Source organism: Tursiops truncatus, chromosome 13 (assembly GCF_011762595.2).
Source record: "Tursiops truncatus isolate mTurTru1 chromosome 13, mTurTru1.mat.Y, whole genome shotgun sequence".
Lineage (NCBI taxonomy): Eukaryota > Metazoa > Chordata > Mammalia > Artiodactyla > Delphinidae > Tursiops > Tursiops truncatus.
Genome location: NC_047046.1, coordinates 66,682,061 through 66,754,149, shown reverse-complemented (window position 1 = coordinate 66,754,149; position 72,089 = coordinate 66,682,061). Strand labels below are relative to the sequence as shown.

At 39.5% G+C, this 72,089-nt stretch overlaps 1 pseudogene; it reads left to right on the top strand.

Moving 5' to 3' along the window:
• The first annotated feature begins 13,193 nt into the window (after nt 1-13,193).
• Nucleotides 13,194-58,987, top strand: LOC101315783 (phosphatidylinositide phosphatase SAC2-like; annotated as a pseudogene).
• Nucleotides 58,988-72,089: the final 13,102 nt, after the last annotated feature.

Below are 72,089 nucleotides of genomic sequence, written 5' to 3'. Positions count from 1 at the left end.
AAACTGGTGTTCCTCTCTTCTTTGAGTTCCCTACGGGCCTGATTTTTCTCTCAAGGCATTTGATTAACATGCCTTGAATTTTAGGCATGATGACTACACATGACATGGGTTAGGTAACTAAAAAGAAAGATGCTTTAATTTTATTTTATTTTTGGAGCTGAGAAAGATTTATTGCAGGGCCAAGCAAGAAGAATGGGGTGGTTCATGCTCAAAAGACCCAAAATCCTCGAAGTGATTTTGAAGGCAAAGTGATGGAGGGGAGTTGCCTGGTGTGTGATGAGCCTGTGCACAATTCTCTGATTGGTTGATGGCAAGATAACAGGCCAGTGTCACAGGGCTTAACATTATCAATCTTCAGGTTCAATAGGTCTGGGGGCTACGTGCTTACGGTCATTAAGTAGTTAACTTCTTCCATTTGGTGGGGGTTTTAGCATCTGTAAAACAACTCAGGAAATGTGCATCAGACACAGTTATCTAGGTGCTTGAAAGATGCTTTTAAAATGAAGCAAACCAGTTGTGAAAATTGAACAATATAATGACTTAGTTCAAATTTAGGTTTTGGTTGACCCTTCAGCTTAACAATGGCACATAAACAATCATCCTGACTAGCTCCTTCCGCTGAAGGCAAATTCCTCTCCCTCCCACTTGCCCTTCATCCAACTATGCAATGGCATTTTTTGTTTTGTTTTGTTTGGGGGGTGGAACAGGGTGCAATATGGTGTATGTTTCCAGATATTAGAAAGCAATGAGCAAAGCCACTTATCAAATGCAGCATGTTACTACTGATCCAAGGTTGTGCCTTCAAAATGTTTCCCGGGACATGGTTCATGAAAACAAGCTTAGCCGTCTCCCAGAGCTCAGCAGTGACATTCAGTCCTTAACTCAAGTTTTCCATGGGCATGAAGTGAAGCAGAGTATGTGGAATGGGTCATTCTTTTGAGCCAGAAAGATGCTCTCAGATTTTAAATGTCCCAATTGCACTTTTTCCTTTACTCAATTCCAAGAAGAAGGAAGGAAGGATGGAAGGAAGGAAGGAAGAAAGGGAGGGAGGGAGGGAGGGAGGGAGGAAGGGAGGGAGGAAGGAAGGAAGGAAGGAAGGAAGGAAGGAAGGAAGGAAGGAAGGAAGGAAGGAAGGAAGGAGACTTTCAAAGTTGCTTTTAGCCATGCTCCCCCAAGCCTGGAAGCATGTTTTCATTGCCCAAGATGTGACCTTCAGATTATTTAATCAATACATAAGAAATGCCCATTCAGGCTTTTAACAATATTGTCTTGTGCCCCTTGCTCCCTACTTTTGTACCACAAAGTCCTCTCTTTTACTGTCTACATCTTTTTAACAGATTTAAAGGCTATCTCGGTGTTTCCTCTCTTATTTTCACTCAGAAACACTATGGTTTGGAGTCCCACTTTTTAGACTAGGCTGGCTGTTTTGTTGTATTCTTGTTTTTGGTTTTGATTTTCGTTGAACTTTAATCTACTCTTTTGATAGAACCTGCTGGTTGAAGTGTCAAGTTCCTAAGCGACTAAATCTTATAAATTTAATAAAGTTAATGTTTTTTTAAAGCAATAATTTCCAGTTTACTAGATGAAACAGACTTGCAGCATAGTCTACATGAATGCAAAATAAACCATCTACAGCAAGTGATAAGGAAACTGGGCAAAAAGGAAAAAAGCATACATTGGAAAAGATTCTTTCAAAATAAAAAAAATCAAGCCATTGTTGTAAAGGAATTTAACAAGACTTGCTGTATGTCCCCCATCCCATTTGCAAAAGTCAACAAGACCATCTAGCACTTTGCGTTCATGTCAAAAGTCAGAACAGAGTATCCTAACACAAAGCGGAGAAAAAGAAAAAGAAACAGAAAAGAAAACCCCTAACCCCCTCCCCCATGCTGCAGAACCATAACTGCAGAGTTCAAATTCAAAAGAAGAGAAAGTGGCAATGGAAAGAGGTGACGGTGACTGGGGACCTGGCAACACCAATCCTCCTTTATTGCTTTTATTGTTGTTGCTGGGTTTTTTTTGTTTTTGTTTTTTTTTTAAACAGACGTGGATCTAGTCTTCCCTTACGCAGTAAAAACACTAGGCTTTTGTGGTCAGGCTGGCTGCTATAACAACCAGCCCCCAATTTTCAATGGCTTAACACATCCAAAGTTTATCTGATGCATATGTCAGTGTGTGTTGTATGTGGGAGTGACAGGTCAGTAAGCAGCTTTCCTCCAGGTAGTAATTCAGAGACCCAAGCTGTTTCTGTCCTGGGAATATACAGTCCCCTGGGGCCTCGGAGACCTCTCTGCATCCAGTCAGTGGAAGGGTAAAGAGACTAGAGAAGGCACAATGTCTTCATTAAAACCAAAAGCAGACCCAGAAACTACAGCATCCTCCTGTCCACATCCCTTCGGCAATGGAACTGGGAAATGTAGTCCAGGAGGGGTCACTGCCTCCTCATAAAAATTCCAGATTATGGAAGGGTAAGCATGAGATTTTGGTGGACAATTAGCTAACTCTACCATGATACCCAAAAGGATCTCCTCAACTTCTTAACTGATTCATAACATTCTCCTCCCATGACGTCATTCATCATTTAATGAAACGCTTTTTGGAAATTATTATATGCTAGAAACAGTACCAAGCCCTGGGAATATAAAAATGTGGTCCTTGTCCCCAAGGACCTCAGAGTTGGTCCTAAATAGAATACAGAGATTGGATCAGTAAAGGAATATATTTGAACACCTGTGGAAGAGAGACATTAATTATTAAATATATAATTACAAGTGATTTAAAGTAATGAGAAGGAGAACTGGGGGATATAGGAGGAAAACAGAAGGATTTATCTTAGTTTGGAGGGGAGATTGGGGGAGCAAAGGGTAGTGGACAGAAATGATTGTTAGGAGAAAATAATTCTCCATAGAAGAACCAATATTTTGGTTGACTGGTTTTCAACATTTTGTTCACTTTCTCTCAAAAATAATTTTGCATTGCTGTACACTCAGTCCCATCTTTAAGTTGGCATCTGAAGTTTTACATTGTAAGTTGACATGAGCAAGCTTTAACACTCAAATGATTTTCTTTTTTTCCACAGATTTACATTTTTCTTATTCAACTTCTTCCTTAGAATATTAGGTGTTTTATGCTTGAAAGTTCTCTTCATTTCTCACCCTACAACATGTCTCTGCAAAAATATATTCGTCTAAAGTAAAATTCAATTTTTAAAATATTTTATTTAAGCGTAAGACTAAGTTTTAATGGTTGTTTTATGTATTATGATACTATCAATACATAATTGATAGTGGTGGAAAACAGAAGTAGTTACCAAGGGTCAGACTGTGGGACTTTTTTTTTTTTTAACTACAAAAGAGAAGCTAGGACGGAATTTGGGGCGGATGAGGGGTATTGTTGTATCTTGACTTTGAGGCAGTTACACAACCCTATGTATTTATCAAAATTCCTAGAACTCCATACCAAAAAGAGTGAATTTTTCAAATAAGTGTATACAAATTTAAAAAAAGGTATCATTGATGTTTGACCTTTTTTCTTCACAGCTATTCTTTTTCCTTCTGAATCTTCAAAGCTTGCATTTTAGCCAAATGTAATTTTTCTCTGAAGATATTTTTCCTCACCACTATTATCTGTGTTTTCCTCAAATCACTATCTCATCTTATTCAGACTCAGCAAATTTTGCAAAGTATTAACTTTGGATGCTGCCTAACTGAGAAGTTTACTTTCCTCCCATCTGACAGACTAACATTTGAAAAGAGATTAAACAGTGTGAGTGACAGCAAAACATATGCCACAAAGAGAAAAAAATATCAAAGTATGTGTAGATATTATCTTTATTGTTATTTTTTAGCAAATTATTCTTTTAATCATTTTAAAAAGCCTAAGCATTAGAGTTTGGACTCCAGATACTTTTTCCCAACATTGATGAAAGCCTGTTTAAACCTCATTGCCCAACTTTTCTTTAAACCTCTTTTTATACAGTTTACGCCTCAGAATTTTTAAAATAATTAAGAACTTCTTTCTCTGAGCTGTTATGCAGAGGTGGAAACAAATACTGTGGTTAGAAAACCTAATGTTGTAGAACTCAGCCTGATGGGTCAAGGATTTCACCATCAGACAGCCAATTCACCATCAGACATCCACATCAGTCATCGGTTACTCCATAATCAAGATACTATCCAACTGACTTGTACAACATTCACTGCCTAAATCTATTACTCCAACACTTTGGACTGACTGTATCATGTCAAAGTGGTAGCCTGGGTCCAGGTCTAGCACAGTCTACTACAGTTATGCAGGATAGTGAGAGCTGATTGGCTGGTATCCCATTTACCAGAGAGCTTAGTCCACAGCTCTGTAGACCTTCACGGCAAGAGGAGCTAGCTACCTGCTACGTGAAGTGAATTGATGGGATCAGTAGAGCTTTTGTGACTACCGAAGCCTGATTTGCTGTTTAACACTTCCAACGGAAGCATTAGAGTTTAATTCCTTTATCTCAATGATATCCCTCTCTTGAGTTTGTGGCTTTTGTTTGAGATTTAGGTAGTTCTTTGCAGCAGGGCCCCAGGCAGGAGAGGCATCACCCAAGAGAGGGTAGTGCCCGGTTCTTAGATGGTGAGAGAAAGTAGACAAGAACGTTTGGTAAGTATTAATCAAATGAATAAGTAAATGGGGATAAAGGAGGTAAAGCTCGTGGACACTGGGATATGAGACGGGGGCAGGAGAAGGTGGCGAGAGTGGATGAGTCGGGGGAGGAGTGGACCTAATTAAAAACCTAAATAGGAAGAACCTGGCTTGAAGATAAACTTGGCAAATTCTGTAGTCAATTGTTGACTCACCTTAAGGAAACACAAAAATGATTAAGGAGAGATTAGATACTTTTTATTTTTTTTGCATCAAGTGAATCTTTTTGTCTCAAATTAGAAATTCAGGTGTGGAAAATAATGTAGTTCTCAATTCAGCATAACATTGGGTTAACTAGGTGCTGTGACTCCTGAGGGCCCGTGCTAACGGACGGTTCTGGGTTAAATCTGCAGGGATGCTTTCTCTGATCAACAGTGGGCTTTACGGTAGCAAATTATTTCCTCTCCTTTCCCTCCACTCTTTTCAACACGTTTCCATGTACCATTATTTTTCACAAAAATGACTCCACAAGAAAAGTTCCCTAAGAGGTTTTTCCCTTAGAAGCCTGAAAAAAAAAAAAAATCAAACATTGAGCATCTCTTTTCTTCATTTTTACCCCCATACCAAGAGCAGATATGTATCCTCTCCTTCAACTTATCTTTTCAAGTTTCATCAATCTTCGCTGCATTTTTAACATGAACTTTAAGAAGGGAGTTCAGTATAATCTGGGTTTGTCACCCGCTGCCTTCCAGATATATTGCACTGAATTATAAACCCCCAACTCTTTATTTGATAAGTTTACATGGTTTTCTGAAAATAATATAGACCCTGCAGAAATATTAAATCATACTGAGCTTTACTGACACCATTAAATTTGGTGTCAGTAAAGCTAGTTTAGACAAACCAGAGACTTAATGTATTAGTTTCATATTGTGGGTAGCAAGGCACGTAAGCCTTGAGATGCGTAGAACAGGGGTGGGGACAGCGAAGAACACTGGCTGGCTTTAGAGTTGCCTCGTCCCCAGGAATAAAAGCCAATTTACATCATGGTTCAAAGAGTGGTGTTAGATCCAGGCTTCCCTGATGTTACTGAGGATCCCATCTGCTGGACACCAGGAGTCACCAGGCAAAGTTGATATACAAAGTCAGGTGGGTGGCAGCCTCTGAGTTTTGGGTGGTCCATTTAATTTGGAACAAGACCTCTGTCAGTGGCTGGCACTAAGGGAGATAGCATCCAGCTGCCAAATTACAGGGAATGTCAAGTGTTAGGCATGTTGACAAGATCCCAGTCAACTGGGCTGGTGTTCAAGGCAGGTCTCCAAATCTGGCACACGGGAACCAAAGAATCAAGCAGAAATAAAGAGATGAAACCAATCAGAGAGACTGTCCCACACAGCAGGCTAAGACTGGATGGACAGACCGCTGCTCACTACAGGGAAGCCAGACTTATGGGCATAAGACCTCAGTGAAGTCCCCTCCGATCTCGCATATGATCTGATCAAAACTGGCAAAGGAACTTGGTGGGACAGAGCTGCGGGGGGGGGGGGGGAGGTGGTGAAAGCATAGACCATGCAGATGAATGGAGCTGTAGGAAGCAGAAGTAGACCCTTAATAAATAAGGGCTGGATTCTGTCTCAACTGTAAAATTTAATCTTGTTCTTTGACATAGAGTCACTTGGGATTCTGAATTAACCAGTTTATATATATATATATATATATATATATATATATATATAAAACATCTTACAGAAAAACCTGAACAAACTTTTTGGCCAACCCAATATATGCCAGCATCAGTAAAAGTAAAGTAAAACAGGCACTCTGGTATACTCTCTCCCTGATCAAGATCTGTCATTTCAAACCTGGTTGTGCATCTAAATGAATGCCCTGGAGAGCTTGTTAAAACCACACACTTCCAGGCCCTGCTCCACACCAAGAGTATCAGAATCTCTTTGAATGGGCCTGGGATGCAAGAGTTTTAAAAACTCCCCAGGTAATTCTGAGGCCACTAGCGTATGGACCATTGTTTACGATCCATCTTTTATGCTCCATCATAAATCTTACGATTTGTATCCTATTTGCGGTTAATAGACTTCTAAAAATCAAAGCTATGATAAAGCAATGAAGAGTTAGATTAATAATAATCATACTCATACAGCCTTTGGGCTGCACCAGGTGACAAAGCTACAGCAAACTGAACCGATCCCTGTCTTTCCCCTTCTGTCCTGCTGGACTCGGTGCCAGTTGCGAAGACGGCCCTTTGCAGGCAGGCCCGTTGTCACACCGATGTCTTGAGTGATGGTGATTGGCACACAGACTGTGCCAGCCTTCTTAGCATCTTAATTAACCTGCTTCAGTTCTTAGGAAGCATTCTTCATAAGACATGTGAAGCAGGAATGGCAGGGAAATGTACTTCTTCCTCATTTCTTGGTTCTACTTTGCATCACTGGTAAGTGGTACAGTGTATCATCCCCAAAGAGGCAGGGTCAAAGCTCATGCACAAGACCTTTCCTGCCCACTCCAGCCCACCCCGACCTACTCCTTCCTTTCTATCACATATTCTCTGTGCCACTCAACTTTGTCCTCTAAAAGTATCATTATTCATTCAACCTTCATAGAAAGCAATTTTGCAAGGATATGTAACAAGAAGTTTAAAATGATTTATGAACTTGACTAAGGAGTTCTATTTTTAAGTATTTATCATAAGGAAATAATGAGTATTTTTTACGAGGAAAGGACACTTATTGCTACATTATATATATAACCTCTGATTGTGGAAAAGGAATATGTAATGTTTGTGTAAAAGAATATTTATTGCAACATTATTCATAATCCTCCTGAATTTAGAAACACCTTAGATACTCAACCAATGGCTAATGGTTAAATAAAATCTCAACAGTTAGATGCTAGAAAACTGGGAAGATGTTAAACTGTATGTTTTTGATTTATAAGATAGAAAAGGGAAATGTCCATAATAAGATTGGGGGCATAAAAAGTTGCAATGCAGTATCATTTCAATTTTGTTTAAACTAGTTGTGTGTGTGTTTTATAAATGACTTGAGGGAATATACCAAAAACTGGACAATCTGGGAGGTAGAATTAGGGTAATTTTTATTTTATCATTTTTTTCCTTGGATTTCCTCTAATAGCATGTTACTTTTTCTGCTTAAAATATTTTAATTTAATTTTTATCTCAAAGTAATAATTAAACATAATAACGAATAAATGAAAATGACTGTCTCCTGAATTAACCCATGCTCACTCAGTCCTGCTCCCCAGAGGCAAACACTATGCCTTGTTCAGGTTTTTTCCTTCCCACAGTTACCTCTGTAATGCCAAATAATACTCATGTCATACTATTTATTGCTTACTAAATTGCACATATTCTCTTTGTCTTATTAAAATAGATGTCTAATTTACATCTCTTATGCAATATACCTCATCTTGCCCCATCCTCGTAATGGAGATATGTCATTTTCAGTTGACATCATAAAAGGGTTTTTATTAGCATAACTATGTCATTTTTATTTACTGCAGAGTGAAATGAGATGACCATGAATATATTACATTTCCTTTCTTATTTGATGTTTTCTTTTGTAACAGCAAGTTCCTTGTTGTCTTTTTATCTTTCTCCAATGTCTTTGAAATAATAATGTTTTGAGCTCCCTGACAGATATTGTATCAAGGTATTCTATCAGTGTCCCCATTTGTCAGTCTAATTAGACTGACTCATTACCATCCCCAGAAACCTCCACTTGCATTCTGGTCTCTGTCTCTTTAGCTCCTATTGCTGTCCACCATTTAGAATATCCACCTCCTTCTAATCCAGTTATCATATATAAATCTCGTGTGGCTTTTAAGATGCCACTAAGCGCATATCCTCTGATCTGCAGGAGGTAGGGTGCACTTGTTCAGGGCATGAGGCCAAGTAGCCAGGGAGCAAAAGGTCCCAACTGGTGTGGAGGTTTTTAGCATTCTCATGGTGCTTGGGAGATAAAAAGTAGAGTTCAGAGCCCATCATAAATGGAAACTCTAGGAAACCATCAGGATTCCCATATGAGTATGTGCTTGAAATAGGGACAATCCAGAAGTAGGCTGAGCTTTGCAGGGTGCAGATTGGCCTTGAGTTAAGTCAATACAGATTCAACTGAGGCCGTTGTCCTTCTACTCCAATCTGGGTGGTTCATCTCTAGGCCTGTTCACTGCTGTTATCATTGGATGCTTTTTTCTAAATCTGAGGCCATCTGTTTGCTTGGATAAGTTCCTCGTTTGTTTAGTACATACTATCTTTCAGGGCAAGGGTCTGTAAGAGATAAATGTTCTGAATTCTTATGGTTTAAAATGTTTTTATTATACCTTGACAATTGACAGTGTGGTTCAATTTCATTTTTTTGCTTTATGTCTTTTGAGTTATTAGGAGCACACAAATTCAGGATTGTTAAGTTTTCCTGTTGGATTAAGCATTTTATTATGAAATGTCGCTCTTTATATCTAATAATGCTCAAAATTTACTTTTCCTCATATAAACATAGCTATACTCAGCTTTCACTCAGATGATGTTTACATGGTATATCTTTTTTATCATCTTTTAACTACTATTTTTGGGTTCTTTTATTCAACATGTGTCTCTTTTAAGCAGCTTAGAGGGGCGGGTTTTGCTTTTATTTTTAATCTAGTCTGTTTTTTCTTAAATAGTCTATTTACATTTAATGAAATTACTGATATATTTGGGTTTAAATCTATATATCTATTTTTAAAAATTTGTCTCATCTGTTCTTTGTTAGGTTTTCCTTTTTTGTTTTCTTTAACAAGTATTTTCATTATTATAATTTTTCCTCTATTTTCTTCTTAGTCAAACATTTCTTAACTATTCTTTTGGTGGCTACACTGAAGATGACAACATATCTCCTTGACTTATTAGAGCCTACTATCTTGTAGGAAATTCTACTAAGAAGTTATAATAATGGTACATAGGTCACATTGTCTGAGTTGTCACTAAACAGACAATGCAAAATCCTTTAAAAACAATTTAACCCCATTAACCACATTCTAGCCTTGTGTTTTTATTGTCCTGTATTTTAATTCTACATACACTGTAATCCTTAAGAATAATAATTATTATTGGTCATTTTCCTTCAACACTTTAAAAATTCTTTTAGGGAGTTCTCTGGCAGTCCAGTGGTTAGGACTCGGTGCTTTCGCTGCCATGACCGGGGTTCAATTTCTGGTTGGGGAACTAAGATCCTGCAAGCCGTGCAGTGCCCCCCAAAACAAAAATTACTTTAAATGTGTCATTATATAGTCTTCATTTCTATTGGGAATTTAGTTGTCAAACTTGTTACTTTTCATTTAAAATTTAGGTTCTTTTTCCCCTTCTGGCTGTTTTTAGGATTTTATATTTTATTTTGGTTATTAGCAACTAGATAGCAATGTATCTATGTGTCCTTTTAAAATCTATCTTGCTTGGTGTTCAATGAGATTCTGGAATATGTGGCTTGGTATTTTTCCTTAGGTGTGGATTTTCTCAAATAGTATTCCCTCAAATATTACTTTTTCCCATTGTTTTTCCCTCTGAAAACCTAATTCTCTGTATCTTTTCAACAGATCCCTATGTCTTTTACTTCTTTGTCTATATTCCGCATTCTTTTTTTTCTCTCTGGGCATATTTTACTGACCTATCTTCCTATTTACTAATCTCTTAACTGTACCCAACCTGCTGTTAAACCAAGCTATTGGAATCCTAATGTCCATTATTAAGCTTTTCTCTTCTAGCATTTCAGTTTTGATCCTTTTTTTATAACGTTGGGTAAAATCAAGATCTTTCCATCTATTTTATTGAATACATTACTTATAGTAATTTTAAAGACTGTGTCTGATAACTCCAACAGCTAGGTCACTTGTCGGTCTGATTGTCTATGTCTTCTCTTGCAGTCATTTTTTTATGCCTCGTAATTATTGATTGAATCTTGTTTATGTATGAAAATTTATAGAAGCTCTGAATAAGTTTGTTTTCCTTCAAATAGGACTCATTCTCTCTTCTGGCAGTATTACCTCAGTTGAATCTATATTGACTTAACTCAAGGCCAATCTGCACCCTGCAAAGCTCAGCCTACTTCTGGATTGTCCCTACATACTCATATGAGCACATACTCATATGAGCACATACTCATATGAGAATCTTGATGGTTTCCTAGAGTTTCCATTTATGATGGGTTCCGAACTCTACTTTTTATCTCCCAAGCACCATGAGAATGCTAAAAACCTCCACATCAGTTGGGGCCTTTTGCTCCCTGGCTACTCGGCCTCATGCCCTGACCAAGTGTACCCTACCTCCTGCAGCTCAGAGGATATGTGCTTAGTGGCATCTTAAAAGCTACATGAGATTTATATATGATAACTGGATTAGAAGGAGGTGGATATTCTAAATGGTGGACAGCAATAGGAGCTAAAGAGACAGAGACCAGAATGCAAGTGGAGGTTTCTGGGGATGATAATGAAGCAGTCTAATTAGAATGATGTGTGTGTCCTCAGAGATACTGGCAATAAAATTCTAGGAAGATGAATTGGCATCAGTCTGGAAAAGATTTTGGAATCCAGAAAGGCATATCTGGATTCTATTTGGGAGGCAACAGAAAATCCTGAGAATCTTTATAATGGGTAGATGACATTGTAGAAGCAATATTTTAGAAAGATTATTTCAATAAAACTGCAAAAGTTAATATACGTTGAGCAGATTTTTTTTAAAGCAGGGAGAAAATTTATAATTTTTAGATGGGCAAAAAAAAGTGCCAAATGGAGGGGATGAATTGGGAGATTGGGATTGACATATACACACTAATATGTATAAAATAGATAACTAATAAGAACCTGCTGTATGAAAAAATAAATAAAATTCAAAAAAGTGTCAAATGGATAGTTTAGAAAATGTAACATCAACCAGAGTTAGGTAACATTTATATAGAATAAGGAAGTCATAGAACACAAATAAAGAAATTTATGCCTAAAGTTGAGGATGGTAATTATTTCCTAGAGGTTCTCTAGAAAAGAGTCTATCAAAGAAGAGTCTTTGCCTAAGATAAGGATCTTCAGAAGTCCAGCTCTCTTTCCCCCATATGCTCTGGCACAGTATGAGTATAAAGGAATTTATTCCTGTGCTATCAAGAGGGTGCTAATGATGGTTTTTTATTCCTCCCCTGCTTAGGGGAAACTAGCCGACTATTTATAATACTCAGGTATTTTATATGAATAAATCTATAGTGAAAGAAGATATTACCATGTTATTCAATCATTTGAAAATTATCTTTTTGAAACTTATCAAAGTCCAGAGCACTATGAGTTATATATTTCAACGCTAACACTTAGGAGCATCTGTCCAGAATGGGGATGTATACTAATTGCCTTTGTTAACAGTTCTGTGTTTATGTGCTGCAGCAGGATGGAAGGAGGCATGAGACAGGGCCTACTAAAGAATACGGGGACCGGAAGAGCTATTCCAATCACAGCATGGGAGTGCTGACAATCATAGGGTGACTTGCAACCAAGATGTCTGATTAGGCTTCCTTTTGAGGAGAAAGACGTTTTAGTATGAAAATGAAGACCCTCTCTCTCTGATCCTCGCTGTCTCCTCCTTCCTATCCAGCCCCCCAAATCCATAAATATTCCATTTTAAATACAGAGGCACAGAAATTGAGTCTGGTATTAGCTTCAACTCCATTATCTTGCTATAATTAAAGTTATATCTAATCTATCTAGTGATGTCAATTGCTTTCTGTGATCAACAAATGGAACAGGGGGTTTCCTTTCTTGGTAGCCATCAAGCAGCCACATATGGAGCCAGTTATGGCTTCCAGCTCATTCTCCATTGGTGAATTCTTCCCTTGCATCTGGTGATGCCATTCTCTTTCTGCCACCTGGAAATAGTGAAGAGAATGGCTCCATCTCTCACTAGTGGATCATTAGTGCTCTTATTTTGTTGGTATAGTACTTTGGGACGCAAGATGCCTCGTTACGTACATTCAAGCTATTACTACTAATTGTCCAATTGATTTGCTATATGGTACATGGATAAAAATAATAGGTTCGCCTTGTTTGTCAAAATACCCCCGTAAGCACAGTTACACTGCAATGTCTGCACAGAGGTGGTCCACACGCATCCTCAGGTAATTGTCACCAGAGAACGCTCCATATGCTAATGAGTTCTTTCTATCACTGAGAGACAAACATCCCTGCAAGACTTCTCTAAGGCACACTTATATATCAAGCTAACAATAGGCCGGGCCTCATCACAAGATGAGCTAGAATGCTCCAAGTGCTACATCATCATTTGCAGCTCATTTGCGGCATTAACATTTTGCTGTTATCATTTGTTTCCCTGTTTCGCATGCGCCAGGGTAATAGATGTGCTGTGCCCTCAGGGTGCCTCCCACCCGCACACTCAGAGTATGTATGCCTCCAACACTGAGCCACAGATTACATGAAGGAAGGTACAGATTACAGCTGTAACTTCATTACAAGTATCTGGTGAGGTAGACGCAGTAAAGAGGTGTGAGCAGAGAGGACAGAGTGACCTCATGATGATGTGCTCTCACCTCTTTGGCTCTGGGTCCACAGCAGCGGCTAAGGTGCAGGTAAGAGGCATCTGATTCATTACATTTCAGTGGGGAACTTCTCGCTGTCTGGTCACACAGGATATAGAATTTTATGTTAAACTGATAACAGTGTATTAGTCTCTCTGTATACCAGCTTATAGCACAATGATGCCAATTGAGTATGCCATTTGTGGTGGCCAGAGAGAAATAATTAGCTAAAAAGTAAAATATAAATGATGATAATATCAGTGACAACCCCGTCTGTGTTTTGATAAAGCATTTGAACTGTGCACATCACTTGTATGAGCTGACGTCATCGGGTCTTCTGGCAATGCTGGATGACTGACTAGGCTGGCTTTGCAAATGATTGTTTACATCTGTACTGAGCTCCCTCTCTGTGTCAGACACTCCCCTAGGCACTCTGAGTATTAAAAATTCCTACCAAAAAGACTAAGCCTGGTAACTCTTCCACTATGCCATGCTGCAGCAAAAGTTAAAGACCCCCAATCAACTTTGACTGTGATATCTAGGAAATGAATTGGTCACCTCCAGCTTAATGGTCTGTTCCTCTCTCCCTGCCCTGAAACAGACTCAGTAGCACCCAATATAGCCCCAGTAACGTATTTCTTAAGACTGTTGCTGATCACCGATATGTCTGGATCATGTTCATTTCACCAGATTGTGGGCTTCTAGACAAAAACTAGCCTACAAGTCTTTTCAGCACTTTCAGTGCATGGCATAGTGTTGCATATGCATCTTGTGCGCGTATTTTGACCAATATTTTCCAAACATGGCTGTGAAACCAAATCACTAGGTGAACTGGTTAAAAGATACAGTTTTCCAGGACACATTCCATATACTCTGAATCAGACTCAGGGATGAGAGCCTGGAATCTCTATTGTTTGTAAACATCACAAGTGATTACTGAGACACTGGGCTATGGCTAGAGAACCACTGATACCTGGATAAACATTTCCCATCTCTCGCATTCCATCATAAAATTCCTGACCCGTGTTCTATTTGTAGCTAATAATTTATTCATCAAAGCTTTGATAAAGTGAAAATGGATCATTATATTAGTCATAATCATAACCACCATCTTTTTACATATGGGTACAGATTTGTATTCATTGGGTTTATCCTGTTCCCTGGTCCTGGGCCCAGACGACAAGGGCTTGGCAAACTGATCTAATTAATTTCTTACAGTCCTTTTGGACTCTGCTCCAGTTGTACAAACACAGCTTTTGCAGGCAGGAACAAACACCAGTTAGTTACACCAAAATCTTGTGCGGTGCTAGTCTGCTCAGAAACTGGGGCAGCAGTTGGCATCTTAATTAACTTGCTTCATTGCTTTGGGAACACTCCTCACAAGAAATGTTGAGGCAGAAGAAATTGCATTGGCAGAGTCTTCTCAATATTTGGTTTTACTTGGCATCACTGGTGAGTAGTACTGGGTGAAAGCCCATGTCAGGTCCTCTGTGAAGCCTGGCCACTTGAGTCCCCAGTATCTGCCTCCCTCTGTATAATTCTGTAAAGCAGACTCTCAGTACCACCCATTATGGACCCAATAATGCATTGCTTCTTACTGTTGCTGTTTGTTCTATGTGTTTGGAACATGTTCCTTTCATTAGTTTGTGGATTTCTAGACACAAGGACTAGCCTACAAGTCTTTTAAATTCTCTCAGTGTACAGGCAAATTATCATGATTTAAGCATGATTTCATTGCTTATATTTACTACAGCTCATTTATTTTATTAAAAGTGAACTCGGGCTTCCCTGGTGGCGCAGTGGTTGGGAGTCCGCCTGCCGATGCACAGGACATGGGTTCGTGCCCCGGTCCGGGAAGATCCCACATGCCGTGGAGCGGCTGGGCCCGTGAGCCATGGCCGCTGAGCCTGCGCATCCGGAGCCTGTGCTCCGCAACGGGAGAGGCCACAACAGTGAGAGGCCCGCGTACAGGAAAAAAAAAAAAAAAAAAAAAAAAGTGAACTCTTCTTTACCAATAACTGGAAATGTCCAGAAGGCCTCATTTGAAATGTACTCTATCTTTATGTTCAATCAACAGGAATTTCTGGTTATTAAGCAAGAGTTTGGGGGTATAATTGTTAATTTTGCTACCTGATATTCAAGATTTGGGGTGTGAATATTACATATTCCATACCCCTTAGTCTATATGTAAATGTAACCCCAGTTCAAATTTCCTGCCTGAAAAATGTTGATATAATTTATATCTGTTTGATAATGTTAAGCTCAACTAAAATATAGCTTTTTCTTTTTTTCTTTTTCTTGTTTTAAAGAGCAGTGCTGCTCACAGCGTGATCTCTGAACGAGCAGCACCTGGGAACCTGTTAGAAATGCAAATTCTCCAGCCCTACCCATACCTACTGAGTCAGATGTCCAGGTGAGTCTGCTGCACTCAAAGTTTAAGGACCATTGGCTCTAGAGAATAACTATTGTATCTTTGTCCATACTGAACACTATACTAAACATTTTGAGGTCAATTCCGTTTTTAAATTGTCATATTAGTTGATGCTAAATGGTAATTTCTTTTTGGCCTGAAAATTGAATTCATCATCTAATTCCTGAGAATGGATCGGACCACCAACCTGCCAAGGGCCAATATGTCTGAACATAAAGCCTTCATTCATAAATCATTTAAATCATGAAACAGGAAACTCAACCGGAAGTAAAATTGTTCTCTCACATAATGCATAGGATGGATTTTAAAAGATAATTCCAGCTGGATAATGTACCCACTGAAAAAAAGTTCAATTTACCAATATTCACACATACTTTCTCAAGAGTTCCAGAGATTTTCAGAGCTTTGCAGTGATTCACTCATTCACTGTAAATTCACACATTTTTTCATTTGTTCTTCTCAGAGATGTATCAACTCAATGAAAAGGTAAAATGAGGTAAGCTCAAAATTGTCAGAAAGATGAGTTTATCTGGGAATAGCAATGGAATTGCAATTCAGGACATGCCAACTGTAGCAAGCTACAGGCAGGTCCGTTGAGGGTTTGGAGTAGGCTGTATTTATGCGCAGGGCAGGTAGAGAGTAGAGAGTTTAGTCTGTTAACATCAAAACAAATAGAGACCAGCTTTGAAAATTCCCTGCGCAGACAAAAACAGTCTGCTACATACGAAGTTCAATTCAGCTTATTTTGTCGGACCAACCCAACCTGGGTCATTCCTTGTGCATGGCTCTGGAAACCATAAGCGAAATTTCCCAAGGTTGAAATGAGGCAGCCCCTGACCAGCTTCCTATTGTCTAAGAAAATTCCAATATTATCAGTTTTCTGTAAGTCAGTCTCTCAGTCCTTGAGTTTTGTTCTCCTGAGGGCACGTGCATGAAATTTTCTATTTCATATCCTCTGGTTCTATTTTAGACTAAAATTCTTTCACAGATGCAATGTTAGGCATAACGATAGCACGAATGACCTCCTAACAAACATTGTAGAAATTGCACATCCAAAGGAGTGTCTGCACCTTCACCCTTTCAAATGGCTGCTTTGGAAGTCTGTTCCCACGTCCCCAGTGTTAAAATTCCAGCTGTCTGAGACCTGGTTTAGAAGAGGCCCTTCACCACCCCAAGCACATTAGCTTAAATGTGTTTAAATGAATGGACCAGTGGACCAGTTCTTATATTTGAGGGGCAATTTACTTTTTAAAAAAATGACCATTTGATTATAATAGTCCAAGCATGTTGAATAAGGTTAATGATGAAAGCCAGGTGACAGCACTCCAGCATTAGAGATTTTCTTGTTCTAAATGTGACTGGTTCTGTCTTATATTTTGAAATCTGGATCTGAAGGTCATTCTGACATCAGTTGGGCCAGGCCTAACTGTTAATGGTGACCCTTGGGTTTCTAAGTTTGGGTACGCTGGTGAAAATACACATGTATTTATTCTTTTAACAAATCTTTGCTGAGCTTCTACACTGAATTTGATGCTGAGCTACAAGAGCAATCAGGATAGACACAGTACCTCTCCTGATAGAGCTTCTGTTATTTTAAGTAACACCTTTATCATTCTAATCTTCAGGTAGCCTGAGACTGCTGACATATTTTAGTGATTAACGGTGAAACTGTAATTGTGCAATTGTTGTCATCCCTCTTTAAGTTTCAAAAAAATGGTTATACCTCAGCCCCTTTTGCATCCAGTCATTACATACAGGTAGATTCAAGCAAATTGTCATTCTCAGCCTAGATGTCAAAGTAGTGAACAAGGATAGCAAGGTCCTTGCACACCCAGGTATCGTGCTAAACAATATTATGCTTAGCTTCCTAAATTGAAGCATAATCAAAAGGGATAAATATAAACAACACCAATATTATCTACATGCATTGGATATTTTAATTAATTTAATCCTCACGATAACCCAAGGAGATGTGTGCTATTATGATCCTACTTTACAGATGGGGAAAGGGAGTCATAGAGAGATGGGGAAGCTTGAGCTGAGGTCACATAACTAGATGGGGCAGAGCCAGGCTTCAAAACCAAGAAGTCTGACTCCAAAGTCAGTGCTCCTACTGATTACTCTCTACTTCCTTAATGAAATGACAGTTAATGTAGTATGAACGTAAATAAAACATTCATAACTAAAAGAGCTTGTATTACTGTGTGTGCAATCAAACTAGAAAAAATCCCTCCTCACTCAGGGGACTGGCATCAGCGCTTGACCTTCTATGGGCCAAGGAGACGCAGGTCTGTCTACACCTTTGATTTTGTTACCCCCTTCCCACTGATGGGTTCTCTTCAACGGCTTTACAATGTAACTCCCACGTTCCTGAATCCTTGTTTTCCTGGTAAATTAGCTGTCGCACCTTGGAGCCCACTGTCTCTGTTTGAATTTGTTTTCTTGTTTGGGATCTTTAAAGCAAGTCTTCTGCTTACTCTGCTTTCCACTTGATACTACCCACCTCATACACTATCCGGGACTGTGCCCTTTTCTTTCATTCTACTACTTTTTCCATTTGAATTCAGTGTATCAGGAGCTATATTTTCACCTCTCAGATAATCTCAACCTTCTGAAAGAAAAGGCTTGCTCACTGGGAGTCGTATTAGTAAGATCAGCCTCCTAAGAAACAAATTCTCAATGTCTATTGTCTCTGAATCCTGGAAACAGGAAAAGCGGGTTTCTTCACAAATTATCTCAAATTCCTAATCAAGAGCAAACAGAGATAGCACAATAACCTCAACCTTTTCTAGCCTATTAATATTCATGAATTCAATCCAATGCAATATTTTATCATATTATATGTGCAATTGTACAATATTACCATGGGAACTATCTTGCAGAGATCTTCATGGCTCGCTCCTTTATTTTCATCAGCTCTCTGTTCAAATGTTACTTATTCAGAGAAGACTTCCTTGTATAAAAATAAGGCACACCCCTCTCCAGTGACTGTCTAGACTCCCTCATCCTGTTTCTTTTTTTTTCATAGAATCTCTCACCATTTGAATGTTTTTGTTTATTTATCACATGTCTTCAGCTCCTTGCAGACAGGGAATTTGTCCGTTTCATTTAGTTCTCCAGTGTCTAGAAAAATGCTTGGAACAATCGTTGGTCAACAGACATTTATTTTAAAATAAAGAAGATACTGCTCTAATTGTCAAGAAGGTTAAAAATCTCAACAAAGTTAAGCTTTAAAACATATTTGCTGAGTGTTTATGTTCCTAACATTCATTTGCTGAGCATTTAAGAGGTAGAAATATGAAAAATTTATTTGTACCTTGAGTCAATTTATACTAATTTATCAATTAAACCACTTGAGTAATATATAAGTATTACAGGTGTTCCGAAATGGGATTAACATTGGTCAAGAATCCTTTCTTGTACTTTCTATGTAGCTAGTGAGATGCCCTCTCTTATTCAGAACCATTGGATTAAAAAAAAAAGGCGACTATACTTCTAAGGTCTATATTCTATGAAATGTGATTCCAAACTTTGTGCTGAATTTCCTGCCCTCCAGTAAAGATAGCTTTAGAGAACACGTACTCTAACATTTAAAAAGTTCTTGAGCCAAAGGGGACTCACTCTTTAAAGCAAGTCTGTGATGGGAGTAGCAACTCCTGCATAGGGAACATGACCCAGTAACAGACACTGATGTTAAAGGTGAGAGACCTCAGATCTTATTTCAACTCTTTAGATGCTCAGACATACCAAATCCACAGCTCTTTAATAGCCCGTACCTGTGTGTGTGTGTGTCTCTGTCTGTCTGCTTCTCCCTCTCTCTTCCTCTCCCCTTTCTCATACACATACACACGATGATTATTAAAATAATTTGAGTTATATACTGAATAGCATGTGACTTATCCAGCCTATTAAAGAGTGGCTAAATTAGGCCCTCTGCAAGAGACAGAGACAATGCAATTTTGGATTAGAATTCTACATGCTGAAAATATACCATCTATTCCTTGTTTTGGTCTACCATCACTCTCTTTCAAGAACAAATTCAAGCTCCACAATTCAGTACTTTGCTGTACTCAGAATTCAGCACCAAAGTATATAACATTGGCTTCTTCTTGAATTGTTTCTTTGTTAAATCAGAATACCTGTACAACAATTATGTGGATAAAGGGAGATTAAAATAGCATCATTGACCTTAGAGTAGATTGTGGACCACAGAAATCACTAGCTCAGCATCCTCATTTTACAGAGAAGTTGAGGAACAAAGAGGTCCAGTTACTTGCTCACAGATCACTAAGCTAGAAAATGACAGACAGGATCATGACCTAAGTCATTAGATATCTAAGGAAGAGGTTTTGGTTTTAACCACATAAGAATACTCAATCAAATGTGCTTAGAAATAATTTGACAAAGTAATTTCATATAAATTCACAGCATAATCATGACTCAGTTTGTTATAAACTAGATACTGTGGTCAAGCCTTAGAAGATGATTCTATGAGAATGATTCTATGAGATTCTCATTCTCAACCAATATTGTCCAAAGTGTGCAAAGCAGAACACAACCATTGTAGAAAGTAGACGTCATTCCAAAACAGATTTCTGACTAAGATACAGAAAGTCAGGAAGAACATTATTCCCACCACAACAAATAGAAAAAGCCATTTAATCTGTAAAGTTACAAAAATTTTTTGAGTACGTCAGGGAGCTTGGGTTGTAGCGCAGGCAGTTAGCCGAAATATTATAAAGTCAAGCACTGGTTTATCTGTGGCAGAGCATAAGAGGAAGATGGGGCCACCATACAAGTGGACACAAAGAATTTGGCGAAAACTTTTAATGACTTGCTAGATGCTGAATGTGAAATAGCATGAGGGTATAGAAACCCCGGTTGCAGGGAGCCACAAACACAACATGAACGGTCCGTCTCAGGCTTTTCTTCCCAGGCCTCCATGAAGGCTCATGCAAAAGACTGAAGGCAATTTGGAAAATCTTAGCCTCACTGTGAGCCTCAGGGAGGGGAAAGTCAGAAAAGCCCTGCTTGTATACTTTTCCCTTCAGAAAAAAAAGTTTTAAGCTGCTGGGGAAAGGCACCAAAGACTATGGCCCCAGGACACAGTTGAAGATCCCTTGCAGCTGCCTGTGAAGAATAGGAGAATGTATTGGAGGCAAGTGAGACACCATCCTGGGTTCAGATCATGGGTGGCCTACTTCTTGGGGAGAGGCAGGATCACTGAGACGAATATACTCCTAAGACTCGCACACTGGGCCTGATTGAGTCTGAGGCTGGACCAAGATTACCAGGAGGATTCCTTGCCCTAACTACCAGGCTATCAAGTACAAAGTAACAACCAACAGCACTCTACTGGCAGAGGAAGGTCAGGAGCATAGACAGAGAGCTTTTTTTGAGGAAAAAAGAGTATAGGGGAGGCCAAATTTGATGATCATGAGGAATGCTGAGGAAAAACCTCCAGCAAACCAAACTCTATCCTAAGTAAAAAGTATTAAGAAACTTGAAGTCAATGTGCATGGAGGGTAAGAATAACAACAACAAAAGCCAAATCCAGCTCAACTACTGACTAAATTGAGTCAACATCCTACAATAGTAGCGTAGCAGAAAAAGAGATATGCCCAATAGAGGGCATGTATATTCTTACCTCCATCTCTATTCTAATACACAATATCTAACATTTGCTCAAAAAAAACAAGACATACAAAAAGCAAGTGCAAACAGCCCACTATCAAAAGGAAATAAAATAAAAAGAATCAGAATCACAGATGATCATATGTTGAACTATTAAACATGGAAGTAAAAAACAATTATTACCATAGTTAAATATAATTAATACGTTAGGGGGAAAAGTGGATATCATGCATGAGGAAATGGGAAACTAACGGAAACAGAAACTATAATAAAGAGTAAAATGAGGAAGATGGCGGAAGAGTAACACACGGAGATCACCTTCCTCCCCACAGATACACCAGAAATACATCTACACGTGGAACAACTCCTACAGAACACCTACGGAACTCCTACAGAACGCTGGCAGAAGACCTCAGACCTCCCAAAAAGCAAGAAGGTCCCTACGTACCTGGGTAGGGAAAAAGAAAAAAGAATAAACAGAGACAAAAGGATAGGGACGGGACCTGCACCAGTGGGAGAGAGCCGTGAAGGAGGAAATGTTTCCACACACTAGGAAGCCCCTTCGCGGGCAGAGACTGCGGGTGGCGGAGGAGGGAAGCTTCGAAGCCGTGGAGGAGAGCGCAGCAACAGGGGTGCGGAGGGCAAAGCGGAGAGATTCCCGCACAGAGGATTGGCGCCGACAGGCACTCACCATCCCGAGAGGTTCATCTGCTCACACGCCAGGGCGGGCGGGGCTGGGAGCTGAGGCTCGGCTTCAGTCAGAGCGCAGGGAGAGGACTGGGGTTGGCGGCATGAACACGGCCTGAAGGGGTTAGTGCACCACAGCTAGCTGGGAGGGAGTCTGGGGAAAAGTCTGGAGCTGCCGAAGAGGCAGGAGACTTTTTCTTCCCTCTTTGTTTCCTGGTGCGCGAGGAGACGGGATTAAGCGCGCTGCTTAAAGGAGCTCCAGAGACGGGCGCGAGCCGCGGCTAAAAGCGCGGACCCCAGAGACGGGCATGAGACGCTAAGGCTGCTGCTGCCGCCACCAAGAAGCCTGTGTGCGAGCCCAGGTCACTATCCACACCTCCCTTCCAGGGAGCCTGTGCAGCCCGCCACTGCCAGGGTCCCGGGATCCAGGGACAACTCCCCCAGGAGAACGCACAGCGCGCCTCAGGCTGGTGCAACTTCACGCCGGCCTCTGCCGCCGCAGGCCCGCCCCGCACTACGTGCCCCTCCCTTCCCATTGCCTGAGTGAGCCAGAGCCCCCGAAGCAGCTGCGCCTTTAACCCCGTCCTGTCTGAGCAAAGAACAGACGCCTTCAGCGACCTACACGCAGAGGCGGGGCCCAATCCAAAGCTGAGGCCCTGGGAGCTGTGAGAACAAAGAAGAGAAAGGGAAATCTCTCCCAGCAGCCTCAGGAGCAGCGGCTTAAAGCTCCACAATCAACTTGACGTACCTGCATCTGTGGAATACCTGAATAGACAACGAATCATCCCAAATTGAGGAGCCGTGTGGATGAAAGGCTCTTGGTGCTGCAGCCAGGAGTCAGTGCTGAGCCTCTGAGGTGGGGGAGCCAACTTCAGGACACTGGTCCACAAGAGACCTCCCAGCTCCACATAATATCAAACGGCGAAAATATCCCAGATATCTCCATCTCAACACCAGCAGCCAGCTTCACTCAACGACCAGCAAGCTACAGTGCTGGACACCCTATGCCAAACAACTAGCAAGACAGGAACACAACCCCACCTATTAGCAGAGAGGCTGCCTAAAATCATAAGTCCACAGACACCCCAAAACACACCAACAGACGTGGACTTGCCCACCAGAAAGACAAGATCCAGCCTCATCCACCAGAACATAGGCACTAGTCCCCTCCACCAGGAAGCCTACACAACCCACTGAACCAACCTTAGCCACTGGGGACAGACACCAAAAACAACAGGAACTACGAACCTGCAGCCTGCGAAAAGGAGACCCCAAACACAGTAAGTTAAGCAAAATGAGAAGACAGAGAAACACACAGCAGATGAAGGAGCAAGGTAAAAACCCACCAGACCAAACAAATGAAGAGGAAATAGGCGGTGTACCTGAAAAAGAATTCAGAGTAATGATAGTAAAGATGATCCAAAATCTTGGAAATAGAATAGACAAAATGCAAGAAACATTTAACAAGGACCTAGAAGAACTAAAGAGGAAACAAGCAAAGATGAACAACACAATAAATGAAATTAAAAATACTCTAGATGGGATCAATAGCAGAATAACTGAGGCAGAAGAACAGATAAGTGACCTGTAAGATAAAATAGTGAAAATAACTACTGCAGAGCAGAATAAAGAAAAAAGAATGAAAAGAACTGAGGAAAGTCTCAGAGACCTCTGGGACAACATTAAACACACCAACATTCGAATTATAGGGGTTCAGAAGAAGAAGAGAAAAAGAAAGGGACTGAGAAAATATTTGAAGAGATTATAGTTGAAAACTTCCCTAATATGGGAAAGGATACAGTTAATCAAGTCCAGGAAGCAAAGAGAGTCCCATACAATAAATCCAAGGAGAAATACACCAAGACACATATTAATCAAACTGTCAAAAATTAAATAAAAAGAAAACATATTAAAAGCAGCAAGGGAAAAACAACAAATAACACACAAGGGAATCCCCATAAGGTTAACAGCTGATCTTTCAGCAGAAACTCTGCAACCCAGAAGGGACTGGCAGGACACATTTAAAGTGATGAAGGAGAAAAACCTGCAACCAAGATTACTCTACCCAGCAAGGATCTCATTCAGATTTGATGGAGAAATTAAAACCTTTAGAGACAAGCAAAAGCTGAGAGAGTTCAGCACCACCAAACCAGCTTTACAACAACTGCTAAAGGAACTTCTTCAGGCAAGAAACACAAGAGAAGGAAAAGACCTACAATAACGAACCCAAAACAATTAAGAAAATGAGAATAGGAATATACATATCGATAATTACCTTAAATGTAAATGGACTAAATGCTCCCACCAAAAGACACAGATTGGCTGAATGGATACAAAAACAATACCCATATATATGCTGTCTACAAGGGACCCACTTCAGACCTAGAGACACATAGAGACTGAAAGTAAGGAGATGGAAAAAGATATTCCATGCAAATGGAAACCAAAAGAAAGCTGGAGTAGCAATCTCATATCAGACAAAATAGACTTTAAAATAAAGACTGTTAGAAGAGACAAAGAAGGACACTACATAATGATCAAGGGATCGACCCAAGAAGAAGATATAACAATTGTAAATATTTATGCACCCAACATAGGAGCACCTCAATACATAAGGCAAATACTAACAGCCATAAAAGGGGAAAACAACAGTAACACGTTCATAGTAGGGGACTTTAACACCCAACTTTCACCAATGGACAGATCATCCAAAATGAAAATAAATAAGGAAACACAAGCTTTAAATGATACATTAAACAAGATGGGCTTATTGATATTTATAGGACATTCCATTCATAAACAACAGAATACACATTTTTCTCAAGTGCTCATGGAACATTCTTCAGAATAGATCATATCTTGGGTCACAAATCAAGCCTTGGTAAATTTAAGAAAATTGAAATTGTATCAAGTATCTTTTCCGACCACAACGCTATGAGACTAGATATCAATTACAGGAAAACATCTGTAAAAAATACAAACACATGGAGGCTAAACAATTCACTACTTAATAACAAAGTGATCACTGAAGAAATCAAAGAGGAAATTAAAAAATGCCTGGAAACAAATGACAATGGAGACACGATGACCCAAAACCTATGGGGTGCAGCAAAAGCACTTCTAAGAGGGAAGTTTATAGCAATACAATCCTACCTTAAGAAACAGGAAACATCTCGAATAAACAACCTAACCTTGCACCTAAAGCAATTAGAGAAAGAAGAACAAAAAACCCCCAAAGCTAGCAGAAGGAAAGAAATCATAAAAATCAGATCAGAAATAAATGAAAAAGAAATGAAGGAAACGACAGCAAAGATCAATAAAACTAAAAGCTGGTTCTTTGAGAAGATAAACAAAACTGATAAACCATTAGCCAGACTCATCAAGAAAAAAAGGAAGAAGACTCAAATCAATAGAAATAGAAATGACAAAGGAGAAGTAACAAGTGACACTGCAGAAATACAAAAGATCATGAGAGATTACTACAAGCAACTCTATGCCAATAAAATGGACAACCTGGAAGAAATGGAAAAATTCTTAGAAATGCACAACCTGCCAAGACTGAATCAGGAAGAAATGGAAAATATGAACAGACCAATCACAAGCACTGAAATTGAAACTGTGATTAAAAATCTTCCAACAAACAAAAGCCGAGGACCAGATGGCTTCACAGGCGAATTCTATCAAACATTTAGAGAAGAGCTAACACCTATCCTTCTCAAACTCTTCCAAAATATAGCAGAGGGAGGAGCACTCCCAAACTCATTCTACGAGGCCACCATCACCTTGATACCAAAACCAGACAAGGACGTCACAAAGAAAGAAAACTACAGGCCAGTATCACTGATGAACATAGATGCAAAAATCCTCAACAAAATACTAGCAAACAGAATCCAACAGCACATTAAACGGGTCATACATGATGATCAAGTGGGGTTTATCCCAGGAATGCAAGGATTCTTCAATATACGCAAATCAATCAACGTGATACACCATATTAACAAATTGAAGGAGAAAAACCATATGATCATCTCAATAGATGCAGAGAAAGCTCTCAACAAAATTCAACACCCATTTATGATAAAAAGCCCTGCAGAAAGTAGGCATAGAGGGAACTTTCCTCAACATAATAAAGGCCATATATGACAAACCCACAGCCAACATTGTCCTCAATGGTGAAAAACTGAAAGCATTTCCACTAAGATCAGGAATAAGACAAGGTTGCACACTCTCACTACTCTTATTCAACATAGTTTTGGAAGTTTTAGCCACAGCAATCAGAGAAGAAAACGAAATAAAAGGAATCCAAATCAGAAAAGAAGAAGTAAAGCTGTCACTGTTTGCAGATGACATGATACTATAGATAGAGAATCCTAAAGATGCTACCAGAAAACTACTAGAGCTAATCAATGAATTTGGTAAAGTAGCAGGATACAAAAATAATGCATAGAAATCTCTGGCATTCCTATACACTAATGATGAAAAATCTGAAAGTGAAATCAAGAAAACACTCCCATGTACCACTGCAACAAAAAGAATAAAATATCTAGGAATAAACCTACCTAAGGAGACAAAAGACCTGTATGCAGAAAATTATAAGACACTGATGAAAGAAATTAAAGAGGATACAAATAGATGGAGAGATATACCATGTTCTTCGATTGGAAGAATCAACATTGTGAAAATGACTCTACTACCCAAAGCAATCTACAGATTCAATGTAACCCCTATCAAACTACCACTGGCATTTTTCACAGAACTAGAACAAAAAATTTCATAATTTGTATGGAAACGCAAAAGACCCCGAATAGCCAAAGCAATCTTGAGAACGAAAAACGGAGCCGGAGGAATCAGGCTCCCTGACTTCAGACTATACTACAAAGCTACAGTAATCAAGACAGTATGGTACTGGCACAAAAACAGAAAGATAGATCAATGGAACAGGATAGAAAGCCCAGAGATAAACCCACGCACATATGGTCATCTTGTCTTTGATAAAGGAGGCAGGGATGTACAGTGGAGAAAGGACAGCCTCTTCAATAAGTGGTGCTGGGGAAACTGGACAGGTACATGTAAAACTATGAGATTAGATCACTCCCTAACACCATACACAAAAATAAGCTCAAAATAGATTAAATACCTAAATGTAAGGCCAGAAACTATCAAACTCTTAGAGGAAAACATAGGCAAAACACTCTATACATAAAGCACAGCAAGGTCCTTTTTGACCCACTTCCTAGAGAAATGGAAATAAAAACAAAAATAAACAAATGGGACGTAATGAAACTTCAAAGCTTTTGCACAGCAAAGGAAACCATAAACAAGACCAAAAGACAACCCTCAGAATGGCAGAAAATATTTGCAAATGAAGCAACTGACAGAGGATTAATCTCCAAAATTTATAAGCAGTTCATTCAGCTCAATAAGAAAAAAACAAACAACGCAATCCAAAAATGGGCAGAAGACCTAAATAGACATTTCTCCAAAGAAAATATACAGACTGCCAAGAAACACATGAAAGAATGCTCAACATCATTAATCATTAGAGAAATGCAAATCAAAACTACAATGAGATATCATCTCACACCAGTCAGAATGGCCATCACCAAAAATCTAGAAACAATAAATGCTGGAGAGGGTGTGGAGAAAAGGGAACACTCTTGCACTGCTGGTGGAAATGTGAATTGGTACAGCCACTATGGAGAACAGTATGGAGTTTCCTTAAAAAACTATAAATAGAGCTACCCTATGACCCACCCTGAGAAAACCATAAATCAAAAAGAGTGGTGTACCAAAATGTTCATTGCAGCTCTATTTACAATAGCCCGGAGATGGAAACAACCTAAGTGTCCATCATCGGATGAATGGATAAAGAGGATGTGGCACATACACACAATGGAATATTACTCAGCCATGAAAAGAAACAAAACTGAGCTATTTGTAATGAGGTGGATAGACCTAGAGTCTGTCATACAGAGTGAAGTAAGTCAGAAAGAGAAAGACAAATACTGTATGCTAACACATATATATGGAATTTAAGAAAAAAAATGTCATGAAGAACCTAGGGGTAAGACAGGAATAAAGACACAGACCTACTAGAGAATGGACTTGAGGATATGGGGAGCAGGAAGGGTAAGCTCTGACAAAGCGAGAGAGAGGCATGGACATATATACACTACCAAGCGTAAGGTAGATAGCTAGTGGGAAGCAGCCGCATAGCACAGGGAGATCAGCTCGGTGCTTTGTGACCACCTGGAGGGGTGGGATAGTGAGGGTGAGAGGGAGGGAGACACAAGAGGGAAGAGATGTGGGAACATATGTATATGTATAACTGATTCACTTTGTTATGAAGCAGAAACTAACACACCATTGTATTGCAATTATACTCCAATAAAGATGTAAAAAAAAAAAAGAGTAAAATGAGAATGCTAGGCATAAAAAAACATGGTAATAAATATTAAGAAGATTGCCACAGGCTCATCACTGAACTCAAAACCAAGGAGAGAATCAGTGAACTTGACGATAGGTGAATAGAAACTACAAAAGAGAAAACAGAGTAGGGGAAAAATCCAGAACACAGTGTCTAAGTGCTGAGGGGCAATACCAAACACAAGTGTAATTCCAAGAGAAGAGAAAGAAAATGAAGAAATACTTGAAGGAATCATAGCTAAACATTTTCTAGAATCTCAGAGAACCACAAATGAGATAAATATCAAACAGGAAAAAGCTTAAAATGCTTCCTATTCCAAGTACTAAAAGTCAAAGGTAACATTTTTGGAGGCAGCCAGAATTTCAAGCATGAAAGAAATATAAAAATTATAGCAGACTTGTCAAAAATTACACACTTTACAAGACAATGGCATAACTTCTTTATGGTGAGGAAAGAATTCCAAACTCAGTGAAAATATCTTTAAAAAATGAATAAACTCATTTTAGACAGAAAATTTTTTGAGAGAGTTTATTACCTGGAGATCTGCATTACAGAGACAGGGATCTGTTAAAAAATAATAAAATTATTGTAAATATCTCAAAAGCAGGTAAATATAAAGGACCCGTTTTTCTCATTTTTAATCATTCTAAAGATAATTAACTATGGCAAAAAATAATAGCAATGTATTTTGGGTATATGGAGTATATAAAAATGAAATGTATGACAAAAAAAGCAAAAATTAAGAAAGTGAGCAATTGGAAGTAAAATAACTTATAATATTATTTGAAGATAGGCTGTAAATAATAAAAACATATGTGGTATAGTTCCTTAGAAAACTAAAAATAGAATTACCATATGACCCAGCAATCCCACTACTGGAAATATACCCAGAGAAAACCGTAATTCAAAAAGACATATGCACCCCAGTGTTCATTGCAGCACTACTTACAATAGCCAGGTCATGGAAGCAACCTAAATGCCCATTGACAGACGAATGGGTAAAGAAGATGTGGTACATATATACAATGGAATATTACTCAGCCATAAAAAGGAACGAAATTGGGTCATTTGTAGAGACATGGATGGATCTAGAGACTGTCATACAGAGTGAAGTAAGTCAGAAAGAGAAAAACAAATATCATATATTAACACATATATGTGGAACCTAGAAAAATGGTACAGATGAACCAGTTTGCAGGGCATAAATAGAGACACTGATGTAGAGAACAAACGTATGGACACCAACGGGGAAAAGTGGCAGGGGGAGCGTGGTGGTGGGATGAGTTGGGAGATTGGGATTGACATATATACACTAATATGTATAAAATGGATAACTAATAAGAACCTGCTCTATAAAAAAATAAATTAAATTAAAAAAAACATATGCAGTATACTCCAGGAAAATCACTAAAAGTTTTCCAACAGGTTTAATTAATGGGATAGTATCAAAGATAAGAGAATTAAAAAAAATAATCAGTTAATCCATAAGCAGGCAGAAAAAGAGAAAAAGGAACAGCAAAGTCAGGTGGAACAAATAGAAAACAAACTGCAAGATGATCTATAATCTATATCAATAAATGCTGAAATATAGTTAAAAGACAGATTTTTTTCAGAATCAATAAAAACGCTGGCCCCAACTATAGACTGTCTACAAATAACATAAAGATATAAGATATAAATACATGTATAGTTTGTAAATAAAAACATAGAAATACATACACATATGTATGCACATACATCAGAGTATACACCATATTAACTCTATGTGAAACACATACAACAAGTAAATTCTATTGTCTGTATTAATTTCAAAGTGGATTTGTGAAACATACCTATGCTTGGAAGCCCAGAACAAATGTAACTTCTGTGACTCCTTCCCTATACTCACTAATTAGATTTTCTCTCTCCCTTGTCTGTCCTCTCACAATACCCAATTTGAAACTTTGTTATAGCTCTCACGACTGCTTTGTGGGAGGATGAGAGTCCAGAACTAAGTCTAGCCAATGAATTGTGAGCTGAAATAAGGCATGTGCCCCTTCTGGCTCTGAGCACTCAATTGCTAAGGCAAGTGAAAAGCCCTTTCCTTTCCCCTGGCACAGCAATAACCAATATTCAAGATGATCACAGCTCCATCCACCTGGATTTCAGAAAGCAATGTGGGGAAGAAACCAGTGACCCAAAATGGGTAAGTGGCATGAAAAAGAAATGTCTTGTTGTTTAAACCAAAAATCAGCAAACTATAACCCATGGGCCAAGTCAGGTCAGTTGCATGCTTTTGTAAATAAAATTTTGTTGGAACACGGCCATGTCCATTTATATGTTGTGTATGAGTGCTTTCATGCTACATGGGCAGAGTTGAATAGTTTTGACGGGGTTGTATGGCCTGCAAAACAGGCAATATTTACTAGCTTTACAGCAGAGCAAGGATTAGGGTGAGGCACGTAGGGTGCAAAATTTACGGAGGCGCTCACTATCAGGGTCATGCAAGTACTAACTCTGCTCTTGTACTTGGTAAATGGAATTGTCAATTTCAAAGCAATATTTAGATTCAGAAATGAATAATGAATTGTACATACCATGTTTAAATTTTGTATACATAAGAACAAATCATATGGCAAAAATATTATATTTTAATTTCAATAGACAATTCACTATGACTTATACCAGGATTTTCACTATGAATTAATGCAATAGCTAAGCCCACAGAGTAATGTAAAAATCAGCATTACGCTTCATGCACATTATATCTAAACTACCTTAAAACAACTTTAAAATAGAAATTATCCAAAACTGTAAAGTGTTCCTTTTCCCATCATGTTTAACTGTCAAGGATATTGTGTTAATCCTTGACTACTTCTAAAACTACAGATTAGAACATGAAGAGAAGTAAGAAAATGGACACTTGGGACTCCTGGAAAATGATGGTTCATTATTCAAGAATTTATTGCATTCATGCTGAAAGATTTGACAAACTAATGTCTTTTACTTACCACCTCTGCTCAAAATCCTTCCTGCATGCCAAAACAGAATCTATGACACCAGCCACATCACAACCAATAAACCTTCAACTATTCCTTCGTAGTAACCTTTTGTTTTGAAGATACTGTGCAAGAGACGAGGAGAAAATTTTCCGCTGGGCTTGAACAGTGATAGTCAATGAATAGCTGTTTAGAATTATGGGTGTTGCTAGATCTTGAATGATAGCAGTAACAAAGTATTTTTAAAATTTTTTATTTCGTGGTTATTTGTGGAGCTCTCTTAAGTACAGGGGCCTGGGCATGTGCCCCTTTTGCCTGAGTTTAAGGATGTACTGGAAGAAGGGTGTGGTGTGAGCCCAGAACACTGAGGCTCACCAGTAGGAAAGGCTGGGCACCCACCAAGTAGCCAGAAGGAGCTGGACCCCTAGACAAGGACCCAAAGTCAGACAAAAGGCCTATTTCACTGTTCAATAGATCTTGTCTCAGAAGGGTCTGATAGTGGCCCTCGTGTAACCAGATGGACAGCCTCACTCACCATTCCAGACCTAGCTCTCTCCTGGGTTCATGTGCTCACGTGCAGTGGTGTCCTTCAAGACTCCACAGTGGAATGTAAATTGGTGCAGCCACTATAGAGAACAGTATGCAGGTTCTTTAAGAAACTAAAAATAGAGCTACCATATGATCCAGCAATCCCACTCCTAGGCATATATCTGGTAAAGATGAAAACTAATTCACAAAGATACATGCACCCCAATGTTCATAGTAGCACTATTTATAACAGCCAAGACATGGAAACAACATAAGTATCCACTGACAGATGAATGGATAAAGATGATGTGGTATGTATACACACACACACACACACACACACACACACACTGGGATATTACTCAGTCATTAAAAAAATGAAATGAAATAATGCCATTTGCAGCAACATGGACAGACCTAGAGATCATCATACGAAGTGAAGTAAGTCAAAGACAAATATCATGACATTACTTATATGTGGAATCTAAAAAAATGATAAAAATTAACTTAGTTACAAAACAGAAACTGACTCATAGACATAAAAAACAAACCAAAGGGGAAAGGGGAAGAGGGATAAATTAGAAGTTTGGGATTAACAGATACACACTACTATATATAAAATAGATAAACAACAAGGTCCTGCTGTATAGCACAGGGAACTATATTTGACATCTTGTCATAACCTATAATGGCAAAGAATCTGAAAAAGTATATAATATATATATATGAATCATTTTGCTGTGTTAGTTTCAAGTGTACAGCATTGCAAATCAACTGTAATTCAATTAAAAAAAAGACTGCACAATGGAAAGCCCTCTGGCTCTGCCTTCTGCCCTTGTTCCTAAGTCTGACTCTGCTCCTCCTTTCGCCCTGCTTCTGAAAAGGGAAGACATAGTTTCATTCATTCATTCATTCATTCACTCATTCAATTTACTTGTTTTAGACCACAAGGACTTTTTTACTCTGTGCCTTTCGTGTGGAAGGCTTAGATGAAGGTATTGAAAGGGAAAGGACATGGACAAATGTCATTTCTCTCTCTAGGGAGGACGAAGAGGAAGGAATGGGGAACAGACATTTCCTGAGCATATATTTTGCTGCTGCATTGTGCTGTTTTAGTTGAAGCCTCAGAGCAGCCCTGTCATCTCTACGTAAGGGAAATGAGAATCAGAGAGGTCAACATGGCTAATAAATACTAAGTCTTATGGCTGGACTTGAGATTTCTGACTCAAAGGTTATTTTTATTACATCATGTTTATCGTTTATTAAAAGATAAAAAAAAGCACACATATGCAAATACTGTAATAAAAATCTACCTGTGAGTGTTGCGGGGTTTAGGAAAGAAAAAGGCATGTCTGCCTCACGGCAAGTAACGGGAACAATCTGGGACCAAGCACTGGGTCTTAGTTCATCTTCTTAAGTGGGGAGCAAATCGTTATTTCACGTGTGATGTAGAAATGAATTCAATGCCAAAGGGCCAAAAGAAAAAGTAAATGGGCAGGAAGAAACACTGGAGACAGAAAGAGCTCTGGGGCTCGACATCTTGGGGTTCAGCAAACAGAGAATGGACGAACATACAGAAGAAAATACCCCAGCTGGGCCCCAGGAGACAGACTATGTAGGTTAATGTCTCTCTCCACTCTCGTTCTGTGGTTTCAGTGGTGGAAAATCTGCAAAAGGCCCTTATACCCCTCCTTGCTTTTGGATGGAAGAAATCTCTTCAGGGACACGTCAGTTTATAAATAAGACCTCCCGTACTGAAAGAGCATAGAGCAGGGGGGTTATCCTGCTGAGCAACTGTTGATGACGCTGATTGCCAGGAGGGTGACCTGGGGAGCCATGGGCAGGGTTAATTACAGAACAGTCAACTGTGTGCTTCTGTCAATCACCTGGGCAAGTTTGGAGAGCAGTTGTCTGGAGGTACAGGCAGGCAATCCCACTGTGAGCCGCACTCCCAGGCCAGGCAGAATGCAGCCTTTGATCTAGAATTCTAGACAACAGAACCGGCTTCCTTGTCCAGCCACCCTTTGGGTCAGCTGGCTAGGGAAGCCACATTGCAGCTGGCTTCGGCCTCAGCTTTGGAATCCCGTGCTCAGTGTCATCTTTCTGCCCCTCCTTCCATATTTCTGTCCTGTATTTTAGTTAAGTGTACGCAGTTCAGGAGCCCCTACTATCTATTGAATCTGCGGGGGAGAAGAAGTACAAATTCTGTGTCCTCTTCTCTATTTCCCTGTGTGAAGCCTAGCACGTGGCACATGGTAGACATTGAAGAATCGATTACTGAATGAATGAATGAACTGCAATGTAGCCATCCTATTTTTCATAAAACTCAAGTCTTGTGGTACTTTCAAGGGTTACATTGTGGGGACTGTTGACACCTCATTATTTCAATATGAAAAAAACAGTGGATAAAAACCCTGCTATCAATGCTGTGCTCGAACATAAAGACGAATTTCCCCAAAACTCAATAGCTTCCTCCCCCCTCTTCCTTTCAGAACAGGCTCCTTTGTCTAGTCCTCTATTATATGGGACTGCATGTGCATCTCATTATTCTCCAGGCCTTATCTGCCCAGGTCCCACTCCTGAGTCCAGGGGTAGCCAGGTAAAGACAGTACCCAGTGTGGTACTCACGGTAAATGGGTTCAAGACTCCAGGTATCCATGACTGGAACAAATTACAGGGAGACAAAGTTCCAGCTGGGAACAAAATGTTGAGTCTAATTCAAAGGCAACATGTAGACCTAGAAAAAAGAGGAGAGAGTTGGCATCTGATAGAGTCAACTGCAGATCGAGCTGTACGCTAAGAACAAGTCAAACAGAGCAGTTCTAGAATTTTGTCATGGTCAGCGAGGATGAACCAGGCTAGCCTCTGTTCAGAGCACACCTAGCAGATTTGAGGATGCTGATTAGGAATTTAGACCCAGATGAGTAGCATCTTTAAATCTGCCTGTGGTAGAGGCCTAGCTGACACTCACTCACTCTGCTCTTTTCTGCCCTGCTCCCAGACTATGCTGGAACCTCCGAATTGCCCCTTCAACTCCTGTGCTTAAAATGTTCACTGAGCACTTGCTAAATTCTGATACTCTCTTGCACTGGGAACACAGCAATGACCATGGCAGATGCAGTCTCTGATCTCTCAGATTCCATGGGATCCATGAACACTTTGTGCTCTTCTCACAGGCCTAAAGCATTGACCCAGCATGACATCACTCCATAAAGCTGTCTGTACACATTTTATTCCCAGAGTTTCCCATCCAACATTGGAGCCGGAATCTGACTCCCCGGTTCCCCCTCCATGAACTCAGCCCCTTCACTCTTTAAGGTTTTCCTGCCAACCAATCCTGTAAAATGCAACAGTTATTATTCTTGGCTTATCAGTTTCATACACCCTTCTTTAGATGATATTTTATTGGAGTTTTACCTCTATATTAGATGCCTGTTTGGGACTTCATCATATGCCCTTCACTCCTTCAGACAGCTCCACCTTCTCCGTTGGAAGTTTTGGAAGGTCAAATTTTGTTCTCCTTCAAGGAGTCCAAGTACAAACCCTGGTGTCTCAGGGGGTAGTGTGTCCTCCCCTTCCCACCCTGTCCATTACTCCCTCCCCTCTCTTCTCTCTGCTGGGTAGACCAGCTGAGCTCCTTTCTTCCAGACTCCACCCAGCTCGAGTAAATGAACAAAAATCAAAGTAGGTCATCTCTCAACGGTTTATAAGCCAAGTTACTGAGAGCTTCCAAAAGACTCCACTATTTTCTACTCCTCTGGGAAACATGTAAGGTCCTTTATTTCTTGAAACACATCTGGTGTTTGCACCTTCCCTGTCAGTTTCTCTGTGGGGCCTGAAGGAGGCAGCTACTCAACAAACCCATTGCTCCAGCGTGACCTCTACCCAGAATCTCCTCCTTGCTGTTCTCAGTCTCTAACCTACTGATGAATTTTTACATCAATGATAATTATTTAAATGCCCATCTCTCATGTTAGACTAAGAATTGTGTTTCCAGGTCTGTAGGGAATTGAATAGTGTCTCCCCTCTACCCCCGACAAAAAATTCCTTCCACATGGAATCTCAGAATATATCCTTCTTTGGAAATAAAGACTGTGCAGATATAATTAGTTAAGATGAGGCATCTGGATTAGGTAGACCCTAAATCTAAAGACTGGTGTTTTTATTAAGGGGAAGAAGAGAGTCACTCAGACACAGTAACACAGAAGACACACACACACAGGGAAGAATGCCTCATAAAGACAGAGGCAGAGACTGGAATGACAGAGCTAGAGCCCAGGACCACCAAGGATGGCCAGCAACTGCCAGAAGCTGGGAGAAAGACATCAAACAGATTCTCCCTCACAGCCTCTAGGAGGAATCAACCCTGTCAATGCCTTGATTGTAGACCTCCGGCCTCCAAGAAATATGAGAGAATACATTTTTGTTGTTTTAAGACACCTAGTTTGTAGTAACTTGTTACAGTAGCCCTAGGAAATGAATACAATATCTAATTCCTAGTATCTAATAATGCTGGTGGGATCCACCATTTATGAGCAGTGTGACTTTGGACAGATCACATTATCCCCAACGCTAAAACAGGGATGAGAATGATGGCTCTCTCCAGAACTTCTGTGAGCACCAAATGTGGTGAAGTTATTTTTAAAAATGCTTTATAATCTAAAATGGATACCATAAGTATTAACGGTTGGAATTATACTTATGATTCCAGTTATATTATCAGGAAAGGAGGAGGGAAGGAAGGAGGGAAGTTGAGTGAAAGCAAGAAGATGGAGGGGAATAAAGAAGCCAACTAATTTATTAATTCTAAGGTACAACTGTTTCTGTTAATCCCTTGAATCTTTTTATTATTTTAGAAGTTTATGACTTTCTTAATTCCAGATAATTAATTTTAGTTTCAAGACATTTAGAAAGGGAGCCAACCAAACACTGGAATAGATTTGACTTTTTAGTGTCAAAGAGATAAAAATTAAGAGCCAATGTCTAGTGAGTAATTTCTAGGCGCTAAAATCTTACTCAGCATTTTGCCTGCACCATCTCATTTAACTCTCACAGCTCTATAATGTATGGACCATATATTCCATTACAAATGAGGAAAACAAAGGCTCCAAGAGGCTTCACCATCTGCCCAAACTCACACAGTCAACCCATTCTGTCTGACTTCTGAACCTGTGTGCTGAACCCCAACCCAATCCTACTTTGGTCTCACAACCAGAAAAGCCAGGAAATACACCTGCCCCCTGCCAGGATCACTCCCAGCTGTGACACTTATACAACCCATTTTATGGTCTCCCTGTGAGGATTCATGCCCTTCCCCAAACTCCCAAGTTCAATGGCAGGTGCATCACTGTCCGCTCACTAATGTGTACTTCAAGGCTGTTATTAACCCGCTGGAATCTGAGCTGCCACCTCCTACTTGGGCAATTTTCCAACCATTTAGTGGCATAATCATCAGAGACAAGGATGTAAACATTTCCTCCCCGCAGCCTGGGAAGAGGGCCAGAGGACTCAACCTTGGTGAATTCCCTGTGGGAAGCTGCTCCTTGGGTAACTGTAGAATTGGGCTTATCCGGTGACAAATTTGGAGAGGCTGAAATGATTTCTTGCCCCCCGCCCGACTTCCCTATTTTATCAATAGAACCTATATTTAAAGTCGACACAGATTCAGCAATAAAGAGAAGCAAAACACGGTACACATTATAACATGGACGACCTCAAAAACATTATGCCAAATGAAAGAAACCAGACAAAAAAGGCCATGTATTACATAAATCCATTTATATGAAATGCTCAGAAAAGCAAATCTATAGAGACAGAAAGTATATTAGTGGTTGTCTGGGGCTGGGGGTGAAAAATGTAAACCACAAACAGGTACAAGGGATCTTAATGGGTTAATGAAAATGTCCTAAAACTGGATTATGCTGATAGTAGCACAACTTAATATATTTACTAAAAATCTTTGAATCATACACTTAAAAGAAGTAAATTTTATGGTATGCAAATTATGTCTCAATAAATGTGTCTTTTAAAAAAGTCAACTCAGGCTTTCTAAAATTCCTAAGTTGCTTGCTAACTGGAAATTCTAGAAAAAGAGCTCAGATATCAAGCAATAAATATATATTCCAATATCCAAAAGGGGGTTTCTGATTTGGGAAGCCATGCTAATATAACAGAATTTTCTTCCAACTCTGGAAATGGAAAAAGAAGTGTTTTCCATTTTACCCCACTGCATGATTCATCTGCTCCCTGACAATAAGACATTGACTTTTCCTTGGAATTGCATGGGAATCTTTGTAGTTGTTTGTAGTTCAAACTCTATCACTAGTTAGGTAAAAACTCTGGATAAGTTATTTTATCCCTCTGGACCTCATACTGTTCATCTGTAGGAGGAGGTTGGTCTATATTGTTAATTCTAAGATTCCTTCCAGTTCAGACACTGTATTATAATATTCACTACATGCCAGACACCATGCTAGGTAACATCTATGCTCATTTATTCTTCTCAACAACCTGAAGGAGGAAGAATTATTAATCCCATCTTGCTGATGAAGAGACTGAGCCACGTGGTTGCATTTCTTACCCAAGATTTCACAACTACTAAATGGCAAAGCCAAGATTCAAGCTCTAAACCACAATGCTTCCCAATTCCCTTCCAATCTCAAAACAGAAAATGACACTATATCATTAGATTCCCCAGAGTAGGGGAGACTAAGAATGCTCTCTTTAAAATTTCATATGCCTGTCACATAGGCAAAAAATACAAATAATGCCTCTGAGAAGATACACACACTGCACTAAATACTATACAATGTTTCATAGGCAAATTAGAATGCAAGTGCAACAGCACCCTAGACCAAGAATCCAGAATCTAGCTGTAAAGTTGAAGTCCTACTAAAATGAGTTATCACCTCACACCAGTCAGAATGGCCATCATCAGAAAGTCTATAAATAATAAATGCTGGAGAGGGTGTGGAGAAAAATGAACCCTCCTACACCGTTGGTGGGAATGTAAATTGGTGCGACAACTATGGAGGGTCCTTAAAAAACTAAAAATAGAGTTACCCTATGATCCAGCGATCCCACTCCTGGGCATATATCCAGAGAAAGCTCTAATTTGAAAAGATACATGCACCCCAATGTTCATAGCAGCACTATTTACAATAGCCAGGACATGGAAGCAACCTAAGTGTCCATCAACAGATGAATGGATAAAGAAGATGTCGTACATATATACAATGGAATATTGCTCAGCCATAAAAAGGAGTGAAATAGTGCCATTTCCAGCAACACGGATGGACCTAGAGATGAACATACTAAGTGCAGTAAGTCAGACAGAAAAAGACAAATTTCATATGGTATTGCTTATATGTGGAATCTAAAAAGAAAATAATATGGAGCTTCCCTGGTAGTGCAGTGGTGAGGAATCCGCCTGCAAATGTAGGGGACACAGGTTCGAGCTCTGGTCTGGGAAGATCCCACATGCCGCAGAGCAACTAAGCCCGTGTACCACAACTACTGAGCCTGCGCTCTAGAGCCCATGAGCCACATTTACTGAGCCCACAAGCCACAACTACCAAAGCCCATGCACCTAGAGCCCGTGCTCTGCAACAACAGAAGCCACCGCAATGAGAATCCCTGCTCCGCAACGAAGAGTAGCCCCCACTTGCCACAACTAGAGAAAGCCCGCGCACAGCAGCAGAGACATAACACAGCCAAAAATAAATAAAATAAAATAAATTAATTTTTAAAAATGATACAAATTAACTTATTTACAAAATAGAAAAAGACTCACAGACTTACTTAGAAAACAAACTTATGGTTACCCAAGGGGAAGGGGTGGGGAGGGATAAATTAGGAGTTTGGGATTAAAATATACACACTATTGTATATAAAATAGATAGCCAACAAGGACCTACTGTATAGCACAGGGAACTATATTCAATATTTTGTAATAACCTATAAGGGAAAATAATCTGAAAAAAAACCTATATATGTATATGTATGTGTATGACTGAATGACTTTACACCTGAAACTAACACAACATTGTAAATCAACTATATTTCAATAAATTAAAAAAATAAAGTTGAAGTCCTATGATTAAATATGCAAGTGTAAATATGAATGTAAACCTATGCATGTATGTATGTAATATATATTTATAGGCATGTATAGCTAAAATTCGGGAATATAAGGCAATAAAGAGTTTTACTTTATTTCCTATAAAGTACAAAAGGTTGTTTGGAAGATACAAAAGGCTGGCAAAATGTAAGAATTTTAAAGCTCTTCAGTTGATTTATTATGGACAGCCAGCAGGATTTTTTCACCCGTAATTGTACTGGAAAGAAACGTGGCCTCATAACTGTAGCTATGAAGTTCAAAAGAGGTATTTCTGCCTAGTAAATGCTGAGTCACTCTGGTGCCTTACCTAAGGAAATTTTCTCTAGGGATTTTCTAAGAGCATCACAGGTATCACACTGGTAAGACCTCTCATATGCCAGCCCTGCGCCTGCCATGACCACCAATACCATGGTGACCACTCACCACCATTGTCACAACCACTCCACAGCGCTTACCCCACAAACTACTCCAATCCATCTAGTGCCACTGTCTACTTCTGACCAGAGCACCTGTGTTTCTTTGATGAGAAGTGGTTCTTGCTGCCCTCTACCAGTCCCTGGATTTTTCAGGATAAATCCCAGTGGACTACTGGGCTTTCAGTCACATGCAGTCTCAGTCCTTGAACGAATCAACATAAGCCAGATCAATCAACCCACTAGTAAGTTGGATCTGGAAATAGTCAAGGAGGTGGTTAGTTATTATGAGCCATTCTGTGCTGGACAGGTCCCGTGGGTACCGGTGAGGACACGATCCTGTGGCTGGCTCATTTCACGAGACGATGTGTCCAAACTGCCTACCTGGTCTTTTTCCTGAGCAATGGGTTCTCTTCATCTTTTAGGAAGTTCAGTGATAAGAGGGGCAGCCAGTATTTCAGGCACAGACTCACTCTAGTCTTGACAATTTAAAGAATCTACTCAGCTTTTCTGCCAATATCCTCTTCGAAGTTTCCACAAGTTTCCTTCCACTATAAGTTTCCTCTTTTAGTCTCCTCTGAAGCTAAGGTCAGAATCTTTTGATTTGGGGCCAAATTCTCATATCCCACACTATTTCCTCTACACTAGATCTTCAGACTCTTGAGATCTGACCCTCAAATCGTGAGCCAGGTTTGGCATGATTTGGGTTTTACCCTTTCCTAACTGTATGACCTTGGACAAGTTAATTACATACCCTTTGAGACTCCATTTCCTATGAAGTGGAGATCCAACAGGGCTACTGAGAGGAGTAAATAAGAGAATGTGTGTAATGCCCCCCAAGTTCATAATGCATGCTCAATAAAAGCCTATGTCTCTCTTTCTCTGCTCTTTGGATTATACAGAGTCTGACAGCAAGCAGTGAGTACTCTCTGGTGTGTTTTCCCTCAGTTCCTTATGACAGTCTAAAGAAGAAACTGATAAATAACAGCAAAAGCATATTTGTTGAAGCAATAAATAGCACAGTGCCATGAAATGCAGCAAACTTAGCCTCTGTGAACCCAAAAGGACAGTCTTAATTAAACTCCCAAGACACAAAGCAGCCATGTTGAAAGCTTTTATAAAGACATTTAGCATCCTTGTCCGTTACCTGATTGTCATAGTACAGCTGTCACTCATATTATATACAATGGGGCAGGTGGCACGTCAAGAGCAGTAAAATAATTTTTACACTGTTCATAACTGTGGCCTGGTTCCCCGAATCTTCTAGAGATGCTATGGATTTAGTATGTTTTAGTTTTAGTACTAAAACATTTAGTATGTTTTAGTTAATTTTGCGGGGGGCGCTTAAGTTAGCATATATTGATTTATGGTGCTTGCAGTTAAGAAACCTGATCGATACAGGAAATAAGGCCTCAGGGAAAAGGGAAAATACGGCTTCAGGGAAATGATGATTTGTGAATCAGGCAGCTCATGATACGCAGTGCAGAAATTGAAGTTATCTCCTGTGGTCACTTGGAATGATGTGCCCATTGAAGGCAAGGCTTAGGGAGAACTCTCTGGCCTCTATTTTTTTTTTTAATGAAGAACTTCAGAAATTCAGGGATTGTAGAATTGGGGGGTATGCTCCTAACAGTATTGGACAACTTAAAGAAATAGCATGACAAGTGCAAAATACTAAGTTCTTGGCTTAAGGCACAGGCCAAAAAAGTCAGGAACTCTCTATGGATGTACTAAAATAATTTCTTATCTCTTATAGCTGCAGGGTTAAGATAGCTGAAAAATCACTCAGTGTTTGATCGTGCAGGTCAGTGAAAAATGTCAGATGAATTCATCAGGTCTCTTTAGGGAAGTTAAAATAGTAAGAAAGAAGCAAATATAGAGAATTTGGGATGGGGGAATATGGGAAGATATAGATGGAAAAATACCCTGACACTCCACACCTACCATGACTCCCCTGGCAGGAGACCTTTTCCCCTGCCATTTCAGTGGTTTCTTCCTTGCTTGAAGACCCTGTAATGACCCAGGTTGTAGCATCTGTCTTACAGAAGTGATGCAATTCTCATCAGGCTCTACTCAAATGCCCCATAAGAGCTCCAAACAACTAGGGTGACTCAGAGATATGACAAAAATCAGACCCTGGAGGAAAGGTTTAGTCAAAGAAACTTCTAGAATATTGATAATTTAAAATCCAGAGAACATGTGTAGGAATAGGTTCTGAGGACACTAGACAAAGGAGTAGAAAGTTGATTTGAAATAGGGTGAATGCATCAATATTGGTGCAGTTATCAGACACTGGATTCAATGTGTTGGCATAAACAAACAGTAGTGCCTCTATTTGCTCAGTTGGTTGACCAAAACCTGGATTCAGTAGTAGCCCAGGGTAAATGAAGTTGAGATGCCATAAGTTCCTTAACGTACAATATACAAAAGGAATGCAGAATCAGAGAGATAGAAATGTTGGAGTGAGTTTATTCTGTGTAAGCCACTCATCTCTTAGATTCCCTAAGAGGACTCAGAAGCCATTTTTTTTCCAACAATGCATTGAAAATTACTTTATTGTGAAGATCACAAGAATCTTGGAAATTATTTCCTATATGCCAGAGATGCTGGGAAAAGTCATCACAATTAATGTTGGTGTCTTTATTTCAGAGGAGATGCTAGTACCCAACAGAGGAGCACCTCAATATATAAGGCAAATGCTAACAGCCATAAAAGGGGAAATTGACAGTAACACAATAATAATGGGGGACTTTAACACCCCACTTACACCAATAGGCAGGTCATCCAGACAGAAAATTAATAAGGAAACACGAGCTTTAAAGGAGGCAGCAGACCAAATAGACTTAATTGACATTTTTAGGACATTCCATCCGAAAGCAGCAGAATACACTTTCTTCTCAAGTGCACATGGAACATTCTCCGGGATAGATGACATCTTGGGTTACAAATTAAGCCTCGGTAGATTTAAGAAAATTGAAATCATATCAAGTATCTTTTCCAACTACAACATTATGAGATTAGAAATCAATTACGGGGAAAAAAAAACCTAAGAAAACACAGAAGAAATGCTAGGATCCCTGTGTGGCGATGGCCAAGTACCATCACTTTTCTTCTAAAGGCAAGATAGGTTGGATAATGTAATGGGTGGCAGACCTGAGAAGTAACCATAGGTTCCATAGGTGATTTCCCACGGAAAAGACAGAAGGTGTACCACGCTTCACTATTTTTCAGGGTTATGTCAGCTATCTGGTTCTGGCCACACTTTAGTTTATGGGGGTCCTGGTCATCTTTCCATCCCTACAGGATATCAGTTTTGTCCAATAAAATGATAAGTTCATGCTGAGACATGCTAAGTAAACTGGAGTTAACAGTTCCTAAGTGACTTGGTACAATACCTACATGCCAGCAGGTAGGAGAGGATTCAATAAAAATACAGTGGCCTGACATTTCAGCAGACTCTGGGGGAATGATCTGGTTGATGTCAAGAAATACACCCTAAAGAGAAAGACAAGTAACTCCCTGCCCACTCTACCATTGTAATATGTCTATTTGTATTATGATGGCAAAATTTAGCACATCTGGACATGTTTTTCTGACCCATGTACCAGATGATAAAAAAGTTGACAACTTTGTGCTCTGGAACAGTGATTTTCAAACCTTAGCGCACATCAGAATCACCTGGAGAGTTTGCTTAAACAGATTTCTGGTTTAAAATTTTCTGATGCTCCCTGCTCATAGGGTTTCTGTTTCAGTAGGTCTGGAGTGTGGCTCAAAAATGTGCACGTCTGAAAGTTTTCATGTGATATTGACACTGCTGGTCCAGGGATCAGAGTTTGGGAACCAATGTCATAAAACAACAGAAAGTTCTTCAGTTTGTTCAGTCTCTAATGTAAGTATCTTTGCTACTTCTGATCTAACACAGGGGTCCCCAACCCCTGGGTCACGGATATGTACTGGTCCATGGCCTGTTAGAAACCAGGCCACACAGCAGGAGGTGAGTGGCAGGCGAGCGAGCAAAGCTTCACCTGTATTTACAGCCACTCCTCATGGCTCACATTACCACCTGAGCTCCACCTCCTGTTAGATCAGCAGGGCAGTAGATTGTCATAAGAGCGCGAACCCTACTGTGAACTGCATATGCGAGAGATCTAGGTTGCGCACGCCCTATGAGAATCTAATGCCTGATGATCTGAGATGGAGCTGAGGCAGTGAGGCTAGCGCTGGGGAGCGGCTGCAAATACAGATTATCATTAGCAGAGAGATCTGGCTGCACAGAGACCATAATACATCAGTTGCTTGCCAACTCATATCAGAACCCTGTCAGTGAGTGGCTAGTGAAAACAAGCTCAGGGCTCCCACTGATTCTGCATTATGGTGAGTTGTATAATTATTTCATTATATATTACAATGTAATAATAATAGAAATAAAGTGCACAATAAATGCAATGCACTTGAGTCATCCCGAAATCATCCCCCACCCTGTCCGTGGAGAAATTGTCTTCCATGAAACTGGTCCCTGGTGCCAGAAAGGTTAGGGACTGCTGATCTAACAGATCCAGTGATATTAAAAAAAAACTGTGACAAGTTATAATTCTGTATATAACCTGTTGCAAGCCACAACTGGAGAATCAAAAAGGTGGTTCCTAGAGTTTGGAGGTAAAACCATGTCTTCTTCAGCATTTACCATAGTTCTGCCATTGAAAGACAGCTCTTGGACCATGGTAATAACTGTGTACTTGACCAAAATAAACAAGGCCAGACAAGTTAAGTAACTTCATTTAAGTTAATAAGGAATAGAGTCAGGGCTTGATACCAAGCCTATGCCCTCATCAGTACCATCCCCTGCCCCCGCTAGGATTTTGCTAGGGCAAAATGCTGGGGTTGGCTTATACTCATGGTTGTAGTAAGACAACTGGTTCATATAGATATATTTGCCCGTAAAATCTTTTAAACTTTGAATAATTGCAAAGGGTTTATATCCTTGAAGCCAGATAAGAGTTTTAGCTCAGGCTCATGTTTGGGCTTTACTTTCCTTACCTGTAAAATAAAAAAGTCAAATTTAATAATTGCACATGTCCTAGCTCTAAATTTTTGTGAGTATACTTCTCAGGTCTTTCATATATGCTATACCCTCACCCAATCAAAAAAATCTTATATTCCCTATCAATATTGCCAATATTTCTAAATGCTATAAAAGCACTTTACATTTCATTCTTGCTGAGTCATATTCAGTAAGAGTGACAAACTATAAAATGAAAAAACAAAAGGAGGCTATTTTTCCTGTAGTTTTCAATTGCATTAATTACCTTTCTCTAAAAGCTCCAGTGAGATTTTTCTGTATTTGAATTTAAGACAATTTATACTTCTTTTCCCACAGACTTCATATTTTAGTGCACTAAATCCATTCCATTCTCTAGACTGCCACAAAAGACCTTCCCCACAAAATGAGCTAAACTTAATGCAACAATGACACATTCTACTGAATGGGCTGTAAATAGTTCCGAAGTATTAACAAGAGCCTCAGATGTCTTGACTCAATAAGACTCAAGACAAATTCAGATGGTGACATTTTCCTCTGTAATTCTTTTATTTCTGTACCCATTTAAGTGATTTCCAGAGCCTGCTAAATGTCATCTAAGTAGGCTTGAGAGACTATTTTGAAGGGATTTTAAAAAATGCAATTATACCTCTATTTGACAACACCATCTGCTGCCAGCATCTCACTTTGTTGGCTTCTGGTTCTGTTAACTCCTTCATCACTGCAGTTATCTGAGTACTGACACCTCTTTTCAACACAAACCAATGCAAATGTCAAATAGTTAGGGACATATATGCCCTCAGAGGGGTCAACATTATCATGGAGCTCCATAATACCAAGTAATAGAAAGCTTAATATTTCTGCATCTAGTATAAGAAGATGCTAAATTAGATACCTGTTATTTAGTAATTATGACATGATTTTACTTCTGCATTATCTCGGGAGGTTGACATATTAGTTGAAGCAGGTTTAAGGGAAATACTATTCATCTCTGCAAGAGAACTACTAATAAAAATTTCTCTCGCTTGTGTCTCTGATATTAAGTATAGAAGACTACCAGTGTCACCATCACGATGAAGAGAGTAAATTCTCACTTCACAAAGGAGAAACAGGACCCAAAGTTCTGCTAGCCCCAAATATCTCTCCAGGACAAGGGATTTCCGAGTCTTCATCCAATCATAGGGGAGGTGCTAGGGCTTAGAAATCAGAACGTTAAATAGCACAGACCTGTGCTGGAGGCATTGTCTCTTACGTAGTCCTTGTTAACAACTTCACATTCTTTAAGTAAAAATATTTGTGAAATACCATAATTCCTCATGGACAGTTTCAGGAATGAAGATTATCTTTTAGAGAAAATTTGAGATTATATACTATGAGATGAATATTGAGACAACATGACTTTGGGACTTAGTAGCAGGCTTAATTCCACAAGAAACTAACTCATATGCTTTGAAAAGCTGTGGATAGAAGTATGGCTTCACCAAGGGAGTTTAAGCTGCTCTAAAATGGATCTCAGACCCTAAGGCACCCTAACTTGTTGTATATAACCAAGTAACTGCCTTGGCACAAATGATGGGCCAAGTCTACATCACTGCGAAGATCACATATCACCTATTTAAACAAAAGAAGCACAATAGAAGTATCCTAAGAGATGAGAGAACTCTGAAAAGTAGCTTAATTATTGGAAATTTGGAAAGTACTACTAAGGGCTCTCAAATTATGGAGAAAGAAACATCAACAACTAGGACTCTGTAATATTAGAAAAATTCATCATCACAAAGCTGGTGAAAGCTCCAAATTATCCAGTGGGACCTCACTGGTGAGTCAGACATAAACAGGGGCCCCCCTCAGATAGAAAACACTGACATTTCTTCTTCAGGATTACACAGAAATGATTTACACTGGCCATTTAAGGTCTAAGAAGGAGCAGAGAGAACTGAAAAAGTCCTGAAGTGCCCAAAGCAAACATTTGCATTTTCTTCAGGTCTCCAAAAGACTTCAGCTAACTGGGTATTCTCACGCATGCTGTTTTTAAAAAACATAAACAGAAACAAAACTCTCTTCTTGTCTTCTTTCTACATGGCTAAACCTCTAGCCTATATTCTGTCTGAACCAACAGAGGATCACGGCCACCTAATTTTCTCTCACCGAAAGCTTACGTAAAAGTATAACCCAATAAGATGTGACCTCGAGGTATAGTCAGCCTGTCTCTCTCTGTGTCTCTGTCTCCCACATAGTCCCTGGGAGTCTCCTCCAACAGCATGAAGTGAATAAGGGCCTTGGAGTCAGTCAGTTTAAATCCAACTCACAGCATATGATTGATTGCATGACCTTAATTTTTTTAGCCTATTTTCTCAACTGTAATATTCAACAGGGGCACCACTATGAGCCTTGATTAGATTTTGTTTTCTAAAACAAAATCTGAAACTTTTTTGGAAGGGGACAATCGGAGAATTTGAATATGGACTGGATGTTAGATGGTGCTGAGACATTATTGTTAATTTCCTTAAGGTACGATAATGGCAATGTAACTAGTTGGGGTAATGTCCCTATATTTAGGACATGTATCAGACATATTTAGGGATAAAGTATCATAATGTCTATAATATATTTTTAAATGATTCAGCAAAAGAATAAATGGTAGGTGGGTGGGGAAGAGGGAGAGATGGAGGAAATGGAGGAGAAGAGAGAGAGAAAAACAAAATGTTAATTATTGATGTTAACAATTGTTAAAACTACTCTAGTGGGGTACACAAGGTAACAATTATGAAAACTGCACTAATCCTTCCCAAGAAGTATCATGTCTTCAAGATTATGTTCTACGCCATAGGCTAGGAAACCTACCACCCACATTCTGCACACCACACACTACTGACTTTGTACTCCCAATGTGTAACCTATAGAAAGATATGTATTTACTGCTACGAGTCCAGACCAGGGCATGCTGAGACTTCAGAGGCAAAAATGTTATATGTGGACTTGATCTCCTTATAGAGATCTAAATTTATTTGTTAAAATAGTGCAGAACTTCTTCTTTTCTAACAACTTCTGGATGTTCAGTCTATTCAATATAGCCTAATACACAACTTATTAAAAAAATTTTAATAGCTATAATTTATACCTAAATAGATTCCTTTAAAATGTATAATCTGTTTCAGAAAATGGAGGGAACTTAGAGGATGACAGGGATTTGTATACAGTATACCCCCCTTAGATATATCACAATATGTTCAGTTTCAATAATACAATATAGGTATTTCAGCATTTCATGAATAATGCATTCTTTGACCTTTTAGACTACTTCATAATTGCATATCTAGAAGATATTTTGATGTATCCTGAGACCCTGAACTAACTATTGCTCATCTTTGCTTGGTACTGGCCTGTCCCCAAGAATGACGACTCTACAGCTAGCTTGAGAGATGTGTATTTGATCTAATGCAGATAGAATACTGAGACACTTCATCTTCTTTCAAGATTTCTAGATGAATTCACAAAATGTCAACACCATCTTCAGTTGACATCCCTCTCTTCCCCTCTTAGGGACATTCAATCCTTCCTGAGATTTTTCAGGACATAACTATTGCTTTACTGTATATTTTTCCAACTTCACCACAATTGTAACTAACTTGTTTAAAACCAAGCACATCATTGATCTAAAGAATAAGGTCTTCAAACACCTTAAATGCCTTAAATTACAATTTAATTGTAATTTTCTATATATACAGTTGTATATTTTCTATATATTTTCTATATTACAGTTGTAATTTTCTATATATACAGTTATACTTTATCATGTATATTTATACTACACTGTCTATACTTCTGTAGAGTGGGAATCATGTCACCCCAATGAGGCAAAGACTCTTAAGCACCATGGTCCAGTGGTATTCTGGTAAACTAGTACCACTCAAAAGAAAACAAAAAGTAAGCTTATATTTATAGATAGTATTTGTCAATTTTGTGGTGCACATACTTTCCATTACCAACTGTTTAATCACCAGAAGGCAAAATTCCTGAATATTTAACAATTGCCTTTCCCAAGGTGACACAAGATAGGTCTAGTAACCAACTAATCCTGACCTTATTGCTCATATGATTTTCATCAATACACAATCAAACCATAAAATTTAGAATGTTGTCATTAAATATCAAAACCATATTTTATATATGTCTACAACACCCAGGAAGACTCAAGCACCTCAATCTATATTAATTCAATCCTTTGTTCATTCTGTCACTTAACAAATATTTACTGAGTCTTTGGATCCCAATATAATTAGCATTAGTAACCAAAACAGGATCTCTGTGTAGCATAAGAAAATCTGTGATAGATACAGGATTTTTTTTTTACTTTTCCCTGAGAAGTTCCATATGTGAAAGTTAAATACTTAAGTAGCCTCAGACTCAGTTTTACCATATGTAAAATTAAATATATTAGGACTAATTACAGAAAGATAAAATGAACTAGAAGAGTACATATCTTCAAAATATGGCCACAGTATACCCCATGCCACATGCTGTTCTATAGTGTGATCATTCCACTCAAGATCACATCATCAATATGTAAAGCCTTTGTCCCCTCCTCTTGTTTCTGAGCAGAGCTGAGAGCTGCATAAGCCAACAGAATATAGTGGAAGTGACACTGTACAGTAGCCTCTGGTTGGGTTTTTATTACTTCACTTTTCTTCATATTCATCATCATAGCTTTTTGACCATAAAAGAGACTTAATGGTTACACTGATAAGTAGCCAAAAGATATAAAAATCCTTTCTATGAGACTTCAAGTAAGTAGCTGTTAAGTATTGAAATGACTCCACTTTTAAGGGACTGTTTGCCACCTGACCCTAAAAGATTACAGGCTAGTTTGAGAGTGCTTGTCCTTTGAGGTCTAGAGCATCATGGGACAAGATGGCACATGCCATGTTAACCATCATATCCCTCGGGTTTAGCATTATTCCTGGCACTTAGTAAGCACTTAGGAAATATTTTTGGTGAATAAACAAGTGAGAACAACATAGACCCAGGAAGTAGATTCCAATAGTATAAACCTACACTGCCCAAGATAAGAATAATGCTTTTTTTCATTATAACTCACTTTGTAGGAGCTCTCCTTGGTGCTGAAAACTACATCTTGCCGGCAGTACTGATAATTATCATTATCAGTAGGGGCTTAGGGGTACATGGAAGAGATCCCTGCCTCCAAACACAAGTGGAAGTGTAGAATTCTTATTGTAGGGAGGTTTTGCGCCGTTGTCAATCCAACCACCTAATGCAACTGTGGATGCGTAAGGGAGGGAGACTGACTAAACAATGAGACCTTTCTCCTCACCCAGAGACAAAGAGAGGCTAGAAACTGGGTAAAAGCAGTATAATCTTCAAGCAAGAAAGACCAACATCCAGAAACAGAATATTTCGTTTCTAGTGTGCACACCATTGACTAGAAGACCATTATGTGTGCCTAAATTTGAATGTTATGGTTACCCTTTCCTTTCTTCAACAAAAGTACTATGATGCCATACTCAGGACCTTGAATAACATGCATCTAGCATTAAGGTATTTTCCTTATATTCTTTGGTAATATGTCTTCAATCATAAAAAGAGAAAAATCTCTGATCGCTCACAAAAGAGTCGTGACCATATTTAGCCAACACAATTCTTCTGCCTGAAATATAAAAAAGTTCCTGCTGTTCTTGTTTAATACAAAATAATTCAAGGAAAAAAGAAATAATAACATATCTTTTATGGGGACCTGATTTTTTTACTTATATAATTTAAATCACCCTAAGCTACAATCATATCCTAGGACTTACACCTCCATTCCCAAGCTTATGACTCCACCCACTTTACCACAAGTCTTCCAAAGTTGAAAATTATGTGCTGAGTTTTTTCATACTCTGAAAGTATCTTAGAACTTCAAGCACTGAGATCGTAAGGACTGTATGAAACACTAGAAACACTGGTAAAGGAGGAGAACTGATATCAAAGGAAAAACAACACAGACTCTAAGAAATAAAGGGATTGAGGACACCAACAAGAATAGAAAAAGCAACCACTCAATGAACACACACTATGTGCAGGCTTTTGCCCAGAAGTCTGTATACATTACTACATGTATCCTCAGAACAGATCTACAAAGTAATCTTATCATACCTATCTACAAATAAAGAAACTGAGCAATAGAGAAATCAAATAATGCGGCCCTTTTCCACTTATCTAGTGAAAAGGGGAATAAGTTTTACAACCAGGCACTCTGATTCTAAATTCTGTGCCTTTCACCAGTAAGCCTTGCCATAATGAATCAATATGAAATTCAAATTTCCAGGACAGACAGCCAACAGTTTTCTGTCACTTTTTCCTTTTTGATTTATCCAAGTAGAATTTAATTCCAAAATTAATGGTTCTTGTTTCACACATCTGATCTATTTCTCTAGGAACACTAATTGGTTTGAAAGCAGGTCAGGATTGTTCTGTACCCACATTAGTGTCTAGAACCATACACATATGGCCCCTGAGGCGTGCTCAAATATTGATCCAATTAAATTCTTAACCAGGTTTGTGTCTAAGCATTTTTTCATTCTAATTTTTAGAACAAGGATTCACTCGGAATTTTAAATTTAACATTTCAGATCTGGGGAAGACCTGAGAGAATAGCCAGTTACAGAAAGAAGACATGACTTGTTCAAGGTCACAGAGCCAGTTACTGTCAGAGCTAGGAAAATCAGTGGGGGAATCAGGCCACTTTGGTAGGAGATGAACAATTTCTCCCCCTGCAGATAGTGAGAGGAGGGTTGGGAGAGCATCGGGGCAAAGAAGTAAGCAAGAAAATAAGTGGTTACAACTGGGAGCAATTGAGGAGAGACGAAATGGGGACCCGGAGGGCATGTCTGATAGTTGGTACGTCCCTGTCATGGAAGCAGTAAAGTAGCACAAGGAGCCCTGGTGGGAGGCAGCTGGCACACGTTTTTCCTGAACTGTAGCTTCAATGATCATTGCCGTTCTTGTCAGAATGGTCTAGTGTATTCAGAAAGCAGCAGTCCTCAGATTTCTAGTGGGGGAAGAGGTATGTCCTAAGTTGAACTGATACAGATGGCTGAGAGAGAAACCTTGGAGGGTCAGACTAGAAGATTTCCACATGGATTCAGCAGCAGGAACTAGGGGGAAGGGAACTACTGTGTTGATGTCACAGATGAACAGATACCAACTTATCACAGATAAGAATGTTCTGGCAACTGCAATATCCATCACCAGAAAGGATTGCCTTAAAGAAGAGCGGAGTAACCCCCAGCCACTTGCAGCATTCAAGCAGAGGCTAGATGTCGGGGATGGGCTGAAACAAATTTAAATACCAAATTTAAATTTAGGCTTATTTTACCTTTTATATTATTTACAAATCCACAGATTCTAATATTTTAAATTAGCTTATAATTCACAGTGTATCCCAAAGTTATCCAGGGGAACGCCACCCCACTGTCTTGAATTCAAGGCAAAGTTCTGCTCTAGAATCACCTGAGACCATAGCCTAGAAATAATAACTTATCTCACATTTGTGTATAGCACTTTAACAGTTTATGAAGCTCTTTCATTTCTAGGACTTTATATGACCCCACACATACCCACAGAGAGAACCCTAAGGAAAGTAAAGCAAAGGCAGTACTGTCATTTCCCATTAGGTCCAAGGAAATGGGGGTCATTCAATTACCTAATGGGTTATTAAATTTCCACTACATGGTAGGCACCTTTCTAGGCACTGGGGATACAGAGGTGGAAAAACAGTCCTAGACTCTATCTCATGAAGCTCACATTTTTAAGAGAGATACAGGCAATGAAAAGTAAATCAATATACATTATATTCTGAAGTGACAAATGCTACAGATAGCAATGATTTAGGGTAAGTGTAGGTGAAGATTAAGGGTATGAGAGGTGCTACTTTATAAAGTGCTGTGAGGGAAGACCCGAGACTTTTAGGAGACGATGGAGCAAGACTTGAGGCTGCCTTTAAAAAAAAGACATTATAGGTCCTGAAATAAGGGCATTTGGGGCATTTTCAAAGAATAGAAAAGAAGTGAGTATGGCTGGACTGAAGTGAACAAAGCAGGGAAAGGTAGGAGACTAGATCAGGTCGTGCAAGGCACTGCAGATCATTTAATAAACTTTGGCTTTTGCTCTCGCTAAGGCGAAAAGCCATTGAATGTTCTGAGCATAGAAGCACATAACCTAACAGCTTAAAGGGATAACTCAGATTTCTATGCAGATTAGAGGCTGGGGGATGAACACGGATAGGAAGAGTGTGAACTGCTAAAGGCTATTGCAAAAACTCTGGCAAGAAGAATGATGTTTTGGAAAAGGCCAGTAGTGGTACAGATGGTAGGAAGTGATTGGATTTAGGATTTATTTTGAAGGTAGAATAATGGAATGAATGCTGGATGAATGAACATTATAATACAAGCCTTTCCATTTTAATCTACATGGCATAATGCAATCATTGACCTTGGGCAAGTCATTTAACTCAGCATCATCTTCATCAGTTTAAAATCCAGACGCTCTTAACGCTTGCAAACTCAGTACAGTACTCCTTCCAGTTTAACACGTTTAAGTGCTAGCTCTGGAGCCTCTTCTTGTACAGTACAAGGATGAGGGCACTGGCGATATCTTACTACACAAGACCTGCTTCCTAGACGTGTACAAACCCCTGCCTGTTTAGAAAGATGGTAACACCTCCCACCGTGGCACATATATGCAGTTAGTCACACAACTACACAGAGCTCCCTACACGTCCTTGGCATTGAGGTTGCCTGCTTTTGTCTAAATGTGTATCTGTAATACTCACAGGATCCCTGGGAGGTAAACTGGCTCATGGAGAGACCGAGGCAATGAGACGTAAAAGGCTGGCCTTCAGTCACTGAGATCTCAGTGGGATATGGTTTTGGTCTCATGTTCAGTACAATCCTTTCTTAGTCATTGAGCAGTGCTTTTCCTAAAATGCTCCAAAAAATATTCATGGAGAGAGCCAGATGCAAAGTGACGTTTTGGAGGTTTAAGAGTAAGAGAGACAATTTACATGTTCCATAAAATGAGGGGGCAGTGGACTCGCCTTGCTGGCGGCAATTTGCTTTCTATGCAGTTAGAAATTGTTTTTGTTGCTGCAAGTGAGATTTACAGTCTGTACTTCTGAACATAGTTTCAAAAAAGTATGCAGGCCCCAGTGCAAGTTAGAGCTCATGTTAGAAAACTGGTAGACGGAGGTTTTCACTGGGTGGTTGACTGCCTCTTCTATCCCCTTCTATGAAGGCCACTCAGGAGAATATACTCTCAGCAAAACCTTTATCCAAACTACAAAATAAACTGAAATTTGTGTTCAATTCCTTCCCTCTCATCTGCCCTTTTTTGTGTCTCATCTTCACTTCCTGTCTTCTTTCAAGACTCCTGGTTTGCTGTAGCCCCAGAATAAATGACCCCAAAACACATCCATTCACAAAAAGTCTTTCCTACTTTTTGATTGTTAAAATTGGACTCTGGACAGAGTGATTCTAAATCTAAAAGAATATATCTTAAGTGGTGCGTGTAATGTCCTGTGACCTTATTTGGAAATAAGGTCTTTGCACATGTAAATAGTTAAGGATTTTGAGACAAAACCATCCTAGATTTAGGGTGGGCCCTGAATCCAGTGACTGGTGCCTTAGAGGAAGAGAAGAAGACAGAGAAGAAGGTCATGTGAAGATGGAGGCAGAGATTGAGTGAGGCTGTTGTAAGTCACAGAACACCAAAGGCCATCAGAAGGTAAAAAAGACAAGAAAGTCCCCTGGAGCCTCCAGAGGAAGTATGCCCCGAATGACATCTGATTTCCAAATTCTATCCTCCAGAACTAGGAAAGAACAAATGTGTTTTAAGCTACGAAGATTGTGGTAATTTGTTATGGGAGCCCTAGGAAACCAATATGGTGGATTTGAACCATCATGACACTTGCACAGGGAGAAAGTTATGGGCAGGTGGCCTTCACTCAGCCCATCAAGTCACATCATGGTATACAGCACTACCCATATGCCTACATTCAGGGACTCCCAGAAATCTCTAGTTAATAGAGACTGCCTGGATTGAACCCCAGCCCATCACTCCCTAAATGTGAGGCTCTGGGCAAATAACATCTGTACTCCTTAGTTTTCCATCTGTAAAATGGAGCTTAAGACTATACCCTCCTCAAAAAGCCCTTGTGAAGATGAAGTGAGATAAACTCTCAGAACAGTGACTAGCACATACTAAGGGCTCAAAAATATCAGCTAATTTTTATTAAAAGAGGCTAGGTACGAGCCACTATGGAGAACAGTATGGAGGTTCCTTAAAAGAACTAAAAATAGAGTTACCATATGATCCAGCAAGCCTACCCCTGGGCATATACCCAGAGAAAACTCTAAATCAAAAAGATACATGCACGCTAATGTATACAGCAGCACTATTTACAATAGCCAAGACATGGAAACAACCTAAATGTCCATCGACAGATAAATGGATAAAAAGACGTGGTACATATATACAATGGAATATTACTCAGCCATAAAAAGAATGAAATAATGCCATTTGCAGCAACATGGATGGATCTAGAGACTATCATATTAAGTGAAGTAAGTCAGACAGAAAAAGACAAATTTCATATGATATTGATTATATGTGGAATCTAAACAAAATGATACAAGTGAACTTATTTACAAAACAGAAACAGACTCACAGACATAGAAAACAAATTTGTGGTTACCAACAGGGAAATGGGGGAAGGATAAATTAGGAGTTTGGGATTAACGGATACACACCACCACAAATAAAATAAATAAACTAAATGTATGTATAAAATAAATATATAGCACAGAGAACTATATTCAATATCTTTTAATAACCTACAATGGAAAAGAATCTGAAAAAGAATGTGTATATATATATATATATATATATATATATATATATGTGAATGAATATATATATTTGTGTGTGTGTGTAACTAAATCACTACGTTGTACACCTGAAACACAACGTTGTAAATCAACTACACTTCAATTAAAAAAAAAGAGAGAGAGAGGCAGTTGCCCCAGTCTCCACAGTCGCTTTAGGCGTCAGCTCTGTTGCAGGCGCCTCTGACTGAGCTTCGCCTGGTGTACTGACGGACGGACCGACGGACTGACGCGAGGCCGCGCTCCCACCGGCCTCCTCCGACCGCCCAGCGGCCGGCAAACACCACGGGCAACGCTGCCGAGTCCCAGCCCGAAGGCAGGCAGCCTGGCGAAGACTTTCAAGATTTTTCTCCCTGTTGCAGGACTTATGGTTAAAGTTCCTGTGAGGTTGTATTTGTCCTGTAAATTACTGCTTTTCCAAAGCCTCCTGTTAATGTCCCCTGATGACGGTGGCTTTTACGCGACCATTGTCGCGGGGGCGAGGCTGCGTGCGGTGCTGGCGGTGTTCGTGTTCATCGCGTGGAAGGAGGGGATGCCTGACTGGCGGGAAGAGAAAAACGAGGGTGGCAGCCCTTGCTTCCAAGCTACAGGCGTGGCCGGGAAGCCCTGAAAGAGGTTTTCTTTTTTTTCTTGTCCGTGTTTAAAAAAAAAAAAAAGTGTGGGTTTTTTGTTTTGGGGGATTTTTTCTGTTTAAGTGGGGTGGACGGTGGCGGGGAGGGAAATTAACTATTTACTGTAGCTTATACTTTGGTAAAAATGTGGGGCGGGGTGGAGGGCTGACATTTTTCTCGACTGCCTGTTACGTGCCAAGTGCTTTTCGTTCTGGACAAAATGCTTTTGACTGAGATCATGTTTGACCCATGCAAATATTAGTGTCAAAATAGAAGCTAGGATAAAGTAACACTTATTAGTAGGTTTAGAATTTATTTCACATTAAAATACGTGTCCTGAGGTAATTTTTATGGCTTGGCTCAAGCAACAGTTTTAAGAGTGCACCTTCACTGATGCTGTTCACAGAGATGTGGACGTGCTGTCGCTGCTTTCTACCTCTGCCTACTCTGTAGCCTATTATGATGATGAAGTTGACGAAGTAAACCAGTATCAACGACTAGGTCCAGAAGACCTGGAAAAAACTGAAATAGGTCCTGAACCCACTCTTTTTGGTAAGGCAAAGTCCTCCTGCATGCAACTGCACTACAGATATAAAGAAGCAAGTGGCTATTTCCACATCCTGAGAGCTGTAGTGCGCAATCCAGTAGAGGATGGAAAAGATACCCTTTGATATCTTTTCTGCAGATACTGCAGAGATGCTGCAGATCACCAAGCAAGTCATGGGATTAGATGTACCTATAACAGAGAGGAAGCTTGAGAGGAGGAGCAGTAAACCTCATGAAAACATCACTGGCATCAGATCTCAAAACCAAGGCTCTTTGGCCCAGGGAAAAAAAAATGTAATGAGCAAATTTTCATCTCTAAATCAAAAAGTGAAACAGACCAAATCCAATATAAATATTGGCAATCTACGAAAGCTAGGGAACTTTACAAAACCTGAAATGAAAGTTAACTCTCTAAAACCAAACTTAAAGTAAATCTTTGGGAGTCTTGAAATCATGGAAAACACTAGTATGATGGATAAGAAAGCCCAGGCAGTCAGATGGGGAAATGTCTTCAGAGAATGACTCACACCACTCTGATGAATTCCTTACTCTGATGAATTCCAAGTCTGATGAAGACAGGCAGCTAGCTAACTCTCTAGAGAATGCAGGGCCAGTAGACTATGTGCTTCCTAGCTGTGGTAGTATTGCTTCAATACCTCGATTAGGCAGTCGATCCCAGTCTATGAGCGACACTGATATTAGCATTCATGTTCCTTCAGAGGTTATTATTGCTCATGAAAGTGGGCCTGGAAAAGGCTATGAGTCTTCTCTGAAGAAAAGTTCTTCGTCTGACAACATAAACAACACTGACTGGCTTTGCCAAGCCCACGGATATTTATTGCCACAGATTTGTTCAAGATGCACAAAACAAAATGAGCCAGCTGTCAGAAACCAGGTCTGTTTCTCAGGCTAGTGAGGGAGGAAATCACATGACCAATCAAGTTTCTAACGAAGACGCTCAATTTGAATCAATGGAACAGATACCTTCTCTACCATCTCAATTAGATGTGTCTTTGTCTGCAACAGGCCCACAGCTTTTGTCAGTTGAACCAGTGCATTCAGTTGTATCTCAAAAGACCCCCGGCTCCGAATCTGGCACACTTGAACTTGAGAGAGGGCTTCACGTAACTCCTTCTCCTTTAGAGAGCTGTAGCAGCAGAGCAGTCTCTCCCTTTGCAAAGATTCGAAGTTCCATTGTCCAGGCCGCTAATATCACCTAAGCTGGATTAACCCAGGGGATAAGCTTTGCCATGGCAAGGGTTCAGAAGAGCCCTGCAGAACCTGAAGTAGTTAATGAAGTCCAGCAGAAAGAACTTAAAAATGTTTACTCAATGCAGACACACATAATTCAGATTTAGTTTTTAGCCACTCAGAATCCTGTGGCTTTTATTTAATCCAAAAAAAAAAGGAGGTGTCATATAACCTGTACTGTCTTTGAATCTAGGGATCACAAATTCTAATTATGTTTATTTGGAAAGATTTTAAAAGGAGACTGAACCTGAGAGCTAGGACAATGGAAGTGCATCATTCTAGAATGTGTAGACCTGAGTAGCTTATATACTACAGAGCAGTTTTCTCTTTAAAAGTAATTCAGGAATAGATTACTTTGGGACATAATAACCTGAACCTTTTTTGGAGTGGTGTGGGTGGGTAGAATGTATGGATGTGGATCCATTTAGGTGATTAGCATTTTTCATAATTTGTTTTTGTTCTGTTTGTCAGTTCATTTCAAGGTAAATACTTAGTTTTTAGTGACTTCAAAGTGTTACTAGTATGGAGAAGCATTTTCATATAAAAACTATTGGCTTAGTTTTTGATGGCTTAACCATTCCCTATAAAGAGCTAATTGAGGGCTAATGGCGCTACAGTCAAGAAATGAATGCCCATTTGATCCTAATTTTCCCCACATTCTACTTAAATTTAAAATACTGCTACCTTGTACACCTCAAAGTCTAGGAGCATTAAGACTTGTCAGTCATAAAACCTGAGATGTCAGATGTGAATACCAGCACCTATTAATTTTGCTCTCTTTTCAGAAATGTTAAGAATGTATACATATTGGATACCGGTAATGCTTGAAAGAAGTCTTTCAAGTTGTAATTTTTGGCAGGGGGCAGTCCATGACATCCTGTGTAGACAAGCACAACTGTTGAAAATTTAGTCTGAAGCACAACTGTGCTAAAACTTTAGGTTTTATGACTGTAACCTTGGTCACGTGGAACCAGGGCCTTGTCTGTAAGCCTATACAGTAAGAAAGTTGCACACCTTATTCCAAACAAGTATTGGTTTGTCTGATATCTTTCGAGTCTTACTCTGTTGAAGTGATTCTCAGCTAAACATTGTCTGTTGTAACTTTGATATTTCCACTTTTGTTATTTATTAGTGGTATCTTTTTTTGAAGTGTCAGATGTTGTGACTATTTAAAATAAAATGTCATTGTAATTTAAAAAGAAAAAAACAGAAACTAGGCAGTAATATTTCAACTACTAGTTTCCTTTCTGCATTCACCTTATTTGGAGTGAAACATTATTATAGAAATGTATTCTTTTTTTTTCTTTAATGGATCTTTATTGGAGTATAATTGCTTCACAGTACTGTGTTAGTTTCTGTTGTACAACAAAGTTAATCAGCCACATACATACATATGTCCCCATATGCTCTCCCTCTTGCATCTCCCTCCCACCCTCCCTATCCCATCCTTTTAGATCATCACAAAACACCAAACTGATCTCCCTGTGCTATGCGGCTGCTTCCCACCAGCCAACTATTTTACATTCGGTAGTGTATATATGCCGATGCTACTCTCACTTCGCCCCAGCTTCCCCCTCCCACTCCATGTCCTCAAGTACATTCTCAATGTCTACGTCTTTATTCCTGCCCTGCAACTAGGTTCATCAGTACCATTTTTTTTTTTTTTAGATTCCATATATACGCATTAGCATACAGTATTTGTTTTTCTCTTTCTGACTTCACTCTGTATGACAGACTCTAGGTCCATCCACCTCACTACAAATAACTCAACTTTGTTTCTTTTTATGGCTGAGTAATACTCCATTGTACATATGTGCCACATCTTCTTTATCCATTCATCTGTCACTGGACATGTAGGTTGCTTCCATGTACTGGCTATTGTAAATAATGCTGCTATGAACACTGGCGTCCATGTATCTTTTCAAATTAGTGTTTTTCTCTCTTTTCAGATATACACCCAGGAGTGGAATTGGCGGTCATATGGTAGTTCTTTTAGTTTCTTAGAAACCTCCATACTGTTTTCCATAGTGGCTGCACTAATCTACATTTCCACCGTGAGTGCAGGAGGGTTCCTTTCCTCCCAGGTGTGATATTCTTTATAGTCAGTGCCTTCACATACATTATTTCATTACACTCCCTTAAGAACCTTATAGGTCACACAGAGAAGAAAAATTGTCTCCTTTTAAAGATGAAGAAACTGGGAATCAGAGATATAAGTTCTCACCAAGATCACACAGCTGTGGCAGAGAGAAGAATAAAATCCAGGTTTCCCGGCTCCATTCTACACCTGTTTGCATAATGTTTATATATAGACAAGGGGACTCACTGAATCAATGCAGGAATCCTTAAAGGATTGTCAGAGTTCTCAAGACATAGTCCTCAGTTACTATAATTTGTCTCATTTTTTTGGCTTAGATCACAAAGGTACCCACTAAATCACCTGTCACCTTGCAAAGGGGAAGACAAGGAAGAGTAGCCACTTCCTCTCTGACCCTCACCTTCTAACACCGATCACTCTGTTAGACTAGTTATGTTGTCACCTTGTGTGCTTCAAAGAGTGAGAGAAACACACTCCTTCACCAAGGTCTTGGGTAAAGGCAGTATGGGGGTCTATCACAAAGGAATACATCAGAGGTAAGTAAGACCCCAAAGACAGATGGTCAGAGAAGGACCCTGTTTTGAGGGAGGGCCAGGAGAAGGTAAATGCCACAGTAGAACCTCAGTGTTCTCTCTGATCTGTGAACAGCCCTGTTGGGGAAAGTTCCAAAGTAAATTATAGACCTTCTCTCCCCATCCCCAGGGCCATGAACATAAGTTCTCTAAATATTAAATTTTTATATTTAATTCTATTAGTTACTACCTATATTTGTGTGTATGTAAATATTTAATATCTTCTTACAGAGGTAGCACCCAAGAAACAGAGAGGTTAAGTACCTTGTTCAGGTGCATTCAGCATATTCAGTGGTATAGCAATAAGGACTTCTGTGCCTAGCAACATTATTTATTATAAGTTGTTTATATTATTATACTGTCTCCCCAGGGATCTTGCAGGGTCTTTAATGCCAGGGTCTGGATCGTACGCATCTGTCCCATACTGCCTTGCGAGTTATTAGACAAAGAAGAGATCTCAGTGGAGTTAGAATAACTAGGCTCCAATTGTGTCCATGGGCCAAGCAGGTCCTCCTGTGGACCTTCACTTCATCATCTCCAAAATGATTAGACTCAGTTCATGGGACCTCTTCCAGCTCTAACATTCAATGATCCTATTATGCCCTGTTCCTCCCCAACTGCAGAGCACAGCAAGAAATAAGCTTCCTTCCAAATAACGACTTGGGGCACCTCTACCCCTGTCCGCGGGCAGCCCCAGCACGGTGCTCCGGTAGACCAGGAGAAGATTTAGGCCCCTGCCTCTCCCTCGCTGCTCCCTCTTCCCCCCCGCCGCACTTTCCCCCTACACACCTGTCTCCAGACCTTGGCTTCCTGGGTCACAGTGGGAAACTCCCACCTACCAGCTGCGTTGGTTTTATTCTTGAGAAAAGAGAACAGCTGGGTGATTTAAAGATGGAACTTACGACCCACTTAACTAGTCAACTCTAGTTGTCAAGCCCCGAAGCTGCATTTAAGGACTGGAGCTGTGGATGTGACATGAAAGCCAAGAGGCCCAGATGCTTTGTTCCCAACCCTCCCCTGCCAGCAGGAGGGACTGCATACTTTATGAGATTTTTTCCAAAGAGCTTCTGCTGGGTTGCTTTGGTCTTTTTCTTTTCTTTATAAAAGGTATTTATTCGTGTATGGTCTTTTAAGCCTTTTGGCTTAGGGAAGAAAGAGGGTCAGCACGTTAACAAATTAGACATGTTCCCCCTGGCCAGGCCATCGAAAGCTAATTTTTACTTGGACTCAGCCTAACCCATCTTTAGCTCCTGACAGTATCTAAATGATGGAAAGCTTTGTTCAAATTCATAAAATATTTTACAGAGGAGTAAAACAGATCTTACAGACTCGTTTCTCATTAAAAAGTCAATGCCGGGAACATCTGATGCTATAGAACTGTCTGATTCAACTTGGCAGGTCAAGCCTGACTAATCCTATCTTCTGACGGGTGAATTTATTTCGCCTGAAAATGATTTCCTCACAAGCTGACAGATTATGTACTCTAAACTTATACTTTTATAAGACATTACTAGAATGTGGATCAAACCTAATTCATCCATTAAACAAAATGCAGGGAAAAAATCTACACTGCAAATTAATACTTAGAAGCCACAAGCAAGGAATTCTAAGTCCTATTAGAAACTGGATGGTGTCCGCAGCCAAAGAGCAGAGTCAGAAAGAACACTTGGAAGAAAACCTTTTTCAAGTTTACATAGTCTGAGTCCATAGCTGTTATAGTTGGAAAACATGAGAACCTACTTTTTCAAACTTTCCTTAGAATCAGTAAATTAAGACAAATACTACTATATGACATAAAGACCACTGGACCCAGAATCAGAACTGGGTTCTATGTTTAGTTCTGCCTCTTACTCATTTTGGAATACTAGGGGGAAAAACACTTCCCCTGTCTGGACCCCAATTACTTCATCTATTAGTGTAGGTTTCAAACTTGTCTTTTTATTGCATCCAGCAGTTTTGTTCTTTGGCTCTGAATTTAAGTGTTAATTACAGAGACAAACTTCTAATGTGGGCCCTAAATATTTAGGCCTCTTTTCCAAGGTCAAATCCACACTCACTTTGTTAACCCTCACTTCATCTTTAGAAATGCCTGATACGGTCTCTCATTTTAGAGTGCTGCTTTCAGAAATGTGTCTTTAGCTAATGTGTCTTTTTAGCTATTTTTATGTGTAATTCTTAGTGTTTTTTCTGGGTAAACTGTTATCCTAATACCCAAAACACGATTTCCCATGTGTTCTCCAAATGTCCCCATTTTTCTTTCTGGGCAGAGCTAAGATTACATGTCTCTGCCACTTTTTTTTTTTTTTTTAAACATTTTTATTGGAGTATAATTGTTTTACAATGGTGTGTTAGTTTCTGCTATATAACAGTGTGAATCAGCTATATATATACATATATCACCATTTCTCCTCCCTCTTGCGTCTCCTTCCCACACTCCCTATCCCACCCCTCTAGGTGGTCACAAAGCACCGAGCTGATCTCCCTGTGCTATGTGGCTGCTTCCCACTAGCTATCTGTTTTACATTTGGTAGTGTATATATGTCCATGCCACTCTCTCACTTTGTCCCAGCTTACATTCCCCCCTCCCTGTGTCCTGAAGTCCATTCTCTATATCTGCGTCATTATTCCTGACCTGCCCCTAGGTTCATCATAACCAATTTTTTTTTCTTTTAGATTCCATATATATGTGTTAGCATATGGTATTTGTTTTTCTCTTTCTGACTTACTTCACTCTATATGACAGACTCTAGGTCCATCCACCTTACTGCAAATAACTCAATTTCGTTTCTTTTTATGGCTGAGTAACATTCCATTGTATATATGTGCCACATCTTCTTTATCCATTCATCTCTTGTTGGACACTTGGGTTGCTTCCATGTCCTGGATATTGTAAATAGAGCTGAAATGAATATTGTGGTACATGACTCTTTTTGAATTATGGTTTTCTCAGGGTATATGTCCAGTAGTGGGATTGCTAGGTCGTATGGTAGTTCTATTTTTAGAATTTTAAGGACCTCATACTGCTCTCCATAGTGGCTGTATCAATTTACATTCCCACTAACAGTGCAAGAGGGGTCCTTTTTCTCCACACCCTCTCCAGCATTTATTGTTTGTACATATTTTGATGATGGCCATTCTGACTGTCATGAGGTGATATCTCATTGTAGTTTTGATTTGCATTTCTCTAATGATTAGTGATGTTAAGCATTCTTTCATGTGTTTGGTGGCAATCTGTATATCTTGTTTGGAGAAATGTCTATTTAGGTTTTCTGCCCATTTTTGGATTGGGTTGCTTGTTTTTTTGATATTGAGCTTCATGAGCTGCTTGTATGTTTTGGAGATTAATCCTTTGTCAGCTGCTTCATTTGCAAATATTTTCTCCCATTCTGAGGGTTCTCCTTCATCTTCTTTATGGTTTCCTTTGCTGTGCAAAACTTTTAAGTTTCATTAGGTCCCATTTGTTTATTTTTGTTCTTATTTCCATTTCTCTAGGAAATGGGTCATATAGGATCTTGCTGTAATTTATGTCATAGAGTGTTCTGCCTATGTTTTCCTCTAAAAGTTTGATAGTGTCTGGCCTTATATTTAGGTCTTTAATCCATTTTGAGTTTATTTTTCTGTACAGTATTAGGGAGTGTTCTAATTTCATTCTTTTACATGGACCTGTCCAGTTTTCCCAGCACAACTTATTGAAGAGACTGTCTTTTCTCCATTGCATATTCTTGCCTCCTTTATCAAAGATAAGGTGACCATACGTGTGTGGGTTTATCTCTGGGCTTTCTATCCTGTTCCATTGATCTATATGTCTGTCTTTGTGCCAGTACCATACTGTCTTGATTACTTTAGGTTTGTAATATAGTCTGAAATCCAGGAGCCTGATTCCTCCAGCTCCGTTTTTCTTTCTCAAGATTGCTTTGGCTATTCTGGTTCTTTTGTGTTTCCATACAAATTGTGAAATTTTTTGTTCTAGTTCTGTGAAAAATGCCATTGGTAGTTTGATAGGGATTGCATGGAATCTGTAGATTGCTTTGGGTAGTTTAGTCATTTTCACAATGTTGATTCTTCCAATCCAAGAACATGGTATATCTCTCTATCTTTTGGATCACCTTTAATTTCTTTCATCACTGTCTTATAATTTTCTGCATCCAGGTCTTTTGTCTTCTTAGGTAGGTTTTTTCCTAGATATTCTCTTTGCTGCAGTTGTAAATGGGAGTGTTTTCTTAATTTCACTTTCAGATTTTTCATCATTAGTGTATAGGAATGCAAGAGATTTCTGTGCATTAATTTTGTATCCTGCTACTCTACCAAATTCATTGATTAGTTCTAGTAGTTTTCTGGTAGCATCTTTAGGATTTTCTCTGTAAAGTATCATGTCATCTGCAAACAGTGACAGTTTTAATTCTTCTTTACTGATTTGGATTCCTTTATTTCTTTTTCTTCTCTGATTGCTGTGGCTAAAACTTCCAAAACTATGTTGAATAACAGTGGTGAGAGTGGGCAACCTTGTCTTGTTTCAGATCTTAGTGGAAATGGTTTCAGTTTTTCACCATTGAGAATGATGCTCGCTGTGGGCTTTTCATATATGGCCTTTATTATGTTGAGGTAAGTTCCCTCTAGGCCTACTTTCTGGATGGTTTTTATCATAAATGGGTGTTGAATTTTATGAAAAGATTTTTCTGCATCTACTGAGATGATCATATAGTTTTTTATCCATCAGTTTGTTAATATGATGTATCACATAGATTGATTTGAATATATTGAAGAATCCTTGCATTCCTGGGATAAACCCCACTTGATCATGGTGTATGATCCTTTTAATGTGCTGTTGGATTCTGTTTGCTAGTATTTTTTTGAGGATTTTTGCATCTATGTTCATCAGTAATATTAGCCTGTAGTTTTCTTTCTTTGTGACATCTTTGTCTGGTTTTGGTATCAGGGTGATGGTGACCTCATAGAATGAGTCTGGGAGTGTTCCTCACTCTGCTATATTTTGGAAGTTTGAGGATAGGTGTTAGCTCTTCTCTAAATGTTTGATAGAATTCACCTGTGAGGCCATCTGGTCCTGGAGTTTTGTTTGTTGGAAGATTTTTAATAACAGTTTCAATTTCAGTGCTTTCAAATTTCAGTGCTTGTGATTGCTCTGTTTATATTTTCTATTTCTTCCTGGTCCAGTCTCAGAAGATTCTGCTTTTCTAAGAATCTGTCCATTTCTTCCAGGTTGTCCATTTTATTGGCATAGAGTTGCTTGTAGTAATCTCTCATGATCCTTTGTATTTCTGCAGTGTGAGTTATTACTCCCTTTTTTCATTTCGAATTCTATTGATTTGAGTCCTCTTCCTTTTTTTCTTGATGATTCTGGCTAACGGTTTATCAATTCTGTTTATCTTCTCAAAGAACCAGCTTTTAGTTTTATTTATCTTTGCTAAAATTTCCTTCATTTCTTTTTAATTTATTTCTGATCTGATCTTTATGATTTCTTTCCTCTGCTAACTTTGGGTTTTCTTGTTCATGTTTCTCTAATTGCTTTAGGTGTAAGATTAGGTTGTTTATTTGAGACGTTTCTTGTTTCTTGAGGTAGGATTGTATTGCTATAAACTTCCCTCTTACAACTGCTTTTGCTTCATCCCACAGGTTTTGGGTCATCGTGTTTTCATTGTCATTTGTTTCTAGGAACTTTTTGATTTCCTCTTTGATTTCTTCAGTCATCTTTGGTTATTTAGTAGTGTATTGTTTAACCTCCATGTGTTTGTAGTTTTTACAGATATTTTCCTATAATTGATATCTAGTCTCATAGCATTGTGGTTGGAAAAGATACTTGATACAATTTCAATTTTCTTAAATTTACCAAGGCTTGATTTGTGAGCCAAGATATAGTCTATCCTGGAGAATGTTACATGAGCACTTGTGAAGAAAGTTTATTCTGTTGTTGTTGGATGGAATGCCATACAAATATCAATTAAGTCCATCTTGTTTAATGTATCATTTAAAGCTTGTGTTTCCTTATTTATTTTCATTTTTGATGATCTGTCCATTGGTGAAATGGGGTGTTAAAGTCCCCTGCTATGATTGTGTTACTGTCAATTCCCCTTTTTATGGTTGTTAGTATTTGTATTATCTATTGAGGTGCTCCTATGTTGGGTGCATAAATACTTACAATTGCTATATCTTCTTCTTGGATTGATCCCTTGATCATTATGTAGTGTCCTTCTATGTCTCTTGAAATAGTCTTTATTTTAAAGTCTATTTTGTCTGATATGTGAATTGCTACTCCAGCTTTCTTTTGATTTCCATTTGCATGGAATATCTTTATCCATCCCCTCACTTTCAGTCTGTATGTGTCCCTAGGTCTGAAATGGGTCCCTTTTAGACAGCATATATATGGGTCTTGTTTTTGTATCCCTCAGCCAGTCTATGTCTTTTGGTTGGAGCATTTAATCCATTTACCTTTAAGGTAGTTATGGATGTGTATGTCCCTGTTACCAATTTCTTAATTGTTTGGGGTTTTTATTGTAGGTCTTTTCCTTCTCTTGTGTGTCCTGCCTAGAGAAGTTCCTTTAGCATTTGTTGTAAAGCTGGTTTGGTGATGCTGAATTCTCTTAGCTTTTGCTTGTCTGTAACGGTTTTAATATCTCTGTCAAATCTGAATGAGCTTCTTGCTGTGTAGAGTAATCTTGGTTGTAGGTTTTTCCCTTTCATCACTTTAAATATGTCCTGCCACTCCCTTCTGGCTTACAGAGTTTCTGCTGAAAGATCAGCCATTAACATTATGGGGATTCCCTTGTATGTTATTTGTTTCTTTTCCCTTGCTGCTTTTAATATTTTTTCTTTATATTTAATTTTTGATAGTTTGATTAATATGTGTCTTGGCATGTTTCTCCTTGGATTTATCCTGTATGGGACTCTCTGTGCTTACTGGACTTGATTGACTATTTCCTTTCCCATATTAGGGAAGTTTGCAACTATAATCTCTTTAAATATTTTCTCAGTCCCTTTTTTTTTTTCTCTTTTTCTTCTGGGACCCCTATAATTCGAATGTTGGTGCATTTAATGCTGTCCCAGAGGTCTCTGAGACTGTCCTCAGTTCTTTTCATTCTTTTTTCTTTAATCTGCTTTGTGGTAGTTATTTCCACTATTTTATCTTCCAGGTCACTTATCCGTTCTTCTGCCTCTGTTATTCTGTTATTGATTCCTTCTAGAGAATTTTTAATTTATTTATTATGTTGTTCATCATTATTTGTTTCCTCTTTAGTTCTTCTAGGTCCTTGTTAAACGTTTCTTGCATTTTTGCCATTCTATTTCCAAGATTTTGGATCATCTTTCCTATCATTACTCTGAATTCTTTTTCAGATAGGCAGCCTATTTCACCTTCATTTGTTTAGTCTGGTGAGTTTTTAACTTTGATCCTTCATCTTCTGTGTATTTCTCTGTCTTCTCACTTTGCTTAACTTACTATGTTTGGGATCTTTTCACAGGTTGCAGGTGTGTAGTTTCCATTGTTTTTGGTGTCTACCTCCAGTGGGTAAGGTGGGTTCAGTGGGTTGTGCAGGCTTCCTGGTGCAGATGACTGGTGCCTGTGTTCTGGTGGATGAGGCTGGCTCTTGCCTTTCTGGTGGGCAGGACTGCATCCGGTGGTGTGTTTTTGGGTGCCTGTGAACTTATTATGATTTTAGGCAGCCTCTCTGCTAATGGATGGTGTTGTGTCCTGCCTTGCTAGTTGTTCGGCATAGGGTGGTCCAGCGCTGTAGCTTGCTGGTCATTGAGTGGAGCTAGGTCTTAGCGTGGAAATGGAGATCTCTGAGCGAGCTTTCGCTGTTTGGTATTACATGGGGCCGGGAGGTCTCCGGTGGACCAATGTCCTGAACTCAGTTCTTGTACCTCAGAGGCTTAGGCCTGACACCCGGTTGGAGCACCAAGACCCTGTCAACCACTCAGCTCAGAAGAATAGGGATAGGAAGGAAGGAAGGAAGGAAGAAAGAAACTAAACTAAACTAAAATAATTAAAATAAAAGATATAAAGTATTAAAAATTAAAAAATTATAAAGTATTAAAAAGAAAAGAAAGAGGGGAGCAACCAAACCAAAAAACAAATCCACCAATGGTAACAAGCGCTAAAAGCTATAATAAAAAAAAAAAAAAAAGGGACAGACAGAACCCTAGGTCAAATGGTAAAAGCAAAGCTGTACAGACAAAATCACACAAAGAAGCATACACATACACACTCACACAAGAGAAAAAGGAAAAAATATATATATTAAAAAAAAACAGAAGAGAGCAACCAAATCAATAAACAAATCTACCAATGATAATAAGGTCTAAGTACTAAACTAAAATAAACATAAAACCAGAAACAAATTAGATGCAGAAAGCAAACCCCAAGTCTACAGTTGCTCCCAAAGTGCACTGTCTCAATATTGGGATTATTCGTTGTCTATTCAGGTATTCCACAGATGCAGGTACATCAAGTTGATTGTGGAGATTTAATCAGCTGCTCCTGAGGCTGTTGGGAGAGATTTCCCTTTCTCTTCTTTGTTCGCACAGCTCCTGGTGTTCAGTTTTGTATTTGGCCCCGCCTCTGCGTGCAGGTCACCTTGAGGGCGTCTGTTCTTCGCTCAGACAGGACGGGGTTAAAGGAGCAGCTGCTTCGGGGGCTTTGGCTCACTCAGGCCTGGGGGAGGGAGGGGTACGGAGTGCGGGGTGAGCCTGCGGCGGCAGAGGCCAGGGTGACGTTGCACCAGCCTGAGGCATGCCGTGTGTTCTCCCGGGGAAGTTGTCCCTGGATCACAGGACCCTGGCAGTGGCGGGCTTTACAGGCTCCTGGGAGGGGAGGTGTGGATAGTGACCTGTGCTCGCACACAGGCTTCTTGGTGGCTGCAGCAGCAGCCTTAGCATTTTATGCCCATCTCTAGTGTCTGCGCTGATAGCTGTGGCTCGTGCCCATCTCTGGAGCTCGTGTAGGCGGTGCTCTGAATCCCTTCTCCTCACGCACCCCGAAACAATGGTCCCTTGCCTCTTAGGCAGTTCCAGACTTTTTCCTGGACTCCCTCCCGGCTAGCTGTGGTGCACTAGGACCTTCAGGCTGTGTTCACACAGCCAACCCCAGTCCTTTCCCTGGGATCTGACCTCCAAAGCCCAAGCCTCAGCTCCCAGCCCCCACCTGCCCCAGAGGGTGAGCAGACAAGCCTCTCGGGCTGGTGAGTGCTGGTTGGCACCGATCCTCTGTGCAGGAATCTCTCTGCTTTGCCCCCCGCACCCCTGTTGCTGCACTCTCCTCCATGGCTCTGAAGCTCCCCCCTCCCATCACCCCTGTCTCCGCCAGTGAAGGGGCTTCTAGTGTGTGGAAACCTTTCCTCCTTCACAGCTCCCTGCCACTGGTGCAGGTCCCATCCCTATTCTTTTGTCTCTGTTTTTCCTTTTGCCCTACCCAGGTACATGGGGAGTTTCTTGTCTTTGGGGAAGTCTGAGGTCTTCTGCCAGCATTCAGTAGGTGTTCTGTAGGAGTTGTTCCACATGTAGATGTATTTCTGATGTATTTGTGGAGAGGAAGGTGATCTCAACGTCTCACTCCTCTGTTACCTTGAAGGTCCCTCTCTGTCTCCTTGAAATAGGCATGATCTTAAAACATGTTTTAGCCAGTGAAATGTGACCAGTGATGACAGAGCTAGTCTATAACTTCCTACATTATTTTCCCCTCTGCCACAGATACTGACAATATTGTTGACAGTGGCTGCTCTAATACCTTGAGTTTGGGAGTAGACAAATCAGAACTGAACCTAGTCAACCAACAATCAACATAGTCCATGAGTATGAAGTAAACATTTGGCTGGTTAAACCACTGAGACGTGACTAACAGAACTCCACTATGATAAAGACTATCATTACGGCGGGCTGGTTAGAAGGAGTAAAGGACTAGGCAAGAAATGTATATTCTAATTATCTGAAACAGAGTACTGTGTTATTAAGGGATTATGTTATGATATTGCTTTGTAAGTGTTTGCCCAACAGCAACAAGGATGAAGGCTTTGGGTTTTGCAAAATCAAGTACCTGAGAGCGATCAGGATTGAGTCCAGAAAGGATGACAATTAGGGAGACATCAAACAGTAAAACCATAGTAGCTGAGTAACAAGAAAAAATTTAGGTACAAAAAAAACTGATTCTAAGATGCTCAAAAGGCAAATTACAAAGGGAGGCCCAGAATGAATGCTGAGAACAAAGAAATCCCACCGTGGGTTTGTTTCTCTGTTCCATTCCACCCGTGTGCAGCTTTGCCATGCCTCAGTAAAGTGATCATAATTTTTGGTTCCTTTCTGTCATCTGTAACCCACTGGGCATTCTTAGGAAGCAGTCATGCATAAAACTAGCTAAAAGGGGGCAAGTCAAACTCATCAGAAGATATGTTCTTGATTACTAACCTAAATATTTCTTATCCTTACTCTGTGTTTCATAACAATGCAATAGTATTAATTTTCCCTCATCAGTGTAAACATCATTCATTTCTAAGTTAAGCAAAGAAACACCATTAATTCCTAGAGTCAAAACAGAGAAATCAACAAGATGTAGAGGCACTGCTTTCCTTACCAAAGTCAGCACCAAGGACAGTGCAATGAAGGCTATGGGCTGCT